Source organism: Nerophis lumbriciformis, linkage group LG02, assembly GCF_033978685.3.
Source record: "Nerophis lumbriciformis linkage group LG02, RoL_Nlum_v2.1, whole genome shotgun sequence".
NCBI classification, from domain to species: domain Eukaryota; kingdom Metazoa; phylum Chordata; class Actinopteri; order Syngnathiformes; family Syngnathidae; genus Nerophis; species Nerophis lumbriciformis.
The window spans coordinates 3,699,977-3,772,065 of record NC_084549.2 but is presented as its reverse complement, the minus strand read 5'-3'; the positions used below and the strand labels follow the sequence as shown (position 1 = coordinate 3,772,065).

Here is a 72,089-nt window from a genome sequence, read left to right as displayed (position 1 = left end):
AACCCACACAGGGAGTTCCACTAAGAACCCTTTTGTATTTCAAGACTTTCATCTAGAACCCACGCAGGGAGTTCCACTAAGAACCCTTTCGTATTTCAAGGGTTTCATCTAGAACCCACACAGGGAGTTCCACTAAGAACCCTTTCGTTTGTCAAGGGTTTCATCTAGAACCCACGCAGGGAGTTCCACTAAGAACCCTTTCGTATTTCAAGGGTTTCATCTAGAACCCACACAGGGAGTTCCACTAAGAACCCTTTCGTTTGTCAAGGGTTTCATCTAGAACCCATGCAGGGAGTTCCACTAAGAACCCTTTCAGGTTTCAAGGGTTTCATCTAGAACCCACACAGGGAGTTCCACAAAGAACTCTTTCATGTTTCAAAGGTTTCATCTAGACCTGACACAGGGGGTTCTAAAAACATCCCTTTTCAAAGGTTTTCACCGATAACCGTCTTGTCTTCTGAGGGTTCTATAAAGAACCATATTGTATTCTACAGATCAGTTTAGTTCATGTTATATTGTGGTCATTTATCATGTTGACATTGAACAAACATTTTAATGAGAAAAACATTTATTTAAAGATAGGCACCATTATTGGCAAATGTTATCAGGGAGTATGTCCCTGGTGACACAGGATCTTACCCATGCTTTCAACAATCCCTGAAGAACTCTTTCTTCCAAAAACGGTTCTCTGAATCAAAATAGTTCTTACTGGAACCCTTAGTGTTAGTGAGAACCCTTTTAAAACCAATTATTCAGAAAAGGGGTTTTAAAGGGTTCTCTGGATCAAAATGGTTCTTACTGGAACCATTAGCGTTACCAAGAACCCTTGAAAAACCCTTTCTTCGGGAAAGGGTTTTTCAGAAGCAAATGGTTCCAGTTAGAACCTCAGCCCTTGTAGAAGAACCCTTTTAGAACCTTTTAGATTAAAAAGTCAAAGAGCGTCAAATTGTCATATCAGTTACACAACAATAGTGTTTTGAGTACAATCTGTGCCATGTTGTCAGGTCCTTTACCCAAAGAAGCGAAGGCGGCGCTGGTCCAAAGGCCGTCGTCCAACACCCGGCGAGCGGCCGACAAGAACCTGGGCCCCATGCTGCCGTGCACCAGGAGGCTCCTGGGGGACTTTCACCAGCCCTTCAACCACAAGTTGGCCTCTGTACTCCAGGACCAGGTTTTCCTTTGGAGTGACTCTTGACTTCCTTCTTGGAAAGACACTCAAGTCAGGTTTGCATTCTGCTATTTATTTCTTTGGAGAGAGGTTGCGTATTTTTTTTTTATTATTCAAAAGTCCAACAAAATAATACACACTAATACAATAATAGTACAATTCCAGCAACATTCAGAATAGAAATAAACAGAGCAATTGAGGACACACAAACATGACACAAAACAATCCAAAAGTACCGTATTTTTCTGAGTATAAGTCGCTCGGGAGTATAAGTCGCACCGGCCGAAAATGCATAATAAAGAAGGAAATAAACATATATAAGTCGCACTGGAGTATAGGTCGCATTTTTGGGGGAAAATGTATTTGATAAAAGCCAACATCAAGAATAGACATTTGAAAGGCAATTTAAAATAAATAAAGGCTGAATAAGTGTACGTTATATGAGGCATAAATAACCAACTGGTATGTTAACGTAACATATTATGGTAAGAGTCATTCAAATAGCTATAACATATAGAACATGCTATACGTTTACCAAACAATCTGTCACTCCTAATCGCTAAATCCCATGAAATCTTATACGTCTATTCCAGGGGTGCTCACACTTTTTCTGCAGGCGAGCTACTTTTCAATTGATCAAGTCGGTGGGGATCTACCTCATTCATATATATAATTTATATTTGCTTATTTATGAAATATATGTTTTTGTTAACAAGTTAAAGGTGTTTAATGATAATGCAAGCATGTTTAACACATATAGTTAATATTGTTAATACATTAAAGGTGTTTAATGATAATACAAGTATGTTTAATACATATAGTTAATATTGTTAACAAGTTAAAGGTGTTTAAAGATAATGCAAGCATGTTTAACACATATAGTTAATATTGTTAACAAGTTAAAGGTGGTTAAAAATAATACAAGCATGTTTAACACAAATAGTTAATATTGTTAACAACTTAAAGGTGGTTAAAGATAATACAAGCATGTTTAACACATATAGTTAATATTGTTAACAACTTAAAGGTGGTTAAAGATAATACAAGCATGTTTAACACATATAGTTAATATTGTTAATACATTAAAGGTGTTTAATGATAATACAAGTATGTTTAATACATATAGTTAATATTGTTAACAAGTTAAAGGTGTTTAAAGATAATGCAAGCATGTTTAACACATATAGTTAATATTGTTAACAAGTTAAAGGTGGTTAAAAATAATACAAGCATGTTTAACACAAATAGTTAATATTGTTAACAAGTTAAAGGTGTTTAAAGATAATGCAAGCATGTTTAACACATATGGTTAATATTGTTAATACATTAAAGGTGTTTAATGATAATACAAGTATGTTTAATACATATAGTTAATATTGTTAACAAGTTAAAGGTGTTTAAAGATAATGCAAGCATGTTTAACACATATAGTTAATATTGTTAACAAGTTAAAGGTGGTTAAAAATAATACAAGCATGTTTAACACAAATAGTTAATATTGTTAACAACTTAAAGGTGGTTAAAGATAATACAAGCATGTTTAACACATATAGTTAATATTGTTAACAACTTAAAGGTGGTTAAAGATAATACAAGCATGTTTAACACATATAGTTAATATTGTTAATACATTAAAGGTGTTTAATGATAATACAAGTATGTTTAATACATATAGTTAATATTGTTAACAAGTTAAAGGTGTTTAAAGATAATGCAAGCATGTTTAACACATATAGTTAATATTGTTAACAAGTTAAAGGTGGTTAAAAATAATACAAGCATGTTTAACACAAATAGTTAATATTGTTAACAAGTTAAAGGTGTTTAAAGATAATGCAAGCATGTTTAACACATATGGTTAATATTGTTAATACATTAAAGGTGTTTAATGATAATACAAGTATGTTTAATACATATAGTTAATATTGTTAACAAGTTAAAGGTGTTTAAAGATAATGCAAGCATGTTTAACACATATAGTTAATATTGTTAACAAGTTAAAGGTGGTTAAAAATAATACAAGCATGTTTAACACAAATAGTTAATATTGTTAACAACTTAAAGGTGGTTAAAGATAATGCAAGCATGTTTAACACATGTAGTTAATATTGTTAATACATTAAAGGTGTTTAATGATAATACAAGTATGTTTAATACATATAGTTAATATTGTTAACAAGTTAAAGGTGTTTAAAGATAATGCAAGCATGTTTAACACATATAGTTAATATTGTTAACAAGTTAAAGGTGGTTAAAAATAATACAAGCATGTTTAACACAAATAGTTAATATTGTTAACAACTTAAAGGTGGTTAAAGATAATACAAGCATGTTTAACACATATAGTTAATATTGTTAACAACTTAAAGGTGGTTAAAGATAATACAAGCATGTTTAACACATATAGATTCCTTTCTTTCATGAAGACAAGAATATAAGTTGGTGTATTACCTGATTGTGATGACTTGCATTGATTGGAATCAGACAGTGGTGCTGATAACGTCCGCATTTTCGAATGGAGGAGAAAAAAAGTCCTCCTTTCTGTCCAATACCGCATGAAAGTGGTTGGTTTTTGGCATCTTATTTGTCCAGCTTCCGTACTCCTTTGTATACACTTTACAAGAAATACATTGTCGGCAAACTCCGTAGCTTGCTAGCTTGTGCACGCCAGCTTTCTGGGACTCTTATTTTGGTAGCGCAGGCAGGATGAAGCAGAGCTTTTATTGTGCAACTGTGCAGTCGGTCTTTGGAGTTTTGACGACAGGTACGGCGCCAGAGTCTGTTGAAATAAAGTGTTTCTCGCCTTCCAGTCGGTAATTTTAATGAGCTGGCAGCAGTCAGCGTCATCTCAGAAGACCCTCGGGTGCCGTGAATGTCAATCAAGTGACGAAAGTGACGTCATAGTGAAGATTTATGATCACCCATTTTTAGGACTATTTTTTTAATGCCTGGCTGGTGATCGACTGACACACCCTCCGAGATCGACCGGTAGATTGCGATCGACGTAATGAGCACCCCTGGTCTAGTCTCTTATGTGAATGAGATCAATAATATTTGATATTTTACGCTAATGTGTTAATCATTTCACACATAAGTCGCTCCTGAGTATAAGTCGCACCCCCGGCCAAACTATGAAAAAAACTGCCACTTATAGTCCGAAAAATACGGTAGTCAAACAAAAATGAATAATATCAACAACAGTATCAATATTAATAATAATTCCAACGTAGCAGTGATTACAAATCCTTCATTTACATTATCATTACAGACATTTGTAAAAAAATCAAATAAAAACATTTTAAAAATGTTCAATTGTATGTGTGTTTTTATCAAACTTCTATGGTAAAAAAATCTCACTTTTTATGGGAAATATCAAACTGGGTTGTGTTGCGTTTTGGACCAGTTGTTCCTCCCAGGGAATTCAATTGGACAACCAAGGAGGGTCCCACCACAACATAAATTGTGCTGTGAATCCTGTGCAGGTTTCGAGAACCTTCCTATAATTGGTGCTATTTTCCCTGTGACTGCATTAACTATGTTTTTTATAATCTGTTGAGACTGACCAACCTGACTCGTGATGCTGTTGAGGGGCTTGCTGAACAACCTGGGTTTGCTATGTCACTGAAGGGGGTCTGGCAAAGTGGTGACTTTCGAGAAATGCTAGTTTCCTTCCCTGAGAGTGACGACATTGACATACAGGTAAAAGCCAGTAAATTAGAATATTTTGAAAAACTTGATTTATTTCAGTAATTGCATTCAAAAGGTGTAACTTGTACATTATATTTATTCATTGCACACAGACTGATGCATTCAAATGTTTATTTCATTTAATTTTGATGATTTGAAGTGGCAACAAATGAAAATCCAAAATTCCGTGTGTCACAAAATTAGAATATTACTTAAGGCTAATACAAAAAAGGGATTTTTAGAAATGTTGGCCAACTGAAAAGTATGAAAATGAAAAATATGAGCATGTTCAATACTCAATACTTGGTTGGAGCTCCTTTTGCCTCAATTACTGCGTTAATGCGGCGTGGCATGGAGTCGATGAGTTTCTGGCACTGCTCAGGTGTTATGAGAGCCCAGGTTGCTCTGATAGTGGCCTTCAACTCTTCTGCGTTTTTGGGTCTGGCATTCTGCATCTTCCTTTTCACAATACCCCACAGATTTTCTATGGGGCTAAGGTCAGGGGAGTTGGCGGGCCAATTTAGAACAGAAATACCATGGTCCGTAAACCAGGCACGGGTAGATTTTGCGCTGTGTGCAGGCGCCAAGTCCTGTTGGAACTTGAAATCTCCATCTCCATAGAGCAGGTCAGCAGCAGGAAGCATGAAGTGCTCTAAAACTTGCTGGTAGACGGCTGCGTTGACCCTGGATCTCAGGAAACAGAGTGGACCGACACCAGCTGGACTGCTGCTGAGTGGTCCAAAGTCATGTTTTCTGACGAAAGCAAATTTTGCATTTCCTTTGGAAATCGAGGTCCCAGAGTCTGGAGGAAGACAGGAGAGGCACAGGATCCACGTTGCCTGAAGTCTAGCGTAAAGTTTCCACCATCAGTGATGGTTTGGGGTGCCATGTCATCTGCTGGTGTCGGTCCACTCTGTTTCCTGAGATCCAGGGTCAACGCAGCCGTCTACCAGCAAGTTTTAGAGCACTTCATGCTTCCTGCTGCTGACCTGCTCTATGGAGATGGAGATTTCAAGTTCCAACAGGACTTGGCGCCTGCACACAGCGCAAAATCTACCCGTGCCTGGTTTACGGACCATGGTATTTCTGTTCTAAATTGGCCCGCCAACTCCCCTGACCTTAGCCCCATAGAAAATCTGTAGGGTATTGTGAAAAGGAAGATGCAGAATGCCAGACCCAAAAACGCAGAAGAGTTGAAGGCCACTATCAGAGCAACCTGGGCTCTCATAACACCTGAGCAGTGCCAGAAACTCATCGACTCCATGCCACGCCGCATTAACGCAGTAATTGAGGCAAAAGGAGCTCCAACCAAGTATTGAGTATTGTACATGCTCATATTTTTCATTTTCATACTTTTCAGTTGGCCAACATTTCTAAAAATCCCTTTTTTGTATTAGCCTTAAGTAATATTCTAATTTTGTGACACACGGAATTTTGGATTTTCATTTGTTGCCACTTCAAATCATCAAAATTAAATGAAATAAACATTTGAATGCATCAGTCTGTGTGCAATGAATAAATATAATGTACAAGTTACACCTTTTGAATGCAATTACTGAAATAAATCAAGTTTTTCAAAATATTCTAATTTACTGGCTTTTACCTGTATATTGACGCTTACATAGGTCTGGTGATAATGTTCCCCTTTAACCAAAACAATCTACAAATGAAGACGCTATCAACCAGAGGCTATTCTTGTATGTGCAGTTGAGATGTCATGAGAGGGTGATTGTAGAAAGCATGCATTCATCACAATCACATCCAGAGGGGTGACTGGAGGGCGTTCTAGTCTTTTTCCTGATTGGACCACAATCATTTCCCTCCAGAAGATGATGACATAAATGATGTTTTTGTTCAGATCTTGTAGTCCACCTTTTTAAACTACCATATATTTACAAGGCACTGGATTAAAGGGGTCATATCAATATTATTTTCTAAATGTAAAAGACTTCCTTGTGGTCTACATAACATGTGATGGTGGTTCTTTGCTCAAAATGTTGCATAGATGATGTTTTTACACATCTTTAACTCACTTTCTGACGCTTCAGTGGGCGTCTTCTCCCCGTCACATTTGTTGAAGTTTGTATCACTTCCGTAGCGAGACTACAGTTCTAAATTAGAACTGTACGCCACCCAGCAGGCACAAGACGTTGATACAACGTTGATTATACGTACATGTCCTTCAAAACTGACTTTGAAACAACGTTGCAGAACAGTTGTATTTGTAAATTGAGACAACGTTGGTGTCCAACATTGGATCCACGTTGTTGGTTGGGAAAATGACCAAATTTTAAAGGTCAAATCAACGTCAGAACCAGACATTGATTAAACGTCGTCAAAAAGCATGTTGTTTCAATGTTGAATTTGTGTTGTGGAATATTGGTTGGGAAAATGACCAAAATTCAATGGTCAAATCAACATCAGAACCTTACATTGATTAAACGTCGTCAAAAAAGCATGTTGTTTCAACGTTGTATTTGTCTTGTAGAATATTGGTTGGGAAATAACCAAAATTCAATGGTCAAATCAACGCCACAACCCGACGTTGATTAAACGTTGTGAAAAAAGCATGTTGTTTCAATGTTGTGTTTGAGTTGTGGAATATTGGTTGGGAAAATGACCAAAATTCAATGGTCAAATTAATGTCAGAACCCAACATTGATTAATCGTCGTCAGAAAGCATGTTGTTTCAACGTTGTGTTTGAGTTGTGGAATATTGGTTGGGAAAATGACCAAAATTCAATGGTCAAATCAACGCCACAACCCGACGTTGATTAAACGTTGTGAAAAAAGCATGTTGTTTCAATGTTGTGTTTGAGTTGTGGAATATTGGTTGGGAAAATGACCAAAATTCAATGGTCAAATTAATGTCAGAACCCAACATTGATTAATCGTCGTCAGAAAGCATGTTGTTTCAACGTTGTATTTGTCTTGTAGAATATTGGTTGGGAAAATGACCAAAATTCAATGGTCAAATCAACATCAGAACCTTACTTTGATTAAACGTTGTCAAAAAGCATGTTGTTTCAACGTTGTATTTGTCTTGTAGAATATTGGTTGGAAAATGACCAAAATTCAATGTTCAAATCAACACCACAACCTGACGTTGATTAAACGTTGTGAAAAAAGCATGTTGTTTCAATGTTGTGTTTGAGTTGTGGAATATTGGTTGGGAAAATGACCAAAATTCAATGGTCAAATCAACGTCAGAACCCGACATTGATTAAACGTCGTGAAAAAGCATGTTGTTTCAACGTTGTATTTGTGTTGTGAAATATTGGTTGGGAAAATGACCAAAATTCAATGGTCAAATCAACGCCACAACCCGACGTTGATTAAACGTTGTCAAAAAAGCATGTTGTTTCAACGTTGTATCTGTCTTGTAGAATATTGGTTGGGAAAATGACCAAAATTCAATGGTCAAATCAACGTCACAACCCGACGTTGATTAAACGTTGTCAAAAAAGCATGTTGTTTCAATGTTGTGTTTGAGTTGTGGAATATTGGTTGGGAAAATGACCAAAATTCAATGGTCAAATTAATGTCAGAACCCAACATTGATTAAACGTTGTGAAAAAGCATGTTGTTTCAACGTTGTATTTGTCTTGTAGAATATTGGTTGGGAAAATGACCAAAATTCAATGGTCAAATCAACATCAGAACCTTACTTTGATTAAACGTCGTCAAAAAGCATGTTGTTTCAACGTTGTATTTGTCTTGTAGAATATTGGTTGGGAAAATGACCAAAATTCAATGGTCAAATCAACACCACAACCTGACGTTGATTAAACGTTGTGAAAAAAGCATGTTGTTTCAATGTTGTGTTTGAGTTGTGGAATATTGGTTGGGAAAATGACCAAAATTCAATGGTCAAATCAATGTCAGAACCCAACATTGATTAAACATCGTCAAAAAGCATGTTGTTTCAATGTTGTATTTGTGTTGTGGAATATTGGTTGGAAAATGACCAAATTTCAATGGTCAAATCAACGCCACAACCCGACGTTGATTAAACGTTGTCAAAAAAGCATGTTGTTACAATGTTGTATTTGTCTTGTAGAATATTGGTTGGGAAAATGACCAAATTTCAATGGTCAAATCAATGTCAGAACTTTACATTGATTAAACGTCGTCAAAAAGCATGTTGTTTCAACGTTGTATTTGTGTTGTGAAATATTGGTTGGGAAAATGACCAAAATTCAATGGTCAAATCAATGTCAGAACCCAACATTGATTAAACGTTGTGAAAAAGCATGTTGTTTCAACGTTGTATTTGTGTTGTAGAATATTGGTTGGGAAATAACCAAAATTCAATGGTCAAATCAACGTCACAACCCAACATTGATTAAACGTTGTGAAAAAGCATGTTGTTTCAACGTTGTATTTGTGTTGTAGAATATTGGTTGGGAAAATGACCAAAATTCAATGGTCAAATCAACACCACAACCTAACGTTGATTAAACGTTGTGAAAAAGCATGTTGTTTCAACGTTGTATTTGTGTTGTGGAATATTGGTTGGGAAAATGACCAAAATTCAATGGTCAAATTAATGTCAGAACCCAACATTGATTAAACGTTGTGAAAAAGCATGTTGTTTCAACGTTGTATTTGTGTTGTAGAATATTGGTTGGGAAAATGACCAAAATTCAATGGTCAAATCAACGTCACAACCCAACATTGATTAAACGTTGTGAAAAAGCATGTTGTTTCAACGTTGTATTTGTGTTGTGGAATATTGGTTGGGAAAATGACCAAAATTCAATGGTCAAATCAACACCACAACCTGACGTTGATTAAACGTTGTGAAAAAAGCATGTTGTTTCAACGTTGTATTGGTGTTGTGGAATATTGGTTGGGAAAATGACCAAAATTCAATGGTCAAATTAATGTCAGAACCCAACATTGATTAAACGTTGTGAAAAAGCATGTTGTTTCAACGTTGTGTTTTGAGTTGCTCAACGTCAGGACCTAATTCAACAAGTTCTCAACGTTGTTTCAATGTCTTGTGCCTGCTGGGTAATTTCTGTTAGAAATGGCAACAGCGTCAAGAAGACAGAGGAAAAAGAAGAAGATTATCGACTACAATGGCCGACTCGCGCAAACTTTAGGGACATATGCAGATCCCAATTACACATCAGCAGGTAAGAAAAGTTGCTTTTGCATAATATTGTGAAACAAAATGCCAGATAACGTCTGCAAATAGGTGCCGTTTTGAATGTTGTATGTTGAAGCACAGTGCGTCTGACTATGGTAGCCGTAATGCTCTGACAATGCGTCAAGCGGTGCTTCGTAGCTTATCAAAGTCGTACTAAAACAATTTTGATATATTTTTGAGCGCCGTGTGTAATGTTCTATATTCTCAATGGAACATTTAAAGTGTCGGTGTTGTTTACTGCCGTCATCTTGCAGTATCTCTTATGTGTGACTGCCATCTACTGGTCACACTTTTCATGACACCGTGTACCAAATAAAATCGGTTTGATGTCGGTAAGCACGACCAGAATTAAAACGTAGGCGCACCGGGTTTTATAAGGTGCACTGTCCATTTTTGAGGAAATGAAAGGATTTTAAGTGCGCCTTATAGTCCGAAAAATCCGGTACCGGGGGAGTCCGAGTCAGAGTAGTTCCAGGTTCCATTGTCCCTTCTTGCTGTCTTTGAGTAGGAAGAATTGTGTGCTGATTGACGAGACCTCGCTGATTGTGGCGAGGCATCATAAGGCGAGAGGGAGGCTGATTGGCCGTCGCTGATGGATCGTCAAAGGTGGACCAAACCGGTAAGGGTGTGTTGATTGTGAGGATGACACTTCTTCATTTGAGGGCTCCTCTTCCTGCAACATATTTAAAAAACATCAAATCAAAGCGAGAGTGTTCAGCATTTTCCAAGCCCAGGGGCCCAAAACTGCTGGAGTGGGTGTTCCAAGTGAGGCCCACAGCATATTTTCTAAATAAAATCCAACAAAAAAACAGTAAATATTTCAGAAAAAAGGGCAAAAAGATGTAAAATACTGAAATGTTGATACTAAAAGGAAAGGATAGACTTTTATTTCTCCCACAAAGAATAGAATAGAAAGTACTTTATTGATCTCTGGGGGGAAATTCAGCACCACAGTTCACTCACAATAGACAATAAACACTTAGGTATGTGAATAATATAAATACAGTCTATTATACAGCATTATTCACATGTAAATAATATAAATACAGTCTATTATACAGCATTATTCACATGTGAATAATATAAATACAGTCTATTATACAGCATTATTCACATGTGAATAATATAAATACAGTCTATTATACAGCATTATTCACTTGTGAATAATATAGTCTATTATACAGCATCATTCACTAGTGAATAACATAAATATAATCTATTATACAGCATTATTCACATGTGAATAATATAAATACAGTCTATTATACAGCGTTATTCACATGTGAATAATATAAATACAGTCTATTATACAGCATTATTCACATGTGAATAACATAAATACAGTCTATTATACAGCGTTATTCACATGTGAATAACATAAATACAGTCTATTATACAGCGTTATTTACATGTGAATAATATAAATAGTCTATTATACAGCATTATTCACATGTGAATAACATAAATACAATCTATTATACAGCATTATTCACATGTGAATAATATAAATACAGTATTATACAGCATTATTCACATGTGAATAACACAAATACAGTATTATACAGCATTATTCACATCTGTATAATATAAATACAGTATATTATACAGCATTATTCACATGTGAATAGCATAAATACAGTATTATACAGCATTATTCACATGTGAATAATATAAATACAGTCTTTTATACAGCATTATTCACATTTGAATAGTATAAATACAGTCTATTATACAGCATTATTCACATGTGAATAACATAAATACAGTCTATTATACAGCATTATTCACATGTAAATAACATAAATACTGTATTATACAGCATTATTCACATGTGAATAATATAAATACAGTCTATTATACAGCATTATTCACATGTGAATAGCACAAATACATTATACATTTACAGTACATGTACAGTCAAAAGGAAAAAAGGAGAACATTAGGGGAAATTACAGGTTTTGACAGTCCCTTAGGTGCCCTCACAAATGATCAGAAATGACAAAAATCCTTAACTTGAGCAACCATATTGCTACAATAATAAACATTTATAAAAGTGCAATCTCAACTGTGCTTTATGCGCTGCTCTGCCAACATGCACACTTGCACAGAAGTCCCTTAGGTGCCCTCACAAATGATCAGAAATGACAAAAATCCTTAACTCGAGCAACCATATTGCTACAATAATAAACATTTATAAAAGTGCAATACAGTACAAAGGATTAGCTCACAAGAGGAGAGAACGGAGCAGTGGGGCGGGGGTGTATATGTGTGTGTACTCTTAGAAGAGGCGCTGCTGAACTAGAAGTCGTATTCTCCTCCGCTGTGGAGAGTTTTAGCTCCACTTAAAGGTTCGTAAACCAAAAAGTTAGCAAATAAAGGTGTTCAAAATCGAGGTTATGCTGTTCCTACAACACAAACCTTTTCACATTGTTTTAGTATTTTTTTTTTTTACAAAATAAAAGCTAATTGCGCCTGCATGTTTTGACTTTTCAAAAGTTTGGACACCCCTGACCTACTTAAATATCCTGGTTGTTTTGTATACACTCCTTCTAAAGGTACCGGTACTTGGTTATTGTGCAAATAATACAGTACAGCACTGCTAATCGCCACCTGGCAACCAGAGTGCTAATTGCTAACTAGCTTAAATGCTATCTTAAATTACTACAATATTCATATTGTACATTGCTTTTGTGTCACACACACACACACACGTTCTTGTACGTGTTACCTTCTTGAGACCTCCAAAAATTGCCTACCTCTAGTATTATAATAAAATTTGTCATTTTTGTCAACATTTTACAAGAAAAACTGAACATTTGTGCAATATTATGAAAAAAAGTTTTAATTTTACTCAATAACAGTCGCACTTTTACAAGAAAAAGCTTAAAATGTTGGCAATTTTATGAAAATATTTTTCATTTCACTCGACAAAAGTCACAATTTTATAAGAAAATGTTGGCAATATTATAATAACAATCGGAATTTTACCCGGCAAAATTATGACAAAAGTCATGATTTTACTCAAAAAAATGTCACTATTTTACAAGAACAACCGAAAAATTGGCAATATTGTCATAAAAGTCCGAATTTTTAAATTACAAATGTCACCGTTTTGCATTAAAAAGTAATAATTTTACATAAAAAAGTAATAATTTTAACGAGAAAATATTGCAATATTACAGACACATAAAGAATATGAGAAATTGCTCCCAATTTCATAAGAAAAAAAAACGACACATTGTGAGAAAAAGTTGGCTTTAAGTTCATTAAAATATATATATATATATATATTTCTTTGTAATTAGGGCCCGCATGGCCCATTGCATTATGCAATGGGACATAAGGACCTATTGAATTTGTAAGGTTTTATTAGGGCCCGCATGGCCCATTGCATAAGGACTCCCACAGGGAGTCCTTATGCAATGGGACATAAGGACCTATTGAATTTGTAAGGTTTTATTAGGGCCCGCATGGCCCATTGCATAAGGACTCCCACAGGGAGTCCTTATGCAATGGGACATAAGGACCTATTGAATTTGTAAGGTTTTATTAGGGCCCGCATGGCCCATTGCATAAGGACTCCCACAGGGAGTCCTTATGCAATGGGACATAAGGACCTATTGAATTTGTAAGGTTTTATTAGGGCCCGCATGGCCCATTGCATAAGGACTCCCACAGGGAGTCCTTATGCAATGGGACATAAGGACCTATTGAATTTGTAAGGTTTTATTATTATTATTCTTCCGCAGCTTTGCGCTGTACTTTGACTCCCTTAACATGCTTCAAAACTCACCAAATTTGACGCACACATAAAAAAAACGCGAACAAAACTCTTTGGTGAAAAAAAACCTAACCCCAAAACTCAAAATTGCACTCTAGCGCCCCCTAGAAAGAAAACTGCTTATAACTCCCAGTACGAATGTTGTAGAGACATGAAACAAAAACCTCTATGTAGGTCTTACTTAGACCTACTTTTCATTAATTTCCTCGGGCAAAAATCAACAGGAAGTTGGCAATTCCCCCTTCAAGACAAAAAAAGTACTAAAAACAGTCACTTTTGCCTCTTTCAGCTGTAATTTGACCCCCTTTAACATGCTTCAAAACTCACCGAACTGAACACACACATCAGGACTGGCAAAAATTGCGATCTAATAAAAAAACCTAACCCCAAATCTCAAAATTGCGCTCTAGCGCAATTTTTTAATGAAACGCACAAAAAACTGCTCCTCGGATGAAAAAACTGACAAAACTGCCTGTAACTCTCCCTGGGAAGGTCGGAGAGACATGAAACAAAAACCTCTATGTAGGTCTCGCTTAGACCTACATTTCATAAATTGACAACCCCCAGCAAAGATCAACAGGAAGTTTGCTATTCCCCCTTCAAAACAATTTTTTTGTAAAAACCGGTCACCTTCCTTCAAAAACTATCTCCTCTGAGCGCGTTTGTCGTTTCGGCTTCAAACTAACACAGGAGAGAGATTGAACCCTTCCAAATAAAAGTTATCGAAATAATTTTTCTAACTGCTCCGGTTTTGATTTCATGAGCCTTCAAAGACCCGCTGCGCTGCTGTTTTTTTAAGATGGCTGCTTAAAAGCAGGAAGCACCAACGTGCCCACACAATGCAGACAAGGTAGGTACACTAGACAAAAGTCTTGGGACACTTCAGACTAAAAGTAGACAAAAGTATTGGGACACTTATGACTATCACCGGACAAAAGTATTGGGACATTTAGGACTAGCACCTGCCAAATATGCGGGCCCGACCAATGCTGCTTGCAGCTTTAATTATTATTATTCTTCCGCAGCTTTGCGCTGTACTTTGACCCTCTTAACATGCTTCAAAACTCACCAAATTTGACGCACACATAAAAAAAACGCGAACAAAACTCTTTGGTGAAAAAAAACCTAACCCCAAAACTCAAAATTGCACTCTAGCGCCCCCTAGAAAGAAAACTGCTTATAACTCCCAGTACAAATGTTGTAGAGACATGAAACAAAAACCTCTATGTAGGTCTTACTTAGACCTACTTTTCATTAATTTCCTCGGGCAAAAATCAACAGGAAGTTGGCAATTCCCCCTTCAAGACAAAAAAGTACTAAAAACAGTCACTTTTGCCTCTTTCAGCTGTAATTTGACCCCCTTAACATGCTTCAAAACTCACCGAACTGAACACACACATCAGGACTGGCAAAAATTGCGATCTAATAAAAAAAACCTAACCCCAAATCTCAAAATTGCGCTCTAGCGCAATTTTTTAATGAAACGCACCAAAAACTGCTCCTCGGATGAAAAAACTGACAAAACTGCCTGTAACTCTCCCTGGGAAGGTCAGAGAGACATGAAACAAAAACCTCTATGTAGGTCTCACTTAGACCTACATTTCATAAATTGACAACCCCCAGCAAAAATCAACAGGAAGTTTGCTATTCCCTCTTCAAAACAAATTTTTTGTAAAAAACCGGTCACCTTCCTTCAAAAACTATCTCCTCTGAGCGCGTTTGTCGTTTCGGCTTCAAACTAACACAGGAGAGAGATTGAACCCTTCCAAATAAGAGTTATCGAAATAATTTTTCTAACTGCTCCGGTTTTGATTTTATGAGCCTTCAAAGACCCGCTGCGCTGATGCTGCTGCGCTGCTGTTTTTTTTAAGATGGCTGCTTAAAAGCAGGAAGCACCAACGTGCCCACACAATGCAGACAAGGTAGGTACACTAGACAAAAGTCTTGGGACACTTTGGACTAAAAGTAGACAAAAGTATTGGGACACTTATGACTATCACTGGACAAAAGTATTGGGACATTTAGGACTAGCACCTGCCAAATATGCGGGCCCGACCAATGCTGCTTGCAGCTTTAATTATTATTATTCTTCCGCAGCTTTGCGCTGTACTTTGACCCTCTTAACATGCTTCAAAACTCACTAAATTTGACGCACACATAAAAAAAACGCGAACAAAACTCTTTGGTGAAAAAAAACCTAACCCCAAAACTCAAAATTGCACTCTAGCGCCCCCTAGAAAGAAAACTGCTTATAACTCCCAGTACGAATGTTGTAGAGACATGAAACAAAAACCTCTATGTAGGTCTTACTTAGACTTACTTTTCATTAATTTCCTCGGGCAAAAATCAACAGGAAGTTGGCAATTCCCCCTTCAAGACAAAAAAGTACTAAAAACAGTCACTTTTGCCTCTTTGAGCTGTAATTTGACCCCCTTAACACGCTTCAAAACTCACCGAACTGAACACACACATCAGGACTGGCAGAAATTGCGATCTAATGAAAAAACCTAACCCCAAATCTCAAAATTGTGCTCTAGCGCAATTTTTTAATGAAACGCACAAAAAACTGCTCCTCGGATGAAAAAACTGCCTGTAACTCTCCCTGGGAAGGTCAGAGAGACATGAAACAAAAACCTCTATGTAGGTCTCGCTTAGACCTACATTTCATAAATTGACAACCCCCAGCAAAAATCAACAGGAAGTTTGCTATTCCCTCTTCAAAACAAATTTTTTTGTAAAAACCGGTCACCTTCCTTCAAAAACTATCTCCTCTGAGCGCGTTTGTCATTTCGGCTTCAAACTAACACAGGAGAGAGATTGAACCCTTCCAAATAAGAGTTATCGAAATAATTTTTCTAACTGCTCCGGTTTTGATTTCATGAGCCTTCAAAGACCCGCTGCGCTGCTGTTTTTTTAAGATGGCTGCTTAAAAGCAGGAAGCACCAACGTGCCCACACAATGCAGACAAGGTAGGTACACTAGACAAAAGTATTGGGACACTTCAGACTAAAAGTAGACAAAAGTATTGGGACACTTGTGACCATCACCGGACAAAAGTATTGGGACACTTAGGACTAGCACCTGCCAAATATGCGGGCCCGACCAATGCTGCTCGCAGCTTTAATTGGTTTTGAATTTTCATTATTTACTTCAAGCTATTTCAGTATGTCTCTATGTACATTTTTATTTTTTTTATACATTTTGGCCAACGGGACGCATTTCAATTTCTTACACACACACTTGTTATTTCATATGTTGACCAGAGGGGGGAGCACTTTTAAAAGCGACACACAGTCAATGTGAAAAAAATCCCTCCTTTTTGGGACCACACTCATTTTGATAGATGTCACCAGCAGGGGTGCAAATGAGACATTCTCTATTAGATGCAATGTTATTGATTTATGTCATCACTTGTTCACACCTCCTCATATGGAAGATACTTTTCCTTCTTCATGTCTCAAGAAGGCTAGAAACACAAGAACACACACACACACAGAGTGATGTATTGTGTGGTGTGCCTGCTCATTAGAGTGAGATGTGAGGGATGGAGCACCAGAGGAAGAAGAAGACCTCCATGATGCTTCACAGCAGGTGATGATGTTTTCTTCTGCCTGGATGAACCGGCGTCATTATTCCACTTTTGATATTTTCACAAACGCTGGAAGTTCCCTCGCTTGTGGGGAGACAATTTCACACCGAAACATGAAAGTGAAATCGACACAGAAGCATGGAAATGAGACAAAAATGGATGAATGCTATTAGGGAAATAAAAGACAACTTTGTGAATGTAAGCTTCATTGCTATCATTTGCTCCTAAATGTGAGTCCATTTAACAACAAACTATTCTAATTTAGTACACTCTAGGGTTGTATGGTATAGCGGTACTAGTATAGTGTCGTGGTACTAATGAATCAAAAACGGTACTATACTCGGTTTGAAAAGTGCTGGTTCCTGGCGCGTCATCACGTGGTGACATTGCTGGTTTTACCAGCAGAGGAGCATGTTCGGCAGCGCACACACACAGAGTACTTACAAGCAGACACAGTGTGTAGACAGAAAAGGGAGAACGGACACATTTTGGTGTAAAAAGTAAAGATAAAGGTGAAGTTAAAACACTGAAACACCCTCAGGAAGAGCTGCTTTAAGACATGGCTAGCTAGCTAGCGGCTAACGCCCATCCGCCGTTAAATACTAATCCTCACAAGTAGCATTATCAGTGGAGGAGGAGGAATAGCTAAACATGCTTCACTACACACCGTAGGAGGATACAATAGCTCACCGGCGTCACAATGTAAACAAACGCCATGGGTGGATCTACACCTGACATCCACTGTAATGATACCAAGTACAGGTGCGTATCTAGTCGATACTACTATGATTACATCAATATTTTTTAGCATCACAAATCTGTTTTCGTTTTTTTTTTATTAAATTGAGAGCTTTGCCAATTAAATTAAATAAAACCAACTTTTACCTTGAAAATATTTTTTTGTCTTGAAAATCAACTTTTACCTTAAATTATTTTTTGTCATGAAAATAATTTTTTGTTATGAAAATCAACTTTTACCTTGAAAATCATTTTTTCACCTTGAATATCATTTTTTGTCTTAAAAATCAACTTTTACCTTGAAAATCTTTTTTTGTCTTGAAAATCAACTTTTACCTTGAAAATCTTTTTTTTGTCTTGAAAATCAACTTTTACCTTGAAAATTATTTTTTGACTTGAAAATCAACTTTTACCTTGAAAATTATTTTTTGTCATGAAAATCAACTTTTAGCTTGAAAATCATTTTTTGTCTTGAAAATCAACTTTTACCTTACATTTTTTGTCATGAAAATCAACGTTTACCTTGAAAATCATTTTTTTGTCTTGAAAATCAACTTTTACCTTGAAAATTATTTTTTGTCATGAAAATCGTTTTTGTCTTGAAAATCAACTTTTACCTTGAAAATCAACTTTTACCTTGAAAATCAACTTTTACCTTGAAAATAATTTTTTGTCATGAAAATCAACTTTTACCTTGAAAATCAACTTTTACCTTGAAAATCAACTTTTACCTTGAAAATCATTTTTTGTCTTGAAAATCATTTTTTGTCTTAAAAATCAACTTTGACCTTGAATATCTTTTTTTGTCATGAAAATCAACTTTTACCTTGAAAATCTTTTTTTGTCATGAAAATCAACTTTTACCTTGAAAATCATTTTTGTCTTGAAAATCAACTTTTACCTTGAAAATTATTTTTTGTCATGAAAATCAACTTTTAGCTTGAAAATCATTTTTTGTCTTGAAAATCAAATTTTACCTTGAAAATTATTTTTTGTCTTGAAAATCAACTTTTACCTTGAAAATATTTTTTTGTCATGAAAATCAACTTTTACCTTGGAAATTATTTTTTGTCATGAAAATCAACTTTACCTTGGAAATTATTTTTTGTCATGAAAATCAACTTTTACCTTGAAAATATTTTTTGTCATGAAAATCATTTTTTGTCATGAAAATCAACTTTTACCTTAAATATTTTTTTGTCTTGAAAATCAACTTTTACCTTAAAAATCAACTTTTACTTTTAAAATAATTTTTGTCATGAACATAATTTTTTACCTTGAAAATCATTTTTTGTCATGAAAATTATTTTTTGTCATGAAAATCAAATTTTACCTTGAAAATTATTTTTTTGTCTTGAAAATCAACTTTTACCCTTAAAATATTTTTTTTGTCTGAAAATCTACTTTTACTTGGAAAATAATTTTTTGTCATGGAAATCAACTTTTACCTTGAAAATCAACTTTTACCTTGAAAATTATTTTTTGTCTTGAAAATCAACTTTTACCTTGAAAATCATTTTTTGTCTTGAAAATCAACTTTTACCTTGAAAATTATTTTTTGTCTTGAAAATCAACTTTTACTTTGAAAATTATTTTTTGTCATGAAATTCAACTTTTACCTTGAAAATCATTTTTTGTCTTGAAAATCAACTTTTACCTTGAAAATTATTTTTTGTCATGAAAATCAACCTTTAACTTGAAAATATTTTTTTGTCTTGAAAATCAACATTTACCTTGAAAATCATTTTTTGTCTAGAAAATAATTTTTTGTCTTGAAATTCATTTTTCGTCTTGAAAATCAACTTTTACCTTAAATTATTTTTTGTCATGAAAATCAACTTTTACCTTAAATTATTTTTTGTCTTGAAAATCAAATTTTACCTTGAAAATTATTTTTTGTCGTGAAAATTATTTTTTGTCATGAAAATCAACTTTTACCTTGGAAATTATTTTTTGTCATGAAAATCAACTTTACCTTGGAAATTATTTTTTGTCATGAAAATCAACTTTTACCTTGAAAATAATTTTTTGTCATGAAAATAATTTTTTGTCATGAAAATCAACTTTTACCTTAAATAATTTGTTGTCTTGAAAATCAACTTTTACCTTGAAAATCAACTTTTACTTTTAAAATAATTTTTTGTCATGAAAATCATTTTTTGTCATGAAAATCATTTTTTGTCATGAAAATCAAATTTTACCTTGGAATTTATTTTTTTGTCTTGAAAATCAACTTTTACCTTGAAAATAATTTTTTTTGTCATGAAAATCAACTTTTACCCTGAAAATATTTTTTTGTCTGAAAATCTACTTTTACTTGGAAAATCATTTTTTGTCATGAAAATCATTTTTGTCATGGAAATCAACTTTTACCTTGAAAATCAACTTTTACGTTGAAAATAATTTTTTGTCATGAAAATCATTTTTTGTCATGAAAATCATTTTTTGTCATGAAAATCAACTTTTACCTTGAAAATCAACTTTTACCTTGAAAATCATTTTTTGTCATGAAAATCAACTTTTACCTTGAAAATCATTTTTTGTCATGAAAATCAACTTTTACCTTGAAAATCATTTTTTGTCTTGAAAATCAACTTTTACCTTGAAAATTATTTTTTGTCTTGAAAATCAACTTTTACTTTGAAAATTATTTTTTGTCATGAAATTCAACTTTTACCTTGAAAATCATTTTTTGTCTTGAAAATCAACTTTTACCTTGAAAATTATTTTTTGTCATGAAAATCAACCTTTAACTTGAAAATATTTTTTTGTCTTGAAAATCAACATTTACCTTGAAAATCATTTTTTGTCTAGAAAATAATTTTTTGTCTTGAAATTCATTTTTCGTCTTGAAAATCAACTTTTACCTTAAATTATTTTTTGTCATGAAAATCAACTTTTACCTTAAATTATTTTTTGTCTTGAAAATCAAATTTTACCTTGAAAATTATTTTTTGTCGTGAAAATTATTTTTTGTCATGAAAATCAACTTTTACCTTGGAAATTATTTTTTGTCATGAAAATCAACTTTACCTTGGAAATTATTTTTTGTCATGAAAATCAACTTTTACCTTGAAAATAATTTTTTGTCATGAAAATAATTTTTTGTCATGAAAATCAACTTTTACCTTAAATAATTTGTTGTCTTGAAAATCAACTTTTACCTTGAAAATCAACTTTTACTTTTAAAATAATTTTTTGTCATGAAAATCATTTTTTGTCATGAAAATCATTTTTTGTCATGAAAATCAAATTTTACCTTGGAATTTATTTTTTTGTCTTGAAAATCAACTTTTACCTTGAAAATAATTTTTTTTGTCATGAAAATCAACTTTTACCCTGAAAATATTTTTTTGTCTGAAAATCTACTTTTACTTGGAAAATCATTTTTTGTCATGAAAATCATTTTTGTCATGGAAATCAACTTTTACCTTGAAAATCAACTTTTACGTTGAAAATAATTTTTTGTCATGAAAATCATTTTTTGTCATGAAAATCATTTTTTGTCATGAAAATCAACTTTTACCTTGAAAATCAACTTTTACCTTGAAAATCATTTTTTGTCATGAAAATCAACTTTTACCTTGAAAATCATTTTTTGTCATGAAAATTATTTTTTGTCATGAAAATCAACTTTTACCTTGAATATAATTTATAACCCATCACCAGGTGAAGTCCCTATTGATGTCCAGGAAATCCCCCATTGCAAGTCAAGTCCTCCCCGGTGATTAGTGATCGGTCTTTTCACAGCAACTCTGCTTTTATCCGACCCCCCGCTGCTTGGTATTCACGGCCGACATGCTGTCCTTCTCTCAGCGGCGACGCGTCTTCTAATCAAAGTGCCTTGATGGATTTCACTAAGCTGCGTGCGCTGCGTGCGCGACTGAAACAAAAACCCAGCGAGCGACTCGCTTTTCTCCCTGATAGATTCCCGATCCCTCCCTAATGGCCGCCTGTAATCTGCCCGTGTTGTGTGCTCGCTATTGACGGAACAAAAACCCCGGTAAGCGTTCACTTCCTGTTGTGTCACCCTCAGTGTTCTCTACGTTACTTTTAAAAAGTAGTTATAGTTATTTGTTACTTTGCCAAAAAATCAATTGAAACGGGATTTCTCTTGAGTAATGAATTACTAGGGAAAGTCATTAAAACTTTAAATATCTGGCATTTGCAGCATAGTGTGGGTGTATGTGCTTTTAAAAGGCGGGGCCTGTTGCCAGGCGACGTCATCAAGCTGAGTTTGTTAGCTTTAGCAGTTAGCAGAGGCAGTGTGTTGGAATGTGCTTCCATGGCTGTCATATTCTTGTCAACAAACGGTGTATTGTTTGGATGGCGAGTTTGTCACTTTATTCAATGATTTGTTGTCCATTATTCCCATTATTTGTGTGCGTGTGTTGTTGTGTGATGTTGTCTCTTCCTGTTTCATATCAACTTTTATGCATTCATATTTGCGCAACATTTCATACATAGATGCATTTATGTATGGTTTTTTTGGTACTGTTTTCTGTGCGTAAACACATCTGTTAAAGGGGAACTGCACTTTTTAGGGGGAATTTTGTCTATAGTCCACAATCATTGTGGATTTTTACCTTGAAAATATTTTTTTGTCATGAAAATCAACTTTTACCTTGAAAATCTTTTTTTGTCATGAAAATCAACTTTTACCTTGAAAATCTTTTTTTGTCATGAAAATCAACTTTTACCTCGAAAATAATTTTTTGTCATGAAAATCAACTTTTACCTTGAAATCATTTTTTGTCATGAAAATCATTTTTTGTCATGAAAATCAACTTTTACCTTGAAAATCAACTTTTACCTTGAAAATCAACTTTTACCTTGAAAATAATTTTTTGTCTTGAAAATAATTTTTTGTCATGAAAATCAACTTTTACCTTAAATTATTTTTTGTCATGAAAATCAACTTTTACCTTAAATTATTTTTTGTCATGAAAATCAACTTTTACCTTGAAAATCAACTTTTACCTTGAAAATCTTTTTTTGTCTTGAAAATCAACTTTTTCCTTGAAAATCATTTTTTGTCTTGAAAATCAACTTTTACCTTGAAAATAATTTTTTGTCATGAAAATCAATCAGTAGTTTGAAAATAATTTGTTGTCTTGAAAATCAACTTTTACATTGAAAATTATTTTTTGTCATGAAAATTATTTTTTGTCTTGAAAATCAACTTTTACCTTGAAAATCAACTTTTACATTGAAAATTATTTTTTGTCATGAAAATCATTTTTTGTCTTGAAAATCAACTTTTACCTTGAAAATCAACTTTTACCTTGAAAATCATTTTTTGTCATGAAAATCATTTTTTTGTCTTAAAAATCATTTTTTGTCATGAAAATCATTTTTTGTCTTGAAAATCAACTTTTACCTTGAAATCATTTTTTGTCATGAAAATCATTTTTTGTCATGAAAATCGACTTTTACCTTGAAAATCAACTTTTACCTTGAAAATCAACTTTTACCTTGAAAATAATTTTTTGTCTTGAAAATAATTTTTTGTCTTGAAAATCAACTTTTGTCTTGATAATAATTTTTTGTCTTGAAAATAATTTTTTGTCATGAAATTTATTTTTTGTCATGAAAATCTACTTTTACCTTAAATCATTTTTTGTCATGAAAATCATTTTCTGCCATGAAAATCAACTTTTACCTTGAAAATCAACTTTTACCTTGAAAATAATTTTTTGTCTTGAAAATAATTTTTTGTCTTGAAAATCAACTTTTGTCTTGATAATAATTTTTTGTCTTGAAAATAATTTTTTGTCATGAAATTTATTTTTTGTCATGAAAATCTACTTTTACCTTAAATCATTTTTTGTCATGAAAATCATTTTTTGTCATGAAAATCAACTTTTACCTTGAAAATCAACTTTTACCTTGAAAATAATTTTTTGTCTTGAAAATAATTTTTTGTCTTGAAAATCAACTTTTGTCTTGATAATTTTTTGTCTTGAAAATAATTTTTTGTCATGAAATTTATTTTTTGTCATGAAAATCTACTTTTACCTTGAAATCATTTTTTGTCATGAAAATCAACTTTTACCTTGAAAATCAACTTTTACCTTGAAAATAATTTTTTGTCTTGAAAATAATTTTTTGTCTTGAAAATAATTTTTTGTCTTGAAAATCAACTTTTGTCTTGATAATAATTTTTTGTCTTGAAAATAATTTTTTGTCATGAAATTTATTTTTTGTCATGAAATTTATTTTTTGTCATGAAAATCTACTTTTACCTTAAATCATTTTTTGTCATGAAAATCATTTTTTGTCATGAAAATCAACTTTTACCTTGAAAATCAACTTTTACCTTGAAAATCAACTTTTACCTTGAAATCATTTTTTGTCATGAAAATCATTTTTTGTCATGAAAATCAACTTTTACCTTGAAAATCAACTTTTACCTTGAAAATCAACTTTTACCTTGAAAATAATTTTTTGTCTTGAAAATCAACTTTTACCTCGAAAATAATTTTTTGTCATGAAAATCAACTTTTACCTTGAAATCATTTTTTGTCATGAAAATCATTTTTTGTCATGAAAATCAACTTTTACCTTGAAAATCAACTTTTACCTTGAAAATCAACTTTTACCTTGAAAATAATTTTTTGTCTTGAAAATAATTTTTTGTCATGAAAATCAACTTTTACCTTAAATTATTTTTTGTCATGAAAATCAACTTTTACCTTAAATTATTTTTTGTCATGAAAATCAACTTTTACCTTGAAAATCAACTTTTACCTTGAAAATCTTTTTTTGTCTTGAAAATCAACTTTTTCCTTGAAAATCATTTTTTGTCTTGAAAATCAACTTTTACCTTGAAAATAATTTTTTGTCATGAAAATCAATCAGTAGTTTGAAAATAATTTGTTGTCTTGAAAATCAACTTTTACATTGAAAATTATTTTTTGTCATGAAAATTATTTTTTGTCTTGAAAATCAACTTTTACCTTGAAAATCAACTTTTACATTGAAAATTATTTTTTGTCATGAAAATCATTTTTTGTCTTGAAAATCAACTTTTACCTTGAAAATCAACTTTTACCTTGAAAATCATTTTTTGTCATGAAAATCATTTTTTTGTCTTAAAAATCATTTTTTGTCATGAAAATCATTTTTTGTCTTGAAAATCAACTTTTACCTTGAAATCATTTTTTGTCATGAAAATCATTTTTTGTCATGAAAATCGACTTTTACCTTGAAAATCAACTTTTACCTTGAAAATCAACTTTTACCTTGAAAATAATTTTTTGTCTTGAAAATAATTTTTTGTCTTGAAAATCAACTTTTGTCTTGATAATAATTTTTTGTCTTGAAAATAATTTTTTGTCATGAAATTTATTTTTTGTCATGAAAATCTACTTTTACCTTAAATCATTTTTTGTCATGAAAATCATTTTCTGCCATGAAAATCAACTTTTACCTTGAAAATCAACTTTTACCTTGAAAATAATTTTTTGTCTTGAAAATAATTTTTTGTCTTGAAAATCAACTTTTGTCTTGATAATAATTTTTTGTCTTGAAAATAATTTTTTGTCATGAAATTTATTTTTTGTCATGAAAATCTACTTTTACCTTAAATCATTTTTTGTCATGAAAATCATTTTTTGTCATGAAAATCAACTTTTACCTTGAAAATCAACTTTTACCTTGAAAATAATTTTTTGTCTTGAAAATAATTTTTTGTCTTGAAAATCAACTTTTGTCTTGATAATTTTTTGTCTTGAAAATAATTTTTTGTCATGAAATTTATTTTTTGTCATGAAAATCTACTTTTACCTTGAAATCATTTTTTGTCATGAAAATCAACTTTTACCTTGAAAATCAACTTTTACCTTGAAAATAATTTTTTGTCTTGAAAATAATTTTTTGTCTTGAAAATAATTTTTTGTCTTGAAAATCAACTTTTGTCTTGATAATAATTTTTTGTCTTGAAAATAATTTTTTGTCATGAAATTTATTTTTTGTCATGAAATTTATTTTTTGTCATGAAAATCTACTTTTACCTTAAATCATTTTTTGTCATGAAAATCATTTTTTGTCATGAAAATCAACTTTTACCTTGAAAATCAACTTTTACCTTGAAAATCAACTTTTACCTTGAAAATCATTTTTTGTCGTGAAAATCAACTTTTACCTTGAAAATCAACTTTTACCTTGAAAATCAACTTTTACCTTGAAAATAATTTTTTGTCTTGAAAATAATTTTTTGTCTTGAAAATCAACTTTTGTCTTGATAATAATTTTTTGTCTTGAAAATAATTTTTTGTCATGAAATTTATTTTTTGTCATGAAAATCTACTTTTACCTTAAATCATTTTTTGTCATGAAAATCATTTTTTGTCATGAAAATCAACTTTTACCTTGAAAATCAACTTTTACCTTGAAAATAATTTTTTGTCTTGAAAATAATTTTTTGTCTTGAAAATCAACTTTTGTCTTGATAATTTTTTGTCTTGAAAATAATTTTTTGTCATGAAATTTATTTTTTGTCATGAAAATCTACTTTTGTCTTGAAAATCATTTTTTGTCATGAAAATCAACTTTCACCTCGAAAATAATTTTTTGTCATGAAAATCAACTTTTACCTTGAAATCATTTTTTGTCATGAAAATCATTTTTTGTCATGAAAATCAACTTTTACCTTGAAAATCAACTTTTACCTTGAAAATAATTTTTTGTCTTGAAAATAATTTTTTGTCTTGAAAATCAACTTTTGTCTTGATAATAATTTTTTGTCTTGAAAATCATTTTTTGTCTTGAAAATAATTTTTTGTCTTGAAAATCAACTTTTGTCTTGAAAATCAACTTTTGTCATGAAAATCAACTTTTACCTTGAAAATCTTTTTTTGTCATGAAAATCAACTTTTACCGTGAAAATCATTTTTTGTCTTGAAAATCATTTTTTGTCATGAAAATCAACTTTTACCTCGAAAATAATTTTTTGTCATGAAAATCAACTTTTACCTTGAAATCATTTTTTGTCATGAAAATCATTTTTTGTCATGAAAATCAACTTTTACCTTGAAAATCAACTTTTACCTTGAAAATAATTTTTTGTCTTGAAAATAATTTTTTGTCTTGAAAATCAACTTTTGTCTTGATAATAATTTTTTGTCTTGAAAATAATTTTTTGTCATGAAATTTATTTTTTGTCATGAAAATCTACTTTTACCTTAAATCATTTTTTTGTCATGAAAATCAACTTTTACCTTGAAAATCAACTTTTACCTTGAAAATAATTTTTTCTCTTGAGAATAATTTTTAGTCTTGATAATAATTTTTTGTCTTGAAAATAATTTTTTGTCATTTTTTTTTTTTTTGTCATGAAAATCTACTTTTACCTTAAATCATTTTTTGTCATGAAAATCAACTTTTACCTTGAAAATCAACTTTTACCTTCAAAATAATTTTTTGTCTTGAAAATAATTTTTTGTCTTGAAAATCAACTTTTGTCTTGATAATAATTTTTTGTCTTGAAAATAATTTTTTGTCATTAAATGTATTTTTTGTCATGAAAATCTACTTTTACCTTAAATCATTGTTTGTCATTAAAATCATTTTTTGTCATGAAAATCAATTTTTTTTTTTAATGCATTTTTTAACTCGTAAATAAAATAATAATTTTAAAAAATTCCGCTTACAGTGGCGCCAATGGGAGGTCCTCTATTGCTCCTATAAAACCCAATAAAAAACATTTAAAAAAGTGCCATTTACATTTGGTGACTTGAATATTAACAAGTATTAGTGATATTGTTATTACAAGCGCTAACGCAGGCCAACTATTTATAGCCTGTGTGCCAATGTTGACATCTGCTGCTTTCTCATTTCTTTGCCCGTCAAACTGTATTCTAGATCATAACCCAAGCCTCTCACCTGGATAGTAGAAGGACGAGGAGGTGATCCGATAAGTTGGTACACTTTGACAGCCAATTTAGACCCTTAAATGGCGAGAACGACACGAAAAGACGCTTGGTTCGCGAGGATTATGAGTCATTCTTCATCTAAATGGGTGGAAGATAATACCCAGATTCTTTACTGATTCGCCTTGTGTAATTGTTTGGTTGTCAAATGTTAAGGTGATATTTTTAAATAAATGTCGGTGTTTAGCAGGACCGATAATCAGCATTTCCGTTTTCTTGGCGTTGAGTTGCAAGAAGTTAGCGGACATCCATTGTTTAATTTCATTAAGACACGCCTCCAGCTGACTACAATCCGGCGTGTTGGTCAGCTTTAGGGGCATGTAGAGTTGGCTGTCATCAGCATAACAATGAAAGCTAACACCGTATTTGCGTATGATGTCGCCTAGCGGCGTAGATACAGTTATATCTGTGTTAATAGAACCCAGTTGTAGCTGGGATGCGTTGTCTTTAATCTCCTTTCTAATGAGTTCAATTTTCTTATTAAAGAAATTCATAAAGTCATCTGCCGAGTGGGTGGAGCTATTGGGAGGATTACGAACACTGGTCATTCTATATCCGTCCCTTTCAAATCCTCGGGTGCTTTTACCTGCACCCTTATCTGGCCTTTAACACCTTTTTAAAAGTGTGCGTGTCAGTCAAGAATGTCCCCTTCTCTCCCGACTCAATTATGGCCTGATAGGTGTCTGGTGTCAGGGCGCTTCTTATCTCTCACAGCCTTCCACGCTCATGACAGCAAAGTAATGGAAGAGAGGCAGACGCCATGTCGGACTTCAGGCAGGGAGACGTTTTGTGGACTATTTGCATTATTAGATGTTTACGTACCAAGACCAGGGGAAGTGATGTAATTGGATGTCTGCGTGCAGTGCGCCATTAATGATGGAAGGGGCTGCTTTGTCAATATTCGCCTTGTTTGACTGCAACCGTCTGATGGATTTGTGGGATAAAGAAGACGATAACCATAGAACGGGGAATGACTACCATATTTCCCGGGCTACAGAGCAACTGCCCGCCAAATTTGTGAGGAAATAGATATTTTTACATATATTTGCCGCTCGGGTTGTACGGTATACCGGTGCTAGTATAGTATCGTGGTGCTAATGAATCAAAAACGGTACTATACTCTTGTTTGAAAAGTACCGACTCCCGGGCATGACGGCGCGTCATCACGTGGTTGCTGGTTTTATGAGCAGAGGAGCATGATTGGCAGTGCACACACACAGAGTACTTACAAGCAGACACAGTGTGTAGACAGAAAAGGGAAAATGGACGCATTTTGGCGGAAAAAATAACAATAAAGGTGAAGTTATAACACTGAAACACCCGTTTCGTTTTCGCTACCTACCTCCACACTACAACCATCCGTTTCAATACATTCGTAATCTGTTGAATCGCTTAAACCGTTGAAATCAGAGTCTAAATCCGAGCTAATGTCGCTATAGCTTGCTGTTCTTTCCGCCATGTTTGTTTGTATCGGCATCACTATGTGACGTCACAGGAAAATAGACGGGTGTATATAACGATAAGCCACTGGGAACTGATTTTTAATGGTTTTAACCCTTCTGAAATTGTGATAATGTTCCCCTTTAAGAAATATTTATGAGACAGAAAAAACAGTTTTTGGTCAGTTGACCACAGTGACCCACCAAAGACTTGGACTGATCCAACACAAGCCTAGGTTTCTGAGATTCACCCAGAGCACCAAGGGAGTTCTTGATCAGGGAGTTCTTTTTATCGGGAGCAATTATCAGAGTTTCCGTTTTGTTAGAATTGATATGGAGGAAATTTGAGGACAAGCAGTTTTTGATACAGGACACGCGGTAGTATTAGTACCTTGTTACATGCATTGAAGAGACAGGCTGCGGAGCTGGTGCTGAGCGCCGGGACGGACAAGCTTCTTGGCTGAATGAGCAGGTATCGGACACCTCGGTCTCCTTGGACGCATCCTAGCTCATCCATGCCGACTGGACACTGGCCGACATCTGCGGTCCCCTCCAAGGTTTCTCAAAAATTTAGTTTTTCCTTGCCCTGATGTGGGATCTGAGCTGAGTATGGCATTGGCTTGTGCAGCCCTTTGAGACACTCGCGGTTTAGGGCTATATAAGTAAACATTGATTGATTGATTGATAATAGATAGTTTGGTGCCTAAACCCATACTTGCCAACCCTCCCGGATTTTCCGGGAGACTCCCGAAATTCAGCGCCTCTCCCGAAAACCTCCAGGGACAAATTTTCTCCCGAAAATCTCCCGAAATTCAGGCGGAGCTGGATGCCACGCCCCCATCCAGCTCCATGCGGACCTGAGTGGTCCGGTGCGCAACACCAACGTAAATTGTTGGCCAACCAAAAAGTAACCCCAGTACGCTATAGCCAACATTCACCAGGAGATGGCAACAGACAAACATAGATAACTCTATTACATTATTCCCCTTTTAGAAATGTATAAAAGTTACTCAAAATAAATAAACAACCCAACCAAAAAATGCAGCAGCTCAATTAAAAAACTGTACTTAAGCCACATTCTTTTTTTTTTTTTTTTTTTTTTAGTACTGAACTCTTAACCCTCATTTGTAAAAAAAAAAAATAACATGCTTATTATACAAACAGTATTTGTACACCTTTAACACAGATTTTTATACTGTCTTCAGAGATTCAGTTTTTTTGGTGATACTCGAAACCTTTCTGGGTACCTGCGAAAGGGTGTTCAGCATGGTTGGAAAAATAGTGACAGAGAATAGAACAAGGATGGACAATTCAACCCTTAACTCAACAATGAGTAGATGAGTGTTATGTGTGTGTATATGTGTAAATAAATGAACACTGAAATTCAAGTATTTATTTTATTTATATATATATATATATATATATATATATATATATATATATATATATATATATATATATATATATATATATATATATAATAAAATAAATATATATACAGCTAGAATTCACTGAAAGTCAAGTATTTCTTATATATATATATATATATATATATATATATATATATATATATATATATATATATATATATATATATATATATATATATATATATATATATATATATATATATATATAATGCCTTAACCATTTAGGAGTACTTATTAGGTAAATGAATTGAACCATATGTGTCCTAATTAAGTAGGGAGGGAGTCAAGGGGCCATTTTTTGTGCATGTCAATGGCAATACTGAATTATTTATTACACTCATTTTAATTCAGGGAAAATTGCTTTTACTTGTCTAGGTCTTTTACATTTTAGATGTTATTTATTGACATAAAATATACACATTCTTCCTGGACTGCATTTTTAATCTGAAAGACTATTTTAATATACAAAATCAATATTTTAAGACAGTTTATTAAATTCCAACTATTCAATGATTTTTGGGGATTTTTAAAAAAAATATTTAAACATTTTCACTATCTAATGACTTTTTTGGGGGATTATTTAAAAAAACAATCAAAAAAAACATTATTTTAACATTTTCACTTACTAATGACATTTTCGAGGATTATACTAGAATTAAAAAAAATTATAAAAAATATTTTAACATTTTCACCCTCGAATTACATTTTTGGGGAATTATTTTAAAATTAAAAAAATAAAACAATTATTTTAAAATGTTCACTCTCTAATGACATTTTCGGGGATTATTTCAGAATAAAACTAAATAAAAATAAATATTTTAACATTTTCACTCTCGAATGAAATTTTTTGGGGGATCATTTAAAAAAAAAAAATTAAACAATTATTTTAAAATGTTCACTCTCTAATGACATTTTTCGGGCACTATTTTAAAATAAAGAAAACCATTATTTTCAAATGTTCACTCTCTAATGACATGCTTTGGGGATTATTGTAAAATAAAAAAATATACATAGTTTAACATTTTCACTCTCCGCTGAAATTTTTCGGGGACTATTTTAAAAATAAAATAATTAAAACAATTATTTTAGAATTTTCATTCTCTTATGACATTTTTTGGGGACTATTTGTAAAAAACAACATATTTTAACATTTTCACTCTCTAATGACATTTTTTGGGAATTATTTTAAAATGAAATATATATATATATATATATATATATATATATATATATATATATATATATATATATATATATATATATATATATATATTTTAACATTTTCACCCTCAAACGAAATTTTTTGGGGATTATTAAAAAAAAAATATATATATATATAAATATATATATATATATATATATATATATATATATATATATATATATATATATATATATATATATATATATGTATGAAATACTTGACTTGGTGAATTCTAGCTGTAAATATACTCCTTCTCTCTTAGCCCCGCCCAAACCACGCCCCCGCCACCACCCCCCACCCCCCACCTCCCGAAATCGGAGGTCTCAAGGTTGGCAAGTATGCCTAAACCTGACAGTTGTACCGGTAGGTGCCAAAAAAGTACCGGATTCGGTACTGTCGGAGGCAGATATTTACATATATCCGAATTTAAGTTGTACTTCTTTTATTTCATAGTCATATTTGAAAACAGCTCGTGTTTTCCATTTCTTCTCTTGCTGCTCTGTCTGCAAGTAAACTGTGTGTTAACCTTGAGTTCTTTGGAATGTGTTTTGACTAGTATTTGTTTTGTCTACAGAGATGGGACGAGAGAGAGGGTGGTGGGATCGGGAAGACAGACCATTTTGGGAGGCGCAATAGAATGTTCTATGGTTAGACTGGTCTCAATCAATGTATATTGGCAAAGCTTTGAGAATATACAACAAAATACCTATTCTGTCTCTGGTGGTTTTTCAACTCAGCTTTAAGTGTCGGAAAGAACTTGGGAGCGAATTGTGACTTGAATTCCCTGGGAGGAACAACTGGTCCAAAACGCAACAGTACCCATTCCTAATCAAGCAGCATTCAACATTAGAGCTCATGGCAATTAATAAATGACAATATTGTAGTCTGCAGGCTTAGATCGGCCTCTAAAAAAATCACTTTATTTTGAAAAGCTTTTTTATTGCAAGGCATATAAAAAGGGAACTCAATCCGTGCCAGAGCAAACACAAGCATTCCTGTCCAGAAATAGGCGAACCCTTCTAATGTTCTTGTTATTATGAGCTGTAATGGCTGCCTGCCCAGAGGACCTTCGGGAATACTTTGACATTTGGCTCCCACGTTCCCACGATTTATCGAGAAGTGCCAGCGTTCAGTCGCGGTAGAAAATGACTCTGCACGTACGAGTGAGACATCTATTAGCTTCTCACACAGTCCTCCCACGGGGGACGCCAAGACAATCCCAGAGTGGACCGCAGGAAGTGTGGCTGATGCCGAACATTCATTTGTGCTGTTTAGGAGCTTTCCTCCAACACTTTCTTCTCTCCCACACTCCTTTTGGAGGCTCTGCAATCAAGAAGCTCGTTAAGGCAACACTTGATTCAAAGTCTTTGTGCTTTGTGTGTCTTTGTGTGGGCGGAAGACTTCCTCCAATAATATTTCCTTTCTTCTAGAACCAGTGTGAGGGAGAGTAAAAGGTGTGATGTACACTCCAATAAATCAGGTAGGTCTTTATTGTCATTGCACAAGTACAACGAAACTTTGTTTTCAGCACAAACCCGTTCAAGATGAGACAAACAAACAGTGTACAGGGTTACAGAACAGGAACACTGATGGGTCACAGCGAGGCGCCCCGTAAAAGATGGGAAAAAGGTAAAAAGATGAGTAAAAAAATACAATCTAGACTGGGCTCCTAAGGGTCTAGAGTGGGAAAAAACCTCCATGCCATGCACACATAAACATGTTGCATATAATCACGACAACTTGCAACAGAGGGGGGGAGTTGGGTCCCTGGAGGTCGACTGCTGCTATAAAGCGCTGCGAGCCATACATCACCCCGAAGGGGAATCAAGCGGTGGTGAAGGCGTGGGGTGGGGGTGGGTGTGTGTGTGTGTGTGTATATGCCCATTGTCTTGGGTGTGATGATGTACTGTCCATAGGCCTGGGGCCGTTCTGCATGCAAGCAAAAGTTCAACTCCAGGTGTCGTTGAGGAGGGAGGGAGGTCCAAAGCGTCCATCATTGAGGAGTCCTCGGGGGCGGGGGGGGGGTGTTTTCAGAACAACCTGCTCCTAGAAGTCCTTCAAAGACCAGACTAAGTTCTGCATTAGAATCAGAATCAGAATAGTTTTTATTGCCATTGTTTGAGAACGTGTTCACGGACTAGGAATTTTTCGTGGTGCAACATAAAAGACATATAACACAGAATAGAATAAGATGAGCTGTAACTGAGCTATCAGATCTTGTTATTGTTCATGTGCCTGATGGCCGAGGGGGGAAGAACTGTTCAGGTGGCGGTAGGAGTGGGTCTGGATGGACCGTAGTCTCCTGCCTGAGGGGAGAGGGGAGAGTAGTTTGTGACCCACACGCCTCCTGGTCCTGGAGGAGAACAGGTCCTAAAGCATACTTGCCAACCTTGAGACCTCCGATTTCAGGGGGTGGGGGCGGGGGCGTGGTCGGGGGTGGGGCGAGGGGCTTGGTTAAGATATATATATATATATATATATATATATATATATATATAAGAAATACTTGACTTTCAGTGAATTGTTGTGTGTTGTCAACACGTCACTCAGGTCCGCCTGAATTTCGGGAGTTTTTCGGGACAAAATTTGTCCCGGGAGGTTTTCGGGAGAGGCGCTAAATTTCGGGAGTCTCCCGGAAAATCCGGGAGGGTTGGCAAGTATGTCCTAAAGGGATGGGAGTTTGCAACCAATAACCTTCTCGATAAACTTAGACTAAGGCTAAGACTTAGACTAAGGTCCCTAAGGTTATCCAGGGTAAATCCCACCTAACCTTATCCTTGTCCACACACACACAATGGTCGTTTAAGACCCCCTGGCCCCCTCGGTCAGCCGGCGCAACGCGACCAAAGACGCATGCGCTTAAAATGTACAGGTCATAGTCACCTCAAGTGTTGCTTTGTGTGCAAGTTCTTAAATTAAATGTAACTTATCTGAACAATATCCAGTGTTGTGGTATATCAATGAACTGGAATTTAGTGTGCTGTGGGCCCTATTGTAGTGAATCACACCTGAGACATCATGAATTAATCAAATCTTCAATAAACACGTAAAAAATTTGACAAAGGACATTTGACAACAATCAATGTCGGGATCTAGATATCTGGTCAGGACACTCCTCACTCTTTTGCCTTCACCTTCATTGCCCATTCCTTTTTGGTGACTTTATACACTCTGGACCTAGACGTTGAGTCCGTAACATACATGGCGGACAATAACTGATGCAGTCTGCTTTGCCAGTCCAAAAGCATTCAATGTGTTCCATAGTCTTCCCTCGTCGGCCAGGTAATACAAAGCACACGCTACCTTTTTTTATCACATTCACGGGGGCCCGCATTCTCGTTGTCTCTCCTTCGATAAAATGGACAACATTTTTCAGTAAGTAGAATCCCGGCTGACCTGGACATTGGAACGTTCTCTTGCCGTCTGAGAAGTGTTGTATCCCAAATAGCTGCAATCGCTTTCTCTTAAGGTATTCATGTGTGATTTCCACAAGTGTCTGTACATGTAGAGGAAGGAGAAACACTGGATGACTCGCCTCCATCCTTCTAGTGTTTACCTCCGAGTGGAAACAGGTTGTTATGGAGCTGGCTGTGGCACGTTCTTTCTGACGTCACTTCCTGTGTGGGGCGTGGTCTTTCTGGCGCCGCTTCCTCCTCGAACTCAGTTTGTAAACGATCGATGAGTCCATACAAAGCTGAGAGCCGGAGATTCAAGAAATACACTTTTGCATATGCATCCACGTTTATGGATGTCTGTTATATTGTCTTTATATTCCAGACAGTTAATCCATTTTGTGGGGGGAATTGAGGGAATTAATTTAATGCGTTCAAGAGTCTTACGGCCTGAGGGAAGAAGCTGTTACAGAACCTGGAGGTTCTGCTACGGAGGCTGTGGAACCTCTTTCTCGAGTCCAGCAGTGAAAACAGTCCTTGGTGGGGGTGGGAGGAGTCTCTGCAGATTTTCTGAGCCCTGGTCAGGCAGCGGCTTTTTGCGATCTCCTGGATAGAAGGAAGACTGGCCAATTAGAGGCAAGATAACGCGGGTCATCGAAACCAGAAAGCCAAATCATAACAAACACGCACTCTTGTCACATAACGAGGAGAGAGTCCGAGACAGAGGGAGGCTTCAAGCTGACCACTCAAAATAAAAACAAACATAGTTGAAAATGTCAGAGGAATTCTCTCCCACAGATTAGATTTTTCTTCTAGTGATGAAGATGACGTGCAGGAAAACCACAATAATATGTGTCCTTGGCCATATTTAGACAAATGTATGCTTTTAGAGAAAACAAAACCTTAGTGTTAGAATAATTATGAATAAGTTATCACACAACTCTTATGCTTAAAGGCCGTTGCTATAGTTATTATCAATTGTGCTGAAGTTGTGCTTTTCTATCCGTGCAAAGGCAAACTCGGTGTAATCTTCCATTGCGAGTTGTCTCGTATCAGCAGTTTGTTTCCAGACCCTGCCTGCCGACAGCCAAGGACGGACATGGAGTACCTCAACGCAGACAAAACAGAGACAGGGTGAAATCACGAGTGTCAGCACATTTCCATTCTGAATAATCATGTATTGTGTCTATTGGGGCTGCTTGCATTACCCCTCCCTTCAGAAGCAGCCTCAGTGATGTTAACTAGGGACCTCCCGAATAAATAGAGGAGCACGTGGGACTGTACCTTAGAGCGTAGAGTGAGACTGTGACTGAGTGTGCAGCCCAGTACGTCTCTCCCCATGAGCAAAATTCAACTCTGTCTCTGCTTGATTCCTTGCTTCTTGTCTCGTTTAATAGATATTCTGCCCACTGCTCCCCTCACCTCCCAGGGGGTGATCAAGGGGATGGGTCAAATGCAGAGGACACATTTCATTACACCTAGTGTGTGTGTGACAATCATTGGTACTTTAACTTAACTTTAACTTTACACATACAAACTGTAGCACACAAAAAAGCACATTTAATAAAAAAAAACGTTATTATGGTCTTACCTTTACTTATAAATGAAGTCCATGCGCCACTGTTGTGCTGGATTAATGCACCCCCGCCGTAGAATGCACCCCCTGACGAGAGTGTTATATCAACTAAAGCCCTCACTTAAACTTTCTACGTGCAAGATTGAATCTATTTAAAAAAGTGTAACCGAGGGTTTATAAATGTTGCCTATACTGTATGAAACTACAAAATAACAAACACGGAGGCTCCAGTTTACACGAGGACCACTTTATTTACCTTCTTTCAAAAACCTCCGCTCCACTCCAACGTGTCATCACTTCCGCTCTTAGCGCCTTCAAAATAAGAGCTCAAGGCATATACTGTATAGCAGCGCATAACAGGAACTTAACATCACAAGGAGGAAAGCCCATAAAAATAGGTTACAAAAGTTATTTAGTAAGAAGCCAACAAGTGCAAAAACAATAATGTTCGTGTTGGAGGACTTGTGAATTAGGTACACCTGCAGTCTGCAGGTGTACCTAATGTTGTGGCCCTGCAGTCATTCACAACTCCTCCAACACCAACATTATTGTTTTTGCACTTTTTGGCTTCTTATGAAATAACTTTTTTAAATAGATTCAATCTTGCACGTGGAAAGTTTAAGTGTGGGCTTTAGTCGATATAACACTCCCGTCAGGGGGTGCAAATTCTACGGCGGAGGTGCAGGAGGCGGGATTACTGCGAGCCTCAGCCAGTGCGTCTTTTGCAGCCGTTTTATGATCGCTCAGCACAAGAAATACGTTACACACATACAGTTGTTGACAAAATACACTGTACATTATATACCTCAGCTAACTAAACTATGGAAATGTATAATATAATTCATATAGCAATACGGTCTCACTGCACAGCAGGCGAGCAGTTAGCCGAGTCCGCAATCCATGGTGAGGCACTGAGTGACGTGCCTCAACTGGCTGCTGATCACCGCACCGTCTCTTCTCAGTATTTGAACGGCAAATGTGAAAATTCAGCGATTTTAAATAAAAATAATCTAAAACTGGTGAAGTTAAATGGAAAATAACTTTATAGTATAATCACTGGATACATATAACAATTTAATACAATTTGAAAAAATACGGTATGTTATGTTCTGTTATTTTTGGACTCCCTAAGTTCCTGTTTTGTGCACCTCTGGGTTTTTTTTGGTTTCTATGGGGATTAATTGGGCTCACCTGCCTCTGGTTAGTGGTCGGCACGCTCACCTGCAGTCGACCACTAATCAGAGAGCTATTTATTCACCTCTCTCGCCACACTCGTCCTGGCTTCCTTGTTTGCTACACGCAACCGATTACATAAGTTTTGCTTGTCTCCTAGCCCATGCTAAGTGTTAGCTTCGAGTGCAATTGTGCACATGTTTCCTTTGACTTGTTTTCTGTTTTTGGGGCTTCTTTGATTGTTCTGAGAATTAAATCATGTTCCTACCTGCAAGTCCTGTCCGGAGTGGTTCGTTTGCATCCCGGGGGAACAAACCCCGGTTACATTCCGTGACCGCCACCTCCCTTGTTGTCCTACATTTGGGTCGATACGGTCATTATCTCTTTTTTCAAGGTTAAAAATGATTTTCAAGGTTAAAAATGATTTTCAAGGTAAATAAATGGTTTTCAAGGTAAAAAAAAATTTTCAAGGTAAAAAATGATTTTCAAGGTAAAAAAAAATTTTCAAGGTAAAATTTTTTTTTCAAGGTTAAAAATGATTTTCAAGGTAAACAAATAATTTTCAAGGTAAAATTTTTTTTTCTAGGTAACTTTTTTTCAAGGTTAAAAATGATTTTCAAGGTAAATTTTTTTTTTCACGGTTAAAAATGATTTTCAAGGTAAAAAATGATTTTCAAGGTAAAAAAAAATGTTCAAAGTAAAACATTTTTTCAAGGTAAAAAAAAATTTTCAAGGTAAAAAAATGTTTTCAAGGTAAAAAATGATTTTCAAGGTAAAAAATGATTTTCAAATATTTTAAATTTTAAAAAAATGTTTTTAAATGTTTTAATATATAATTTTTTTAATTGTTTTTTATTTGTTTTATTTAATTTCATTTAATTTTATTTTTATTAAAAAAAAAAAAGAAAAAAATATTTTAATTTTTTTCTTTTTTTTTTCTTTTCTTTTTTTTGTCTTTTTTGAAATTTTTTTTTTTTTTTTTTTTTTTCATTTTTTAAATTTTTTTTAAATTTTATTTTTTTTTAATTTAATTTAATTTATTTTTTTATTTTATTTTATTTTTTTTATTATTATTTAATTTTTTAATTTTTTTTTTTAAATTTTCAAAGTAAAACATTTTTTTCACGGTAAAAACATTTTTTTCAAGGTAAAAACATTTTTTTCAAGGTAAAAAAATGATTTTCAAGGTAAAAAATGATTTTCAACTTTTTTTAATTTAAAAAAAATGTTTTTACATTTTTAAATATTTTATTTTTGTATATTATTTTTTTAAATTTTAAAAAAAAAATTTTTAAATTAAAAATTTTTTTTTTTTAATTTTTTAAAAAAAATTTAATTTTTTTTTACTTTTGTTTAATTTTCCATATAGTGAAAAGGGAACTCAAGCAATACAAATAGGTCACATTCCACAGCATTTATTGAAACATAGTTTTCAAATATCACACACCGTTGAATGCAAGTTAAATGTTGACTAGTCACACTGCTCATTAAAAATACAACATCCTTAATTCATCAACCAATACTGAGTCTGTATATATGTTTGTACAATTGAATATGACATGAGGTAGAATGTCAATTGCACATCTCTGAATCCGACATACCTTTAATAATAATACCCTGTTTGTTACAACAACATACTCACTCGTGAACATGACCAACGGTTATGTGTTTGATCCCAAATCATTGTCTGAGAGGCACTTTAGGACTCGTATGCCGGTCAGCTCCATCATCATAATAATAATAAGAGTAATAATAATATGTCATTGACTGCCTGTAATCGTCATTGCACTTTACATTATCCCCTGAACACATACTGTGTCTAATCCGGCCAGGGGGGGATTTCCATTGTCATGTTATTACATTTTAATCACCCCGTTGGGACGTTTTAGTCATCTTTAACTAGTAACGGTAATGCCCCGGCTTTATTTGTGGCTGTGAATGGAACGTACACACTGCACAGTACATGAAAAGCATGCAGTTGCATTTGTTTTTATTTGTATTAAATCTGAAAATCCACACACATTTTCGTAATAATTCGGATTAAAAATGGCAATACTTGCTTTTAATGGGACAGCGTTTGTTAGAATAATTGTTTCTAAATTATCATAAAAGCTTTGTATTACATTGAGATCCTGGCGGGGGGACGGGAGCTGTCTTTGGGGCCTACCAGGAGGAAAGCTCGTAAAACTCCACTGTGACTTCAAAGCGGACAGATGGCAGGATCTGCCCAATTTCCAGACGAACTCTTTTTGAATTATTTTACGAACCCTTTTGGAACTATTTTATGGAACTCTTTTTGAACTATTTTACGACCTCTTCTTTTGAACTGTTCGGTAACCAAATGCAAGGCTGTTTACGACCCACTTCCCTCTGGAAGCAGCTGTGGTCAGGTGGGGGGAGAAATTTAAATAAAGAAGGAGGAGTACAATCTTTTGGCAGAGTGTGGGTGACACTGTAAGAGGTTACAGGTCGACACGTTTTCTCCTCAATACTGAATCCAAATTTAATCCTGCCTCTGTTTGATTCTTTGTCTCTTGTCTTGTTTAATAGATGTCATCAGTGTTTGAACCTGACAGCAGCAGCACCCCAACCAGATTTCACTGTAAAAATTTATTTTCTTTACACCATTTTTACCAATTGGATGCACTGAAATGTGATCAATCTAAAAAAATTAAGGGGGGAAGTCGTAATGTTACAAGAAAAAATAATTTGTATAAATAAATGCGGTAGTAGTTTCCTGGATGTTGACTTCAAAGCACGACTTTTGGACTGAGTAGAGCAGTTATCAGTCAACCCAGGACTTTGCGGGGCTATTTTGAAATCTTTGCGGCCTAAAACGCCTGAATTCAGAACTGTTTAAAGTAGAAATGTATATCGCTAGGATTTGATCGATGCCGATACCAATATCAACATTTCTTATCGGTACTCATTGACTCTCCTATTTCTGGGGCTGAGGTTGCTGAGGTAGTTAAAAAGCTCCTCGGTGGCAAGGCCCCGGCGGTAGATGAGATCCGCCCGGAGTTCCTTAAGGCTTTGGATGCTGTAGGGCTGTCTTGGTTGACAAGACTCTGCAGCATCGCGTGGACATCGGGGGCGGTACCACTGGATTGGCAGACCGGGGTGGTGGTTCCTCTCTTTAAGAAGGGGAACCGGAGGGTGTGTTCTAACTATCGTGGAATCACACTCCTCAGCCTTCCCGGTAAGGTCTATTCAGGTGTACTGGAGAGGAGGCTATGCCGGATAGTCGAACCTCGGATTCAGGAGGAACAGTGTGGTTTTCGTCCTGGTCGTGGAAGTGTGGACCAGCTCTATACTCTCAGCAGGGTCCTTGAGGGTGCATGGGAGTTTGCCCAACCAGTCTACATGTGTTTTGTAGACTTGGAGAAGGCATTCGACCGTGTCCCTCAGAGAGTACGGGGTATCGGACTGTCTGATTGTGGCAGTCCGCTCCCTGTATGATCAGTGCCAGAGCTTGGTCCGCATGGCCGGTAGTAAGTCGGACACGTTTCCAGTGAGGGTTGGACTCCGCCAAGGCTGCCCTTTGTCACCCATTCTGTTCATAACTTTTATGGACAGAATTTCTAGGCGCAGTCAAGGCGTTGAGGGGATCTGGTTTGGTGGCTGCAGGATTAGGTCTCTGCTTTTTGCAGATGATGTGGTCCTGATGGCTTCATCTGGCCAGGATCTTCAGCTCTCACTGGATCGGTTCGCAGCTGAGTGTGAAGCGACTGGGATGAGAATCAGCACCTCCAAGTCCGAGTCCATGGTTCTCGCCCGGAAAAGGGTGGAGTGCCATCTCCGGGTTGGGGAGGAGATCTTGCCCCAAGTGGAGGAGTTCAAGTACCTCGGAGTCTTGTTCACGAGTGAGGGAAGAGTGGATCATGAGATCGACAGGCGGATCGGTGCGGCGTCTTCAGTAATGCGGACGCTGTATCGATCCGTTGTGGTGAAGAAGGAGCTGAGCCGGAAGGCAAAGCTCTCAATTTACCGGTCGATCTATGTTCCCATCCTCACCTATGGTCATGAGCTTTGGGTTATGACCGAAAGGACAAGATCACGGGTACAAGTGGCCGAAATGAGTTTCCTCCGCCGGGTGGCGGGGCTCTCCCTTAGAGATAGGGTGAGAAGCTCTGTCATCCGGGAGGAGCTCAAAGTAAAGCCGCTGCTCCTCCACATCGAGAGGAGCCAGATGAGGTGGTTCGGGCATCTGGTCAGGATGCCACCCGAACGCCTCCCTAGGGAGGTGTTTAGGGCACGTCCGACCGGTAGGAGGCCGCGGGGAAGACCCAGGACACGTTGGGAAGACTATGTCTCCCGGCTGGCCTGGGAACGCCTCGGGGTCCCACGGGAAGAGCTGGACGAAGTGGCTGGGGAGAGGGAAGTCTGGGCTTCCCTGCTTAGGCTGCTGCCCCCGCGACCCGACCTCGGATAAGCGGAAGAAGATGGATGGATGGATGGAGGAATTGTTATTTGTGTTCATGTTGCACACGGACCTATTTGAATGACGGACCGGGAGCCAGTGTCGACAGCCATGGACATACAGTATGTGTGTCTGTGTTGTGTGTTAAAAAGATGGAGTGATCATTTAAAATGTTCACTTGATGGAGTGAGTTGATATCGGCCTGTGGATTCCTGGATCGCTAAGAGGACGGTCGGGTTGATGAAGCGCAAACTGACTCTAACTCTTATTAGCGTGCGTGACTTTGGGTACCAGTTGGAAATATTGTTGTGTTGCAAACTTCTGTGTGGTGTTGCTTCCTTATTTGTGATGACTCCAATATGATTATCATCTACCCGTGCATAGTAGTAGCGGCACTCGAACTGAATGTGACAGCTGGATAACAAAATACCGATAGCAGTGTCATTAGTCCAGAATCTTAACGATCTTCCTAGACTGACCCGACTCGGAACCCGTAAAAAAGTATAGTTCCCTAGCTTAGAGGCTTATTTTTTTCAACAACATTTAAGCAACTGTTACGAATTTGCTATCATTGTGTTAAGTGTTCCTTGTAACCTTAAACCTCAAAAAGCACAGGATTTCACCAAAAGTGGGAAAACAAATACCATATTGATGTTTTACCCGTTTTATACCACAGACTTAAAAGTAGACACTGGGTGGCAGTAAAAGCACATACTCATTGTCGAATCACTGATGACAGCTAATAATAGAAAATAATTATAATTAGAAAAATAAACACCATCAAGGACTTCCTTATTGTCCGCTGGCTGCTCTGTCATCCACAAGTTGCACACACGTTTGTATTTTTTTTGTCCATCTTAAACATTCATTTATGTTTGGACACATTCAAACCGGGCCGGTCAGAGCATTTGTGAATGATCAATTTCTGTTTGAGAGATTATCATCACACTTCAACATCTCCGTCAGGTAAATGCTGCCTGCCTCTTAGCTAGGTCAGCATTGCAACTGAAAATGGGTTCGTCAATAATTTACCCTGGATAGATAAAGATTAAGTAAAAAAAAAAAATAATAAAAAAAAAAAAATAAAAATATATATATATATATATATTAATATATATATATATATACATATATATGTATATATATATATATATATATATATGTATATATATATATATATATATGTATATATATATATACGTATATATATATATATATATATATATATATATATATATAAATATATATATATATATATATATATATATATATATATATATATATATATATATATATATATATATATATATATATATATATATATACATACATATGTATACATATACATACACATACATAATTTACCCTGGATAGATAAAGATTAAGTAAAAAAAAAAAAAAAAAAAAAAAAATATATATATATATATATATATGTATATAAATGATAAATGATAAATGGGTTGTACTTATATAGCGCTTTTCTACCTTCAAGGTACTCAAAGCGCTTTGACACTACTTCCACATTTACCCATTCACACACACATTCACACACTGATGGAGGGAGCTGCCATGCAAGGCGCTACCAGCACCCATCAGGAGCAAGGGTGAAGTGTCTTGCTCAGGACACAACGGACATGACGAGGTTGGTACTAGGTGGGGATTGAACCAGGGACCCCCGGGTCGCGCACGGCCACTCTTCCACTGCGCCACGCCGTCCCCATATATATATATATATATATATATATATATATATATATATATATATATATATATATATATATATATATATATATATATATATATATATATATATATATATATATATATATATATATATATATATATATATATATTAGAGATGCGCGGATAGGCAATTATTTCATCCGCAACCGCATCAGAAAGTCGTCAACCATCCGCCATCCACCCAATGTAACATTTGATCAGAACCGCACCCGCCCGCCATCCGCCCGTTGTTATATATCTAATATAGACGATGCAAGGCATTAGTGAGGTTATAAAGCTTTTGCCTGTTAAAGAAAGGAGATTGATCCAATGCAGCACAGACATTCACGTGCCACTTTGTCACGGCCCAGACGCACACCAGTGCGCAATCATATGGGGGCCGCGCTGAGCGCACCTCCAAGCGCGTCTCGCTGCCGGCGACGGCCGGGTATGGGCCCAACGCTCCAGCGCCATCCATTTTCAGGGCTAGTTGATTCGGCAGGTGGGTTGTTACACACTCCTTAGCGGGTTCCGACGTCCATGGCCACCGTCCTGCTGTCTATATCAACCAGGGTGAGTCCCACCCCTTTCGTGAGCGCACTGCGCGCGGAGTGACCCCTGTTACGCGCCCCCGGCAACAGGGGTGGCGGGCAGGTAAGCTGCGCGGGCGGAGCGCGCGGAGTGACCCCTGTTACGAGCCCCCGGCCACGGGGGTGGCGGGCAGGTAAGCTGCTTACCTGCTGCGCGTGACGCCGGCCGCGGCGAAGGCGGACGAGGCGGGGTGTCGGTGCGGTGGGCGCGGTGGTGACCCTGGACGTGCGTCGGGCCCTTCTCGCGGATCGCCTCAGCTACGGCTCTCGGTGGGGCCCTCTCGGGGGAAGGGGCCTCGGTCCCGGACCCCGGCGAGGCGTCGGTGGCCTTCTCCGCTCCGTAAAAGTGTCCATCTCTTTTTTTTTTTTTCTTCTGTTGTGGCATATGCTGCAGGTGCCTGCTCGTTTTTCGTATGTGGGTAACAACATTTAACTATGTATATATATTTACCAATTGGTTTAACTGCCACCCGCCTGAATCTATTTAAAATCTAATTTTTTTTTAATTTCAATCGCCCGACCCGACCCGACCCGACCCGCTGATGAAATCTAGTTTTTTAAAATTTCATCCGCCCGATCCGCGGATAATCCGCGGACTCCGCGGTTGTGCCCGCAAACCGCGCATCTCTAATATATATATATATATATATATATATATATATATATATATATATATATATATATATATATATATATATATATATATATATATATATATATATATATATACACGTAAACTAGGAAGTAAATGTTTATACGCTACACTACCTAGAAGGCTTAGGGCTGTGGACACAAACAGGAAGTAGGTCTGAAAGAGTTGCTATGTTGGTACAGAACACCTTGCCGTTCTCGCTTTGTCTTTACGAGAAACAAGCGTAAGTTTTAATGTGCTGCTCAGAGACAAACATAACTGGTGAAAATGACGCTGATTAACCAAATGAAGCTGGGACCTTGCCATACTTGCCAACCCTCCCGGATTTTCCGGGAGACTCCCGAAATTCAGCGCCTCTCCCGAAAACCTCCCGGGACAAATTTTCAACCCGAAAATCTCCCGAAATTCAGGCGGAGCTGGAGGCCACGCCCCCTCCAGCTTCCATGCGGACCTGAGTCCGCTTTTCCCACAATACAAAGAACGTCTACAGTAAAGCAGTCCATCTGCCGTAAACAGCAATGTTGTGACACTCTTAAACTGGACAATACTGCCATCTAGTGCATTTGATGAAAGCACTTTTGTGCGTGCCACAAAGCAATGCATCATCAGAGAGGGTGTTCAGCATGGTTAGAAAGATAGTGGCAGAGAATAGAACAAGGATGGACAATTCAACCCTTAACTCAACAATGAGTAGATGAGTGTTATGTGTGTGTATGTGTAAATAAATGAACACTGAAATTCAAGTATTTCTTTTATATATATATATATATATATATATATATATATATATATATATATATATATATATATATATATATATATATATATAGCTAGAATTCACTGAAAGTGTTATGTTTGTTGTCTTCTCCCTGCCTTCTCTATTGGTTTTTTCAGTTTCTTCCACAGTCTTTTGTCCCTAACGAGGCACACCTGCTGCTAATCATCTCCTGGTAGTATTTAAGCGCGTCTCCACCAGCTGGTCCCCGCCGGTTATTGTTTTAGAACTCCGCTCTGACATGTGCTACCTTGATTCTGCTTCCCTGGTATGTTGCCTTCGCATATTTCTGTTGTATTGACCTTGTTGTGTTTTTGTTTTCCTAGCCACCTTGTTTTAGAGGACTAGTTTTTGCCACGCTGTGTGCGTCCTGACCTTTGCTCCGCCAACCTCTGAAAGAGACTACTTTTGTTATATTTCCCATGGTGTGCACTTTGCCCCATCACCCTTAGTTACCATTTTGGACTTATTAAATATTTTCATTTGTTATCGCTTCCCTTGCCTCCATTCTCTGCATCCCGGGGTCCACCCTTGAACTCTGCCATAACAGAAAGTCAATTATTTCTTATATATATATATATATATATATATATATATATATATATATATATATATATATATATACTTCACGGTGGCAGAGGGGTTAGTGCATCTGCCTCACAATACGAAGGTCCTGAGTAGTCTTGGGTTCAATCCCGGGCTCGGGATCTTTCTGTGTGGAGTTTGCATGTTCTCCCCGTGACTGCGTGGGTTCCCTCCGGGTACTCCGGCTTCCTCCCACTTCCAAAGACATGCACCTGGGGATAAGTTGATTGGCAACACTAAATTGGCCCTAGTGTGTGAATGTTGTCTGTCTATCTGTGTTGGCCCTGCAATGAGGTGGGGACTTATCCAGGGTGTACCCCGCCTTCCGCCCGATTGTAGCTGAGATAGGCTCCAGCGCCCCCCGCGACCCCAAAAAGGAATAAGCGGTAGAAAATGGATGGATGGATATATGAAATACTTGACTTGGTGAATTCTAGCTGTAAATATACTCCTCCCCTCTTAACCACGCCCCCAACCACGCCCCCGCCCCAACCACGCCCCCCGCACCCACCCCCCGAAATTGAAGGTCTCAAGGTTGGCAAGTATGGACCTTGCGGGCATTTGACAAAGCTCCAATTTCTGGCTGAATCTGCGTCAATCGGTGCAAGGGTGACCTTGAGAAATCCTAGAGGGACTTATGTATGCTCGAGCCCTACGAACTCTGCCTAGCAACAAGACATGACCAGGAACAAGAACCGGAGGATTCTTTAGTCCATCTCCATTGCAAACCCTGTGCCGGTGTTTAGTTCTTTCTCAGTGAGGAGACCACTTTTCCCGGGGCAGAAAACAGGGCGCTACAGCCAAGTTGTGACTGTGGTGTCTCCACTGCTCCACCAGCAGAGGGTTGTGATATCGATTCCTGGTACGTTGACTGACCAGGTACTAGGAGTAAAGTCCACGGAACTGTGCCGATCCGAGCAGACAGTGGAAGAGGAACATCATGCCTAAACTCAAAGACCAAGACACTCACAATCATCGTCCTCTGCCTCATTGGACAACAGATGGCTTGTTGCCGGATGCTTGGACGCTCTCTGCAGCGTCGACGGCCTGCCGGACGTCATTTCTCCCGGCGTTCCCCTCGGCTCCGGGAGAGAAGGAGTCCCGCTGACTCCTGCGGAGAACTTTATGGGCCAGGAGACTGCAGGTCTTCTTGTACTGATGCCGCAGCAGCGAGTAGACGAAGGGGTCGCTGGCGGCTTTGCCGTAGACCAAACATTTGGACAGCACCCCCCAGTGAGGGTTGATGGGCTCCGGGGCGAAGAGCTCCACGATTCTACCTCGAACAAAGCAGAGAAAACAGAGATGGAAAAGTCAAACACGGTGAGTGTTGGAATAATTGTTTGTAAGTTATCACAAAAGAAACGTTGTATTATGAATGCTGTCTTTCGAGGCCTAACAAGAGGAAGAATGCTCGTGAAACGCCACTGTGATTTCAACACGGACAGATGGCAGGATCTGCTCAACTTCCAGAGGAACTCTCTTTGAAGTGTTAAACGAACTCTCTCTGAAGTATTTCACAAACTCTCTTCCAACTATTGTCAGGTTTGTCACTGACGGTTTAGTTATGTTTTGAGTTTTTCCTCTGTGTGTGTGTAGTATTTCCTGTCAGCGCTCTTGTTTTGGTTCTGTTTCCTGTTTCTCCCTGAGTGCTGTGTCCCCTCAGCTGTGGCTGATTGGCACCTGACCACACCTGGTGTCAATCAGCCAGCTGCTATTTATACCTGCCCTACCCTCCAGTCACTGCTGGATCATTGTCATCACTACCTGTCGTGTCATTGCCAATGTCATTGTAGTGTCTACCTGTCCTTGTCGCTGTCGTCATAGCGGTAAGCTGTTCCTTATAACTATTTACGGTTGGTTTCTCCTAGCTTCTTGTTTTCCTGTTAGCCAGATCCTGTTAGCCGTTTGCTATTTCTAGTTTTTCTGTTTTCTGGTTCCTGTTTCCATTTTGCCTGTTCCTAGTTTGTGTTTTTACTTTATTTTGAACATTAAATCATGTTTTCCCGTATAACGCCTTCCGCCTTCTCTGCATCTTGGGGTTCGCGTCCTACAAACTCTGACATAATGATCCAGCCTAGTACGAACCTCGCGTAGATTTCCTTGGCGGAGAGACTAAACAAAGCTTTATCGTTGATGGCCGAATCAGAAAAAAAGCTTTGCCTCTTTTTGCAATCCCTCCCACCCATCCCTGTCCTGTGTTGGTTTCTCGTGGGACGTCTTGGATCCGTCCCTTGAGGGGGGGGCTATGAGTAGCTGTGCAGCTGGGGAGGCACAGCTACTCCTCACCCCAGTGGGTCTGCAACAGACGGCGCCATCCTCTCCGGTGGGCCGGCGGACGCCACCATGCAGTCCGGTGGGCCGGCAGACGCCACCATGCAGTCCGGTGGGCCAGCAGACGCCACCATGCAGTCCGGTGGGCCGGCAGACGCCACCATGCAGTCCGGTGGGCCGGCAGACGCCACCATGCAGTCCGGTGGGCCGGCAGACGCCACCATGCAGTCCGGTGGGCCGGCAGACGCCACCATGCACTCCGGTGGGTCTACAACCTACGGCACCACCATCCTGTCCGGTGGGCCAGCAGCAGACGGCGCCACAACCCTCCTCTCCGGTGGGCCAGCAGCAGAGGGCGCCACCATCCTCCTCTCCGGTGGGCCAGCAGCAGAGGGCGCCACCATCCTCCTCTCCGGTGGGCCAGCAGCAGAGGGCGCCACCATCCTCCTCTCCGGTGGGCCAGCAGCAGAGGGCGCCACCATCTTCCTCTCCGGTGGGCCAGCAGCAGAGGGCGCCACCATCCTCCTCTCCGGTGGGCCAGCAGCAGAGGGCGCCACCATCCTCCTCTCCGGTGGGCCAGCAGCAGAGGGCGCCACCATCCTCTTCTCCGGTGGGCCAACAGACGCCGCCGCCATCCTCCCCGGTGGGCCAGCAGAGGGCGCCACCGCCATCCTCCCCGGTGGGCCAGCAGAGGGCACCACCACCATCCTCCCCGGTGGGCCAGCAGAGGGCGCCACCGCCATCTTCTCCGGTGGGCCAGCAGAGGGCGCCACCATCGTCTCCGGTGGGTTCTCCCACACCGGCGGACGAGCCGCCTCGCCAATTGCGGCGGCGTTCAACTCGCCGTCGCCACCTAACTCTTCCCCGCTGGTTGCGGGGACACTTGGCCTGGTGGCCCACCTCCTTGTCCTCCCTCCACCCTCCCGTGACTTTGGACTGTTTTTTGGGGGGGGGGTTCCTAGAACGTCTGGTATCCGTTGTGGGAAAGGGGGGCTACTGTCAGGTTTGTCACTAACGGTTTAGTTATGTTTTGAGTTTTTCCTCTGTGTGTGTGTAGTATCTCCTGTCAGCGCTCTTGTTTTGGTTCTGTTTCCTGTTTCTCCCTGAGTGCTGTGTCCCCTCAGCTGTGGCTGATTGGCACCTGACCACACCTGGTGTCAATCAGCCAGCTGCTATTTATACCTGCCCTACCCTCCAGTCACTGCTGGATCATGGTCATCACTACCTGTCGTATCATTGCCAATGTCATTGTAGTGTCTACCTGTCCTTGTCGCTGTCGTCATAGCGGTAAGCTGTTCCTTATAACTATTTACGGTTGGTTTCTCCTAGCTTCTTGTTTTCCTGTTAGCCAGATCCTGTTAGCCGTTTGCTATTTCTAGTTTTTCTGTTTTCTGGTTCCTGTTTCCATTTTGCCTGTTCCTAGTTTGTGTTTTTACTTTATTTTGAACATTAAATCATGTTTTCCCGTATAACGCCTTCCCCCTTCTCTGCATCTTGGGGTTCGCGTCCTACAAACTCTGACAACTATTTGGTAACCAAGGTCAACGCTATTTACGACCCGCTGCCCTCTTGAAGTCCCTGTGGTCAGGAGACGGGAGGGGTTATCCATTGTCCTCCAACACCTGCCCCAGCTGGATCCAGGAAGAGCCCAAGCCCGAGAAATCCTCTTCTTGAACTTCAAAGCGACCGAAAACAATGACTGTTTTACATACTTCCCATTCCTGCTGTGACATGTGTTGGTGCGTTGAACATTGAACATCTGAATAAATGAGGAGACGAAAATCTTCTTCGTCAGAGCGTGGTGCAGGACTGTACAGAGAGTGCAGTGGCCATGTCTCTCCTCAATACTGAGTCCAAATTGAATTCTGTCTCTGTTTGATTCCTTGCCTTTTGCCTTGTTTAATAGATGTCCTCAGTGTTTGAACGTGACAGTGAGGACGGGGGGAAGAAGCAGTGACTTGTTAGATCAAATTTAATTGGAGTGGAAGACGCAAACGAGCCTCCCCCCCTGGCGACGATTTCTCGGAAATGTCATCCGAGTGTCTGCAAATGTCAAGCCCACTGGTGTCCTAATGCGTCCGATTGTGTTCAAGTGAAAGTAACAAGCAGAAGCATTGTTTTGTGGCTAATCTGTCCTTAATTACACGCCTCCTACTTCCATCCCACCGATCTAACGGCTTGTGACAGGTCGCCGGCGCCCACGCAACGGGCAAAAATGCTAATGACAGCCGCTGATAGCGTCGCGCGCTCATTAGCTCGCGCCGCGCCGCTCTCGTCCCGACACTTGCCGGAGATTAGGAGTGTTGACAAAAATCGATGAGCCGCAAGAGTGAATCCTGATTATCAACGTGGACATTCTGACGACAGACTAAGAGAGAGATCCCCACTCTACCGCCCTCTGAGTCCAAGTAAATAAGTCCTTCTAATGGCCAGATGGATAGTCATCGATTGTGTGAGGCAACAAATAGTGTGCAGTACTGGACGTACACCAGCAGGGGCAGCGTTGACCCAGTCTCAACTGCAGTAGAATCCACAGAGGGATCCGCTATGGCCCCGTTTAAACTGCACACCAAATCTGCCCAAATGTTGGCCCTCGAGTCACACAGATCAGAGGTTTTTTGCCAGTCCAAACACTGTAAAGTCCTTCAAATCTAATCTGGGGTTAGGGTTCGGGTTAGGTTTGGGGTTAGGGTAAGGGGTTAGAGGGTTAGGGTTAGGGTTAGCGGGTTAGAGTTAGGGCTAAGGTTAGGGTTAGGGTTAGGTTCAACCCTACCTTAACCCTAACCCCAACCCTAACCAGTTTTCACAAGAATCCCAACGTTGTGGAATCGGCATTTGCGTTAAACTGCCATAAATTCCAAACTATAAGCCGCTAACTTTTTCCTACGCTTTGAATCCTGCGGCTTAGGGTTAGGGTTAGGGTCAGGTTTAACCCTACCTTAACCCGAACCCTAACCCTAACCCTAACCCGTTTTCGCAAGAATCCCAACGTCCGCTATGGCCCCGTTTATCCTGCACACCAAATCTGCCCAAATGTTGGCCCTCAAGTCACACAGTTCAGAGGTTTTTTGCCAGTCCAAACACTGCAAAGTCCTTCAAAACTAATCAGGGGTTATGGTTCGGGTTAGGTTTGGGGTTAGGGTTAGGTTTAGCGTTAGGGTTAGGGGTTAGAGGGTTAGGGTTAGGGTTAGGGTTAGAGTTAGGGCTAAGGTTAGGGTTAGGGTTAGGTTCAACCCTACCTTAACCCTAACCCTAACCCCAACCCTAACCAGTTAGGGTTAGGGTTAGGCTTAGGGTTCGCAAGAATCCCAACGTTGTGGAATCGGCATTTGCGTTAAACTACCATAAATTCCAAATTATAAGCCGCTACCTTTTTCCTACGCTTTGCATCCTGCGGCTTAGGGTTAGGGTTAGGGTCAGGTTTAACCCTACCTTAACCCGAACCCTAGCCCTAACCCTAACCCGTTTTCGCAAGAATCCCTATGGCCCCGTTTATCCTGCACACCAAATCTGCCCAAATGTTGGCCCTCGAGTCACACAGATGTTAGGTTTGGGGTTAGGTTTGGGGTTAGGGTTAGGTTTAGCGTTAGAGTTAGGGGTTAGAGGGTCAGGGTTAGGGGTAGCGGGTTGGAGTTAGGGCTAAGGTAAGGGTTAGGGTTAGGTTCAACCCTACTTTAACCCTAACCCTAACCCCAACCCTAACCAGTTAGGGTTAGGGTTAGGGTTAGGCTTAGGGTTCGGGTTCGGGTTAGGTTTGGGGTTAGGGTTAGGTTTAGCGTTAGAGTTAGGGGTTAGAGGGTCAGGGTTAGGGTTAGCGGGTTGGAGTTAGGGCTAAGGTAAGGGTTAGGGTTAGGTTCAACCCTACTTTAACCCTAACCCTAACCCCAACCCTAACCAGTTAGGGTTAGGGTTAGGCTTAGGGTTCGCAAGAATCCCAACGTTGTGGAATCGGCATTTGCGTTAAACTACCATAAATTCCAAACTATAAGCCGCTACCTTTTTCCTACGCTTTGCATCCTGCGGCTTAGGGTTAGGGTTAGGGTCAGGTTTAACCCTACCTTAACCCGAACCCTAACCCTAACCCGTTTTCGCAAGAATCCCAACGTCCGCTATGGCCCCGTTTATCCTGCACACCAAATCTGCCCAAATGTTGGCCCTCGAGTCACACAGATCAGAGGTTTTTGGCCAGTCCAAACACTGCAAAGTCCTTCAAAACTAATCTGGGGTTATGGTTCGGGTTAGGTTTGGGGTTAGGGTTAGGTTTAGCCTTAGGGTTAGGGGTTAGAGGGTTAGGGTTAGCGGGTTAGAGTTAGGGCTAAGGTTAGGGGTTAGGGTTAGGTTCAACCCTACCTTAACCCTAACCCTAACCCCAACCCTAACCAGTTTTCGCAAGAATCCCAACGTTGTGGAATCGGCATTTGCGTTAAACTACCATAAATTCCGAACTATAAGCCGCTACCTTTTTTCTACGCTTTGAATCCTGCGGCTTAGGGTTAGGGTTAGGGTCAGGTTTAACCCTACCTTAACCCTAACCCTAACCCTAACCCGTTTTCGCAAGAATCCCAACGTTGTGGAATCGGCATTTGCGTTAAACTACCATAAATTCCAAACTATAAGCCGCTACCTTTTTCCTACACTTTGCATCCTGCGGCTTAGGGTTAGGGTTAGGGTCAGGTTTAACCCTACCTTAACCCTAACCCTAACCCCAACCCTAACCAGTTTTCGCAAGAATCCCAATGTTGTGGAATCGGCATTTGCGTTAAACTACCATAAATTCCAAACTATAAGCCGCTACCTTTTTCCTACGCATTTAATCCTGCGGCTTAGGGTTAGGGTTAGGGTCAGGTTTAACCCTACCTTAACCCTAACCCTAACCCTAACCCGTTTTCACAAGAATCCCAACGTTGTGGAATCGGCATTTGCGTTAAACTACCATAAATTCCGAACTATAAGCCGCTACCTTTTTCCTACGCTTTGAATCCTGCGGTTTAGGGTTAGGGTTAGGGTTAGGCTAGGGTTAAACATAACCCTAACCCTAACCCTCTAACCTTAACCCTAAGAATCACAACAACCTCCTGCGTCTTCCACAACCCATCTCATATCAATGCATGACACTTGCTTTTCAGTTCATTTTCTAATATTACATGATCAAATATTTTTTCTAAGTGTCAAAGTCTGGATTTTTTCTAAGTGTCAAAAAAATCGGGAGATTTTTTCCAAGTGTCAAAAACTCTGGATTTTTCTCAAGTGTCAAAAAGTCGGAAATTTTTTGAAATGTCAAAAACTCAGGATTTTTTTTGAAATGTCAAAAAATCTGGATTTTTTCCAAGTGTCAAAAAGTCTGGATTTTTTCTAAATGTCAAAAAATCGGAAATGTTTTCGTCCAAGAATTGGGATTTTTTTCCAAGTGTCAAAAAGTCTGGATTTTTTCTAAATGTCAAAAAGTCTGGATTTTTTCTAAATGTCAAAAAATTGGGATTTTTTCTAAATGTCAAAAAATTGAGATTTTTTCTAAGTGTCAAAAAGTCTGGATTTTTTCTAAATGTCAAAAAATTGATATTACATTATTATTACACCCAAAATGTGGTTTATATTACTCTTTCAATGTCTGTCTATTTGTATTTGTGTTGGACTTTACCTTCTGCTGTTACCAAATATCATTATTTTAGTTTGATTGAGATTCAAAGATAGTCTGTTTTTGTCAAACCGTCTCTTTAATTCGTTCATTTCTTCTGTTATTATTTGCTCAAAGTGAGTAGCAGTCATGGCTGATTGTGATTGTCGTCGGATTGTACGTACGTCTGGGGACTACAGGCGGAAATTAGCCTTTGGCTATAAAACCAGGCATATTCACATATTATATATATTGTATGTTCAGTAATATGTGCTGTGCTTATATTTATCAAATGTCTACAATGTCTACACCAAGTGGCCCCAATAATCCAATAAATTAAGCTCATGACGCAGTAAATTGAATGATGCGGACACATATGTTACTGGATTCTTTTTTCTGCCTCGGACACTTTGTATGTGTAAGTCATATGCAACTATCATTATTTGATTTATATTGACTGTTTTACACTCTTCAATGAAGGACACTTTTGACCTGAGCTAATTTGTGTGTTTAGCTTCCATTAGCCTCGCCCTGAAACCGTTTATACTACCTTTGGTAAATGATTTATGTCGCTTTTATCAAAACATTTAGATCTAAATTGATATAATCCCATTCATGTTCATACCAGATCAATATTCAGACCAATGCAGTCTTAAAGTCGTTGCTTGTGAAGACAGGAACTGTGCGGTCGGTCTTAAGAGTTTTGACGGCAGGTACGGCGTGAGAGTCTGTTGAAATAAAAAGTGTTTCTCGCCTTACTGTCGGTCGTTTTTTCTTAATAATGGTCTGACGGCAGCCGGCGTCATTTGGCAAAAACAGCGACTGAGTGTCAAAAAGTCAGACATTTTTTCGTCAAAAAGTCTGGATTTTTTTCAAAGTGTCAAAAAGTCGGGATTTTTTCTAAGTGTCAAAGAGTCGGGATTTTTTCTAAGTGTCAAAGAGTCTGACATTTTTTCGTCAAAAAGTCTGTATTTTTTCCAAGTGTCAAAGTCTGGATTTTTTCTAAATGTCAAAAAATCAGGAATTATTTCTAAGTGTCAAAAAGTCTGGATTTTTTCTATATGTCAAAAAGTCAGAATTTTTTTTGTCCAAAAATTGGGATTTTTCTAATTGTCAAAAACTCTGGATTTTTTCTAAATGTCAAAAAGTCTGGATTTTTTCTAAATGTCAAAAAGTCTGGATTTTTTCTAAATGTCAAAAAATTGATATTTTTTCTAAGTGTCAAAGTCTGGATTTTTTCTAAGTGTCAAAAAATCGGGAGATTTTTTCCAAGTGTCAAAAACTCTGGATTTTTCTCAAGTGTCAAAAACTCAGGATTTTTTTTGAAATGTCAAAAAATCTGGATTTTTTTTGTAAGTGTCAAAAAGTCTGGATTTTTTCTAAATGTCAAAAAATTGATATTTTTTCTAAGTGTCAAAAAATTGGAAATTTTTTGAAATGTCAAAAACTCAGGATTTTTTTTGAAATGTCAAAAAATCTGGATTTTTTTTCTAAGTGTCAAAAAGTCTGGATTTTTTTCTAAGTGTCAAAAAGTCGGAATTTTTTTCGTCAAAAAGTCTGGATTTTTCTAAATGTCAAAAAATCGGGATTTTTTCTAAATGTCAAAAACTCGGGATTATTTCTAAGTGTCAAAAAGTCAGGATTTTTTTCGTCAAAAAGTCAGGATTTTTTCCTAGTGTCAAAAAGTTTGGATTTTTTCTAAAACTCAAAAAGTCGGACATTTTTTCGTCAAAAAGTCTGGATTTTTTTTCTAAATGTAAAAAAATCTGGATTTTTTCCAAGTGTCAAAAACTCGGGATTTTTTCTAAGTGTCAAAAAGTCGGAAATATTTTCGTCAAAAAGTCTGGATTTTTTTCTAAATGTAAAAAAATCTGGACTTTTTTTTCTAAAAGTCAAAAAGTCAGAATTTTTTTGGTCAAAAACTTGGTATTTTTTCTTGTGTTTTCATGCTCTAAAAAGGTGCGTCCATTCTGAGCACCTACCGTATGTCACTGAAATGCTTTCCTGGCAAACAACGGGCCGGAACAGCAAACTCCAAGCCTTTTGGGGGAAGAAGCAGGTGCCAGTATACGCATGCGTGCTCACCTGGTGATGACGTAGGGGGTGAAGCACACCACGAAGGTGCCGATGAAGGTGCTGATCTTGTTGGTGGCCCTCTGTCTCCTTCGCTTCTGTTCGTCCAAACACTTCTGCCGCACGCTGCCAAAGAAAACATCATCAAGCCTGCAGGTGGCTCGTGGAGCAAGGAATGCTGGGAAATGTGTGATTTAGCCACATGGGAACTTTCTTTCTGGTATGGACTAGGGTTGTCTCCATACCAATATATCGGTACCAAAATGTATTTTGATACTTTTTCGATACTTTTCGAAATAAAGAACCACATAAAAATGTCATTATTGAACAAAAAATCTTAGGGTACATGAAACATATGTTTATTATTGTCATTTAGTCCTTTAATAAAATAGTGAACATACTAGACAACTTGTCTTTTAGTAGTAAGTAAACAAACAAAGACTCCTAATTAGTCGTATGCAGTAACATATTGTGTCATTTATACACCTATTATTTTGTACACATTATAAAAGACAAACTGTAAAAATTGATTATTAGTCTACTTGTTCATTTACTGTTAATATCTGCTTATTTTCTGTTTCAACATGTTCTATCTACACTTCTGTTAAAATGTAATAATCACTTATTCTTCTCTTCTTTGATACTTGGCATTAGATTTGGATGATTTTTCCAAGTGTCAAAAACTCTGGATTTTTCTAAAGTGTCAAAAAGTCTGGATTTTTCTAAATGTCAAAAAAATCGGGATTTTTTTCTAAATGTCAAAAACTCGGGATTATTTCTAAGTGTCAAAAATTCAGGATTTTTTTCGTCAAAAAGTCAGGATTTTTTCCTAGTGTCAAAAAGTCTGGATTTTTTCTAAAAGTCAAAAAGTCGGACATTTTTTCGTCAAAAAGTCTGGATTTTTTCTAAGTGTCAAAAGGTCATAAATTTTTTCGTCAAAAAGTCTGGATTTTTCTAAATGTCAAAAAATCGGGATTTTTTTCTAAATGTCAAAAACTCGGGATTATTTCTAAGTGTCAAAAAGTCAGGATTTTTTTCGTCAAAAAGTCAGGATTTTTTCCTAGTGTCAAAAAGTCTGGATTTTTTCTAAAAGTCAAAAAGTCGGACATTTTTTCGTCAAAAAGTCTGGATTTTTTTTCTAAATGTAAAAAAATCTGAATTTTTTTTCTAAATGTAAAAAAATCAGGATTTTTTCTAAATGTCAAAAAATTTATATTTTTTCTAAATGTCAAAGTCTGGATTTTTTCTAAGTGTCAAAAAATCGGGAGATTTTTTCCAAGTGTCAAAAACTCTGGATTTTTCTCAAGTGTCAAAAAGTCTGGATTTTTTCTAAGTGTCAAAAAGTCAGAAATTTTTTCGTCAAAAAGTCTGGATTTTTCTAAATGTCAAAAAATCGGGATTTTTTCTAAATGTCAAAAACTCGGGATTATTTCTAAGTGTCAAAAAGTCAGGATTTATTTCGTCAAAAAGTCAGGATTTTTTCCCAGTGTCAAAAAGTCTGGATTTTTTCTAAAAGTCAAAAAGTCGGACATTTTTTCGTCAAAAAGTCTGGATTTTTTCTAAGTGTCAAAAAGTCAGAAATGTTTTCGTCAAAAAGTCTGGATTTTTCTAAATGTCAAAAAAATCGGGATTTTATCTAAATGTCAAAAACTCGGGATTATTTCTAAGTGTAAAAAAGTCAGGATTTTTTTCGTCAAAAAGTCAGGATTTTTTCCTAGTGTCAAAAAGTCTGGATTTTTTCTAAAAGTAAAAAAGTCGGACATTTTTTCGTCAAAAAGTCTGGATTTTCTTTCTAAATGTAAAAAAATCTGAATTTTTTTTCTAAATGTAAAAGAATCTGGATTTTTTCTAAATGTCAAAAAATGTTTATTTTTTTCTAAGTGTCAAAGTCTGGATTTTTTCTAAGTGTCAAAAAATCGGGAGATTTTTTCCAAGTGTCAAAAAGTCGGACATTTTTTGAAATTTATTATTGTCATTTAGCCCTTAAATAAAATAGTGAACATACTAGACAACTTGTCTTTTAGTAGTAAGTAAACAAACAAAGACTCCTAATTAGTCGTATGCAGTAACATATTGTGTCATTTATACACCTATTATTTTGTACACATTATGAGGGACAAACTGTAACAATTGATTATTAATCTACTTGTTCATTTACTGTTAATATCTGCTTATTTTCTGTTTCAACATGTTCTATCTACACTTCTGTTAAAATGTAATAATCACTTATTCTTCTCTTCTTTGATACTTGACATTAGTTTTGGATGATACCACACATTTAGGTATGGATCTGATACCAAGTAGTTACAGGATCATACATTGGTCATATTCAAAGTCCTCATATGTCCAGGGACGTATTTACTGACTTTATAAACATAATATACATTTTAAAAAGAGGAAAAAAGATTTTGTGACGATAAAAAATATAGATGTAATCATAGTAGTATCAACTAGATACGATGTTGTACTTGGTATCATTACAGTGGATGTCAGGTGTAGATCCACCCATGGCATTTGTTTACATTCTGACGCCGGTGAGCTATTGTATCCTCCTACAGTGTGTAGTGAAGCATGTTTAGCTATTCCTCATCCTCCTGTGATAATGCTACTTGTAAGAAACGTACTTTATTTGTCGCCATGGAGACAAGGATTAGTGATTTAGAAGCAGCTAAAACATTGTCGACTGCGGATGCACTTTAGCCTCTACCTAGCTACTAACTTCACCTTTATCTTTACCGTATTTTCCGCACTATAAGGCGCACCTAAAAACCACAAATTTTCTCAAAAGCTAACAGTGCGCCTTATAACCCGGTGCGCTTTATTACGATTCATTTTCATAAAGTTTCGATCTCGCAACTTCGGTAAACAGCCGCCATCTTTTTTCCCGGTAGAACAGGAAGCGCTTCTTCTTCTACGCAAGCAACCGCCAAGATAAGCACCCGCCCCCATAGAACAGGAAGCGCTACCGCCCGCCCCCGGAAGAAAAAGAAGCGCGCGGATATTTCGTTTCATTTCCTTTGTGTGTCTACATCTGTAAAGACCAGACTACAAAATGGCTCCTACTAAACGACACGCTTATAACGCAGAATTTAAACTTAAGGCAATAAGTCATGCCGAAGAACACGGAAATAGAGCAGCAGCAAGAGAATATAACATAAATGAATCAATGGTGCGTAGGTGGAGGAAGCAAGAAGATGACCTGCGCCAGGTAAAGAAGACAAAACAGAGTTTCCGAGGGAACAAAGCACGATGGCAACAGTTGGAGGACGAACTTGAACAGTGGGTTGTTGAGCAGAGAGCAGCAAGCAGAAGTGTCAGCACCATCACTATTCCAATGAAGGCAACAACGCTAGCAAGCGAACTTCACCTGGATGATTTTAAAGGTGGTGCTTCTTGGTGTTTCCGGTTTATGAAAAGACGCAATCTCTCCATCCGCACACGGACCACTATTTCACAGCAACTGCCTAACGACTTTAAAGAAAAGCTGGCTACTTTCCGTGCATATTGTAAAAAGAAGATAGCGGAAAAAAAGATCCGGCCAGAGAACATTATCAACATGGACGAGGTTCCACTGACTTTTGATATTCCTGTGAACCGCACTGTTGATACAACGGGAGCACGTACGGTGAATATTCGCACCACAGGGAATGAGAAGTCGTCCTTCACTGTGGTTCTAGCTTGCCATGCTAATGGCCAGAAACTTCCTCCCATGGTGATATTCAAAAGGAAGACCTTGCCAAAAGAGACCTTTCCAGCCGGCGTCATCATAAAAGCTAACTCGAAGGGATGGATGGATGAAGAAAAGATGAGCGAGTGGTTAAGGGAAGTTTACGCGAAGAGGCCGGGTGGCTTTTTTCACGCAGCTCCGTCCATGTTGATATACGACTCTATGCGCGCCCACATCACAGATGGTGTCAAAAAACAAGTGAAGCACACAAATACAACACTCGCCGTCATTCCGGGTGGATTAACCAAAGAACTCCAACCGCTGGATATTGGTGTCAACAGGGCATTCAAATCACGAGTGCGAACGGCGTGGGAAAAATGGATGACCGAAGGCGAACACACCTTCACTAAGACGGGCAGACAGCGCCGGACGACATACGCCAACATTTGCCAGTGGATTGTAAATGCCTGGGCAGATATTTCGGTCACAACTGTGGTCCGAGCTTTCCGGAAGGCAGGATTCACAGAACTACTGGACAACAACAGCGACACTGACTCCGATGACTTCGAAGAGACGGAGCCGGCCATTTTGGAACCCACGCTTGCGCAACTTTTCAATTCGGACACCGAAGACGAAGAATTCGAAGGATTTACCGGTACGAATGAAGAATAACTTCAGAAAGTGAGCGCTATGTTTATTTTGTGTGTTGTGACATTAACGTTCGAGCAACATTACCGGTATGTTGCTATTGCTCTACACCATTTTGAATTTTACTATGTTTGTGATTGCACATTTGTACATTTTGGGACAGAGTTGTTAGAACGCTGGTTTTCAATATATTATTAAAGTTTGACTGAACTATCTGACTGTTTTTTTGACATTCACTTTAGCGCAGCGTAGGCGCGGCTTATAGTCCGGGGCGGCTTATTGGTGGACAAAATTATGAAATATGTAATTCATAGAAGGTGCGGCTAATAATCCGGTGCGCCTTATAGTGCGGAAAATACGGTACTTTTTACACCAAAATGTGTCCATTCTCCCTTTTCTGTCTCCACACTGTGTCTGCTTGCAAGTACTCTGTGTGTGCGCGCTGCCGAACATGCTCCTCTGCTCGTAAATCCAGCAATGTCTTGACGTGACGACGCGCCTTCATGCCCGTTTAAAAAAAAACATGTCGAACCAGTACTTTTCAAACAGAGTATAGTACTATTTTTGATATATTAGTACCGCTATACTCTACTAGTACCAGTATACCCTACAACCCTAATATCGACTTTATATTCAATACAGAGTGGCGATTTAAAGTGCCCCAAACGTCATACGTTCATGTTTTCTATGTGTTTGTCTCAGCTTCTATCATCACACACAGTGGGCATTTAGCCTTAAATCTGCCTGGCGACAAGTGATGTCACCTGCAGAAATACTGTCATTAGTGCAGTTCTGTTATATTGAGAAACATAATTATATTATCCATTATGTCGAATCAGATTAGTCCCACTTTTAATCAAACATGATGAATGGGAGGGGCTTCAAAAAGCGCTGCTTTGCTTCTCTGTGGTACTTTTGTTGACAACATTGCCACACATGCAGCATTAATGGCATAATAAATGGCAACAGGTGGATACTCGGGTTAATTATGTACCTTCTCCCATTTAGTGCGGGGGTCAAACTTCTTTTTACTGAGGGCCACTTGGCAGTTATGGCTGTCCTCAGAAGGTCGTGTGGACCAGTGAATATAAATGACTATTAATGCATAATCGCCACATGAAATTATTACACTTTTGCCTACGCATTCGATAACTACACAATTTTACATACTCTTTGATGGCGAACTTGCTTTGAAATTACAAGTCAAGCATCTATTTAAGCATCTATTTTTATTCTAACTAAAAAATGATTGGGCTATAAGGTGGAACCTCGATTTACAAACTTAACTGGGTCTGAACAGTGTTCCTAAATAGAAAAGTTTGTACAATGAAGCAAACATAAACATGAATAAGTGGTCGCAGCCTCCACAAAAGTCCATATTTTTTTTTACAAGTTTGCACACTTTGAATACAATATAAAGTGCCATACAGTACTGTGTATCAAACAAGGCCAACTTTCTATTTCGTAACAAATCCAAAACGACGACAACCGGCTGAACCGTCCCTCCTCTTATGCACCACTCATTGTCACTAGCCGCAGTGGTCTGAAGTTTTTCAAAATGTCAAAAAGTCTGGATTTTTTCAAAGTGTTGACAAAAAATTTCCGACTTTTTCACACGTAGAAAAAAATCCAGACTTTTTGACACTTAGAAAAAAATCCAGACTTTTTGACATTTAAAAAAAATTCTGACATTTTAACATTTAGAAAAAATCCGGACTTTTTGACACTTAGAAAAAATCCCGACTTTTTAACACTTGGAAAAAATCCCGACTTTTTGACACTTTGAAAAAAATCCCGAATTTTTGCCACTTAGAAAAAATCCCGGCTTTTTGACACTTAGAAAAAATCCCGACTTTTTGACACTTTGAAAAAAATCCCGATTTTTTGACACTTAGAAAAACTCCTGACTTTTTGACAAAAAATACTGACTTTTTGACACTTAGAAAAAATGCCGACTTTTTGACAAAAAAAAAAATGCCGATTTTTTGACAAAGAAAATTCAGACTTTTTGACACTTACAAAAAATCCCGACTTTTCGACACTTACAAAAAATCCTGACTTTTTTATAACTTACAAAAAATCCTGACTTTTTTACAAAAAAAATCCTGACTTTTTGACACTTAGAAAAAAAATCACAACTTTTTGACACTTACAGTAGAGAAAATTCCGACTTTTTGACACATACAGTAGAAAAAATGCCGACTTTTTGACGAAAAAAATGCCGATTTTTTGACACCTAGAAAAAATCCCGACTTTTTGACAAAGAAAATTCCGACTTTTTGACACTTACAAAAAATCCCGACTTTTCGACACTTACAAAAAATCCTGACTTTTTGAAAATTACAAAAAAATCCTGACTTTTTGACAAAAAAAATCCTGACTTTTTGACAAAAAAATCCTGACTTTTTGACACTTAGAAAAAAAATCACAACTTTTTGACACTTAGAAAAAATCACAACTTTTTGACTCTTAGAAAAAATCCCGTTTTTTGACACTTAGAAAAAAATCATGACTTTTTGACACTTAGAAAAAATCCAGACTTTTTGAAACTTAGAAAAAATCTAGACTTTTTAACATTTAGAAAAAACAACAACTTTTTGACACTTTGAAAAAATTCTGACTTTTTAATATTTAGAAAAAATCTCGACTTTTTGACACTTGGAAAAAATCCAGACTTTTTGACACTTAGAAAAAAGTCAGACTTTTAAATATTTAGAAAAAATCCCGACTTTTTGACAAAGAAACTTTTGACACTTACAGTAGAGAAAATTCCGACTTTTTGACACATACAGTAGAAAAAATGCCGACTCTTTGACAAAAAAAATGTCGATTTTTTGACACTTAGAAAAAATCCCGACTTTTTGACAAAGAAAATTCCGACTTTTTGACACTTACAAAAAATCCAGACTTTTCGACACTTACAAAAAATCCTGACTTTTTGACACTTACAAAAAAATCCTGACTTTTTGACACTTACAAAAAAATCCTGACTTTTTGACAAAAAAAATCCTGACTTTTTGACACTTAGAAAAAAATCACAACTTTTTGACACTTAGAAAAAATCACAACTTTTTGACTCTTAGAAAAAAATCCCGTTTTTTGACACTTAGAAAAAAATCACGACTTTTTGACACTTAGAAAAAATCCAGACTTTTTGAAACTTAGAAAAAATCCAGACTTTTTAACATTTAGAAAAAACAACAACTTTTTGACACTTTGAAAAAATTCCGACTTTTTAATATTTAGAACAAATCTCGACTTTTTGACACTTGGAAAAAATCCAGACTTTTTGAAACTTAGAAAAAATCCAGACTTTTTAACATTTAGAAAAAACAACAACTTTTTGACACTTTGAAAAAATTCCGACTTTTTAATTTTTAGAAAAAATCTCGACTTTTTGACACTTGGAAAAAATCCAGACTTTTTGACACTTAGAAAAAAGTCAGACTTTTAAATATTTAGAAAAAATCCCGACTTTTTGACAAAGAAATTCCTACTTTTTGACACTTTCAAAAATCCCGAGTTTTTGACACTTTCAAAAAATCCCGACTTTTTGACACTTAGAAAAAAGTCAGACTTTTAAATATTTAGAAAAAATCCCGACTTTTTGACAAAGAAATTCCAACTTTTTGACACTTTCAAAAAATCCCGACTTTTTGACACTTTCAAAAAATCCCGACTTTTTGACACTTAGAAAAAATCCCGTTTTTTTGACACTTTGAAAAAATCCCGATTTTTTGACACTTTGAAAAAATCCCGACTTTTTGACACTTTGAAAAAATCCAGATTTATTGACACTTAGAAAAAATCCCGACTTTTTGACAAAAAAAAAAAGCCGATTTTTTGACACTTAGAAAAAATCCCGACTTTTTGACAAACTAAATTACGACTTTTTGACACTTACAAAAAATCCTGACTTTTTGACACTTACAAAAAATCCTGACTTTTTGACAAACAAAATCCTGACTTTTTGCCAAACAAAATTGCGACTTTTTGACACTTACAAAAATCCCGACTTTTCGACACTTACAAAAAATCCTGACTTTTTGACACTTACAAAAAATCCTGACTTTTTGACAAAAAAAAATCCTGACTTTTTGACAAACAAATCCTGACTTTTTGACACTTAGAAAAAAATCACAACTTTTTGACACTTAGAAAAAATCCCAACTTTTGAAAGGAAGTGTAAAAAGTGTCGTACCTGGGGTGGATGTCCACCAGCAGCAGCAAGGTCTGCATGGTGATGACGTCAATGCGCCTGCAGTGGAACCTGGCCACCTGCAGCACCTTCAGGTAAGTCCCGCACATGGCCAGCAGGGCCAGCAGGAAGGTGAGGGTGTGCAGGGCCACGGTGAAGACGGCAAAGTGCAGCCCGCCCGCCTTGGCGCGGGCGCCCCGCAGGGTGCACGACGCGTAAAGCGGGTGGTAGCCCACCCAGGAGCGGCAGGAGGCGGCGGTGGAGAAACACAACGAGTGCGCCCAGGTGTAGCCCAGCGCCACCACCGCGTCCCGGTGCCGCACCCTGGAGTGGTAGCTGAGCGGGAAGACCACCGCCACCCACCGGTCGATGCTGAGCGCCGCCATGGTCAGCATGGAGTTGGCGGTGAGGAACGTGTCCAGGAAGCCGACAATCTGACACAACGCGCCTCCTCCGCCGGGGCTGCGGTGGTGCCCCGCCGCCGCCGCCAGGAGCCCCGCCAGGGTGAGCGGCATGTTGCACACGCACTGCAACAGGTTGCACAAGCTCAAGTTGAGGATGAAAAGAGCCGGGACTTGCTTGCGGATCTCCGGGTTGTAGAGGAAGCAGATCAGCACCGCCAGGTTGGACAGCAGCGACACCGCGATGATGGCCGACAGCAACGCGCACGCGGCAAAGTCCGCCGCGTGCATCACGTCCGCCGTGCCTCCTCACGTGATGTCCGCCGTGCCTCCTCACATACGCGCGCGCACGACATCCGCCGTGCCTCCTCACGTAAGCGCACGCATGACGTCGGCCGTGCCTCCTCACTTGATGTCCGCCGTGCCTCCTCACATAAGCGCGCGTACGACGCTCGCTGTGCCTCCTCACATAAGCGCGCGCACGACGCCCGCCGTGCCTCCTCAGATAAGCGCGCGCACGACGCCCGCCGTGCCTCCTCACGTAAGCGCGCGCACGACGTCCGCGCCGTGCCTCCTCAAGTCACAGTCACGGTGACTCTGTACACCGGAGTCCCGCACACGCGTGAGCGCACCGCAGCCGGGTGGACTCACGCGTAAAGACGCACTGACGCGGAAGGCATCCTTGAAAGGCAAAAAAACCCAAAAAAAACCTCTTCAAACTTGTTGGGTGCGCGCGTTTCCACTCGTGATGATGTCTCTGCTACTCGTCATGATGTCTCTGCTACTCGTGATGATGTCTCTGCTACTCGTGATGATGTCTGCTACTTGTGATGATGTCTCTGCTACTCGTGATGATGTCTCTGCTACTCGTGATGATGTCTGCTACTCGTGATGATGTCTCTGCTACTCGTGATGATGTCTCTGCTACTCGTGATGATGTCTCTGCTACTCGTGATGATGTCTCTGCTACTCGTGATGATGTCTCTGCTACTCATGATGATGTCTGCTACTTGTGATGATGTCTCCGCTACTCGTGATGATGTCTATGCTACTCGTGATGATGTCTCTGCTACTCGTGATGATGTCTATGCTACTCGTGATGATGTCTATGCTACTCATGATGATGTCTGCTGCTACTCTTGAGGATGTCTGTGCTACTCGTGATGATGTCTCTGCTACTCGTGATGATGTCTCTGCTACTCGTGATGATGTCTGCTACTTGTGATGATGTCTCTGCTACTCGTGATGATGTCTGCTGCTACTCGTGATGATGTCTGCTACTTGTGATGATGTCTCTGCTAATCGTGATGATGTCTCTGCTACTCGTGATGATGTCTCTGCTACTCGTGATGATGTCTGCTACTCGTGATGATGTCTCTGCTACCCGTGATGATGTCTCTGCTACTCGTCATGATGTCTCTGCTACTCATGATGATGTCTATGCTACTCGTGATGATGTCTCTGCTACCCGTGATGATGTCTCTGCTACTCGTGATGATGTCTCTGCTACTCGTCATGATGTCTGCTACTTGTGATGATGTCTCTGCTACTCGTGATGATGTCTCTGCTACTCGTGATGATGTCTGCTACTCGTGAGGATGTCTCTGCTACTCGTGATGATGTCTCTGCTACTCGTGATGATGTCTATGCTACTCGTGATGATGTCTCTGCTACTTGTGATGATGTCTTTGCTACTCATGATGATGTCTGCTACTTGTGATGATGTCTCTGCTACTCGTGATGATGTCTCTGCTACTTGTGATGATGTCTTTGCTACTCATGATGATGTCTGCTACTTGTGATGATGTCTCTGCTACTCGTGATGATGTCTCTGCTACTCGTGATGATGTCTGCTACTCGTGATGATGTCTCTGCTACTCGTGATGATGTCTCTGCTACTCGTGATGATGTCTCTGCTACTCGTGATGATGTCTCTGCTACTCGTGATGATGTCTATGCTACTCGTGATGATGTCTCTGCTACTTGTGATGATGTCTCTGCTACTCGTCATGATGTCTCTGCTACTCGTGATGATGTCTATGCTACTCATAATGATGTCTGCTACTTGTGATGATGTCTCTGCTACTCGTGATGATGTCTCTGCTACTCGTGATGATGTCTCTGCTACTCATGATGATGTCTATGCTACTCGTGATGATGTCTCTGCTACTCGTGATGATGTCTCTGCTACTCGTGATGATGTCTGCTACTTGTGATGATGTCTCTGCTACTCATGATGATGTCTCTGCTACTCATGATGATGTCTATGCTACTCGTGATGATGTCTCTGCTACTCGTGATGATGTCTCTGCTACTCGTGATGATGTCTGCTACTTGTGATGATGTCTCTGCTACTCGTGATGATGTCTCTGCTACTCATGATGATGTCTGCTTATTGTGATGATGTCTCTGCTACTCGTGATGATGTCTCTGCTACTCGTGATGATGTCTCTGCTATTCGTGATGATGTCTATGCTACTCATGCTGATGTCTGCTACTTGTGATGTTGTCTTTGCTACTCGTCATGATGTCTCTGCTATTCATGATGATGTCTGCTACTTGTGATGATGTCTTTGCTACTCGTCATGATGTCTCTGCTACTCATGATGATGTCTGCTACTTGTGATGATGTGATTTGAAGCTGAGTATACTGCTGCTTATAGAAGCGAGCAGGAAGGAAGAGTGAGACGTTGGAGCAGACAGAAGCCAGGAGAGGGCGATGAAAGTGATTTTGAAGCTATAAATATGGAACTTGGAGACAAGCTATTTCGACATAAATGGAGTGCTTACCCAAAATCAACAGGAAACATTCCCCTGCCAGCTGGACCAGACGTACAAGTGTCCATGGAGTGAGTCACTTTAATATTGATCATGATCTCTTGCCGTAGTTAGCTTTTACGGCTAATAACGTGTTAGAAAAATAGTTCCTCAGTGTTTACTCTTACAATAACAATGTTGCACAGTTTGTTTTGTCAGGTTCACATGATGACATCTATTAAACAGACAAGAAGCAAGGAATCATGCAGAGACATACAGTAGTTCAATTTAGCTCAATGAGGAGAGACGTATTGGGCTGTACTTAGTTACAGATCCAACCAACGCTCTAAGGTACAGTCCCACGTGCTCCTCTATTTATTTGGGAGGTCCCTGGTTACATCACTGAGGCTGCTTCTGAAGGAAGGGGGACATTTCAGCAGCCCCAGTTAGACACAATATATGATTATTTATGAAATGTACTGACACTCATGATATCGCCCTGTCTCTGCTTTGTCTGCGTCACGGCACTCGATGTTCTGGACACAAACACTGATACGAGACGACTCGCAATCCAAGTTTGCAAGTTGTCCCTTTGCACAGATAGAAAAGTACAACTTCAGCACAATTGATAATAACTATAGCAACGGCCTTTAAGCATAAGAGTTGTGTGATAACTTACACATAATTATTCATTTACACAACGCAAATGAAGTATTGTTGACGGTTTTTGAATGCATTTTTAAAGTGATTTAGAGGTACAATTAATTGCTAACATTAGTTGCATTGCTAGCTACCTAGAACAATCAATCAATATTTACTTATATAGCCTTAAATCACAAGTGTCTCAAAGGGCTGCACAAGCCACAACATTAGCTGCATTGCTAGCCACCTAGCACGAGACGACATTAATATGTTAGAAAGCGAAACAAAACAAAAAACTGTTTGTCTTCTTCCATCCATCCATTTTCTACCGCTTGTCCCTTTTGGGGTCGCAGGTGGTGCTGGAGCCTATCTCAGCTGCATTCGGGCGGAAGGCGGTGTACACCCTGGACAAGTCGCCACCTCATCGCAGACTTTTGTCTTCTTGTCTCTCATAATTGTTTATTTTAATTTTAATTTTTTAATTTTTTTTGGAACGTTGCCTATCGTTCACAATCATTATGAGAAACTTTTGTCTTCTTGTCTCTTATATTTTTTAAATTTTATTTTTTGAAATTTTTTGAACGTTGCCTATCGTTCACAATCATTATGAGAAACTTTTGTCTTCTTGTCTCTTATATTTTTTAAATTTAATTTTTTAAAATTTTTGGAACGTTGCCTATCGTTCACAATCATGATGAGAGACTTTTGTCTTCTTGTCTCTTATATTTTTTAAATTTTATTTTTTTAAATTTTTGGAACGTTGCCTATCGCTCACAATCATTATGAGAAACTTTTGTCTTCTTGTCTCTTATATTTTTTAAATTTTATTTAAAAAATTTTTTGGAACGTTGCCTATCGTTCACAATCATGATGAGATACTTTAGTCTTCTTGTCTCTTATATTTTTTAAGTTTTATTTTTTTAAATTTTTGGAACGTTGCCTATCGTTCACAATCACGATGAGATACTTTTGTCTTCTTGTCTCTTATATTTTTTTAATTTAATTTTTTTTAAATTTTTGGAACGTTGCCTATCGTTCACAATCATTATGAGAAACTTTTGTCTTCTTGTCTCTTATATTTTCTAAATTTAATTTTTTTTAATTTTTGGAACGTTGCCTATCGTTCACAATCATTATGAGAAACCTTTGTCTTCTTGTCTCTTATATTTTTTAAATTTTATTTTTTTTAATTTTTGGAACGTTGCCTATCGTTCACAATCATTATGAGAAACTTTTGTCTTCTTGTCTCTTATATTTTTTAAATTTAATTTTTTTAAATTTTTGGAACGTTGCCTATTGTTCACAATCATGATGAGAGACTTTTGTCTTCTTGTCTCTTATATTTTTTAAATTTTTATTTTTTTAAATTTTTGGAACGTTGCCTATCGCTCACAATCATTATGAGAAACTTTTGTCTTCTTGTCTCTTATATTTTTTAAATTTTTTTTTTTTTTTTAATTTTTGGAACGTTGCCTATCGTTCACAATCATGATGAGAAACTTTTGTCTTCTTGTCTCTTATATTTTTTAAATTTTATTTAAAATTTTTTTTGGAACGTTGCCTATCGTTCACAATCATTATGAGAAACTTTTGTCTTCTTGTCTCTTATATTTAAAAAATTTTATTTTTAAAATTTTTTGGAACGTTGCCTATCGTTCACAATCATTATGAGAAACTTTTTTCTTCTTGTCTCTTATATTTTTTAAATTGTATTTTTTTAAATTTTTGGAACGTTGCCTATCGTTCACAATCATGATGAGATACTTTTGTCTTCTTGTCTCTTATATTTTTTAAATTTTATTTTTTTAAAGTTTTGGAACGTTGCCTATCGTTCACAATCATTATGAGAAACTTTTGTCTTCTTGTCTCTTATATTTTTTAAATTTTATTTTTAAAATTTTTTGGAACGTTGCCTATCATTCACAATCATTATGAAAAACTTTTGTCTTCTTGTCTCTTATATTTTTTAAATTTTATTTTTTTTAAATTTTTGGAACGTTGCCTATCGTTCACAATCATTATGAGAAACTTTTGTCTTCTTGTCTCTTATATTTTTTAAATTGTATTTTTAAATTTTTTTGGAACGTTGCCTATCGTTCACAATCATTATGAGAAACGTTTGTCTTCTTGTCTCTTATATTTTTTAAATTTTATTTTTTTAAATTTTTGGAACGTTGCCTATCTTTCACAATCATTATGAGAAACTTTTGTCTTCTTGTCTCTTATATTTTTTAAATTTTTTTTTTTTTTTAATTTTTGGAACGTTGCCTATCGTTCACAATCATTATGAGAAACTTTTGTCTTCTTGTCTCTTATATTTTTTAAATTTTATTTTTTAAAATTTTTGGAACCTTGCCTATCGTTCACAATCATTATGAGAAACTTTTGTCTTCTTGTCTCTTATATTTTTTAAATTTTTTTTTTTTTTAATTTTTGGAACGTTGCCTATCGTTCACAATCATGATGAGATACTTTTGTCTTCTTGTCTCTTATATTTTTTTAATTTTATTTTTTTAAATTTTTGGAACGTTGCCTATCGTTCACAATCATTATGAGAAACTTTTGTCTTCTTGTCTCTTATATTTTTTAAATTTTATTTTTTTAAATTTTTGGAACGTTGCCTATCGTTCACAATCATGATGAGATACTTTTGTCTTCTTGTCTCTTATATTTTTAAAATTTTATTTTTTTAAAGTTTTGGAACGTTGCCTATCGTTCACAATCATGATGATATACTTTTGTCTTCTTGTCTCTTATATTTCTTAAATTTTATTTTTTTTAATTTTTGGAACGTTGCCTATCGTTCACAA

At 37.4% G+C, this 72,089-nt stretch overlaps 2 protein-coding genes across 3 annotated transcripts in view; one reads left to right on the top strand and one right to left on the bottom strand.

Moving 5' to 3' along the window:
* LOC133606398 (carbohydrate sulfotransferase 15-like) overlaps positions 1–1,819 on the top strand; it is an 80,687-nt gene extending 78,868 nt beyond the window's left edge. For both annotated transcript variants that reach the window (XM_072915045.1, XM_072915043.1), the window contains one exon: positions 1,005–1,819. In XM_072915045.1, the coding sequence (XP_072771146.1) occupies positions 1,005–1,195 (191 nt within the window). In that variant the 3' untranslated portion in view covers positions 1,196–1,819. The remainder of the gene's footprint in view (positions 1–1,004) is intronic.
* Positions 1,820–47,865: 46,046 nt separating this feature from the next.
* On the bottom strand, positions 47,866–66,171 carry LOC133611900 (G-protein coupled receptor 26-like). The gene is made up of 3 exons (XM_061969344.2): positions 65,483–66,171; positions 56,979–57,092; positions 47,866–48,281 (listed from the first exon to the last, which is right to left on the bottom strand). The coding sequence occupies exons 1-3, from the start codon at positions 66,169–66,171 to the stop codon at positions 47,996–47,998; spliced, it is 1,089 nt and encodes a 362-aa protein (XP_061825328.2). The 3' UTR covers positions 47,866–47,995.
* Between the last annotated feature and the right edge of the window lie 5,918 nt (positions 66,172–72,089).

Bases quoted from the DNA above. Each gene is read 5' to 3' on its own strand.
- LOC133611900 (XM_061969344.2), bottom strand. From the start codon at position 66,171: ATGCACGCGGCGGACTTTGCCGCGTGCGCGTTGCTGTCGGCCATCATC. The intron at 57,093-65,482 runs GTACGACACTTT...TTTCTTTGGCAG, and splicing joins CTGGTGGACATCCACCCCAG to CGTGCGGCAGAAGTGTTTGG. The intron at 48,282-56,978 runs GTGAGCACGCAT...TGTTCGAGGTAG, and splicing joins ACCCCCTACGTCATCACCAG to AATCGTGGAGCTCTTCGCCC.